The sequence below is a fragment of the Callospermophilus lateralis genome, chromosome 16, assembly GCF_048772815.1.
Source record: "Callospermophilus lateralis isolate mCalLat2 chromosome 16, mCalLat2.hap1, whole genome shotgun sequence".
Taxonomy (NCBI): Eukaryota; Metazoa; Chordata; class Mammalia; order Rodentia; family Sciuridae; genus Callospermophilus; species Callospermophilus lateralis.
In genome coordinates, this window is record NC_135320.1 from 7083234 (window position 1) to 7155322 (window position 72089).

A 72089-nucleotide genomic window follows, 5' to 3' on the forward strand; every position below is an offset into this window, starting at 1 on the left:
AGTTACACAATCTTCACCATATAAATTCCCAGAGCCTTCGATTACTTTGTAAAATTACCAGGCAACAGGCATGAGAAATAGTAAAAGCATGCCCTGGTTACACTGTCTACCTCCCCATTCAACACTTGGGAGTTAACCCCCGAGTATTACTGCCCAATCAGGTTTAGCAAAAGGATGTTACTCATTTTCCTGAATTTGGAAAAACCAAATATATACACGTTTCTATAGATACCTTCAGTGGCTTTATTTTTGCATCACCACATTCTGGAGAGGCTACCAAAAATGTCCTTTCTCATCTTGTTTCAGCCTTTTCCGTAATGGGTAAACCAATACATATTAAAACAGAAAATTGTCCTGCATATACCAGTGCCAAGTTTAAACAGTTTTGTGCTACCTTGCAAATTTGTCATACTACTGGAATTCCATACAACCCTCAGGTCCAAGGCATGTGAAACTTGCCCAGCTTACCTTAAAGACTTGGCAATCCAGCCTTAAGGCTTCCGCCCTTGTATTTACCACTCCCAGGGATCGCCTTAACCATGCATTATTGGCCCTTATTTTTCTTACCCTAGACAGTGAAGGCCATTTGGCCGCAGACAGACACTGGCATCCCTGGTCCAATTCTGTTCGCACACCTGTTATGTGGTCCAATCCCATTACAAATAAATGGAAACGCCCAGATCCTATCCTCATCTGGGGATAAGGCTCAGCTTGTGTTTTGGACCAAGAGTAAGCATCCCCAAGATGGTTACCAGAATGCCTGGTTAAACAGGCTAATGACTTATCTCAACCCAGGGACGAAGGCCGTCCCCCTGAGGACAAATTTTCCTCTTTTTTAGATACAGCCAACAATCTGTGCGAGGATCCTGCTTAAGGCACTTCTGCTGAACAGGTTTGAACACGGAGGCCTTGGCCCTCCACCTTCCAACATGATGGAGTACCTTTTTGCCCCCACCCCCGCGAATGCAAGGGAGGATCTTGGACTGAGGCTCCCACTAGTTGGACCCAGACTTCTGACTGCATGACTAAGGTGGCTTACCTCCGTGCCAAGGTTGACCATAATCTCGGAGGAGTTCCTCAGCCTAAATGGGCATGTGTTAACAAGCCCAAGATTATTTCCCCTAGTACAAGTAAAGCTCTCCAAAATTGTTCTGTAACTTGTACGCATACCCAGGCGATGCATGTCTCTTGTTATGCGTCGGCTAAAATTTGTGTTAACAAACAGGGAGAACAATTTTTTGAAGCCTCCCTAAATAAAACTCATGCAGCAGGGGGGACCACTATTCATTATACCCCCGTTCTCTTTGACCAGGGAGGAGATGGCAAATACAGCAAGCTACAGTCAGCTGGGTGCCAAGGCACTGTCAGAAAACCTTCCTGCTGGCCCATTAAGGCCCCTACAGGGGTCTCTGATGGTGGAGGGCCCACTTATGCTGTCAAGCCTCCTCAGATAATCAAACTTTTGAAACCCCAAATCCCTGAGCTCACATATCATCCCTTAATGTAGCCTAAATCCCAGTTCCCAGGTTTAGATACCAATACATTATATATTTTGGAAACTACATTCTCCTAGCTTAATAATTTGAACCCCACCCTTGCTGGTGATTGCTGGCTCTGCATGACAACAGGGGCAATCATGCCTATGGCAGTTCCTATTAGTTCTGTCATGGAAAATGTTAATACATGCCAACCCATATTTCCTTTTAAAGTACAGCCTCTAGGCACTTTTACATTATGTCTTTTAGGCGCGATGCAGAATAATACCTATGATATTGATGTTGGACTTACTTCCATTGGAAATTGCTCAACAGTATAAAACTATTTCTCACCCACCGCATCTCTTTGTCCCCCCAATGGCACAGTTTTTATGTGTGGAGGAAACTCGGCCTTTCCAGGCTTCCAGCGAATTGGACCATTGGTTGTGTTCTTGCCTTATTACTCCCTGATATAACTATTGTCCCATGAGATAAACCTCTACCCATTTGTAGCCTAGACACCTTAGTCAAAAGACATAGGTGGGCAATACTGGACTTACTACTCATTGCCAGCCTTGGAAGAACAGCTGCCGTGGGCACAGGTACAATGGCTTAGGCATGGCTATACACTCTTACCATCACCTGTCTCAACAACTTATAAATTATGTACAAACTCTATCAGGAACCATTAAAGATTTGCAGGACCAAATAGACTCCCTGGCAGAAGTGTTCCTTCAAAACAGACGAGGCTTAGATTTGCTGACAGCTAACAAGGGAGGTATTTGCTTGGCCTTAGGGGAATGATGATACTTTTATGCCAATAAATCAGGCATAGTACACACTAAAATTAAGCAGATTCAAAAAGATCTAGAAAAGAGACAAAGGGAATTATTTGAAAATCCCCTCTGGACTGGGCATAATGGATTTCTACCCTACCTTCTTCCCCTATTAGGCCCTTTGTTGCGTTTACTTTTAATGGTGTCCATAGGACCCTGCATTATAAACAGGCTGGTACAATTTATTAAAGAACAGATTAATATTTTGGCCTCTATGCCCATACAGGTCCACTATCATCGTCTGGAGATGGAAGACAGCACTGCCAACATTCAAAAGAATGTTCCACCTTTCTCACAGGCTTATTAAGTGTATATCCCCACAGATCTCTCTTTCTTACATAAAACTATAAGTAACAGCTCTGACCAATCATCTTCTGCCCTTGCAATAAGGGTTCGTCCTCCATGGGCCCCTCTGCTTGGGGGAGGACACACCCTTGGAATGAGGACATTAGGCCATAATATCGGAGGGTGCAGGAAGGACTGCAGGAGGATGGAACCATGGATCCCAAAACACAAGAATTCTGAGTGGCATGCTCTGGTGCATGGCGGTTGGCATGCTACCCCCTCAAAGACGTCTTCTCCAAAAACATGCCAAAGCCAACACGAAATCTCCTAGTAAAGATGCTCGCTCAGTTCAGGAGATATTCCAAGGCATCCTAGAGAAACAGAGCCAATATCACCCCCTAAATACATGGCCTGTAAGGTATGGTCGAATATTTTATATAAGAAAGGAGGAGATGTCAGGGGCTAGAAGAAAGTTCTCCTTCAAAGAATAGACTGACACAAGAAACATCCCCCTGGAACACAACCTGCCTGGGAGACATCCCGCAGCCATCTATTTCCTTTAGACATCCGGCTACCATCTGTCTTCCTGAAACATCCTGAGGTTATCTCACCCTGTGAAGACATCCAGCAACTGCTGATAAGAGAGCTTTCCAATCCGCAGCATATAAATACCCTCTGAGAACAATAAAAGTTTGCAGCATGATCAGAACTCCTGTCTTGCTGTCATCTCTCGTGTCTCTTGTCCCTTCATTCCTCCCCAACTAGGATCGACGCCCAAGTTGATATGTCCTGCCAGCCGGGTCACCTGACACTAACCCATACCCTCCTAGACTCTGATTACTAATCCTAATATGATGGAGAAAAATAACCCAAACAGAATAAAAATACAAGCAGTTCAGAGGAGGCATGGTGTATATTTGCACTTGCCTTTTGCATGACATAGGGTAGGTGTTATAAATCTAGTAAATTTTTAATTGAAATAGTTCTCCATGTGTTTTTAAAGTCAACAAATATGTGAATACCCATCTCCCTTTCTCTGTAGCCTATTCAGCACATGTAATTTTATATGCACATATAGAATCCTACCTGGTATCACACGTATTTTCTTGTGAGGTGGCTGACTTGGAAGAAACAAATTGTGAGAAAAGATCACTCCTCCTAAACGCTGTTGGAACAGAAAATTAAACCTATGGGTGATCCTCCTAGTAGAACAACATTTTACCTAAATCCATGTTCAGTAAAATAAATATTTTTGCATCTGTGGATGATATATATTCCATGATGATTTTCGATTGGCATATATATTGCTACATTTTATTGTCTATGTGTGTGTGTGTGTGTGTGTGTGTGTGTGTGTGTGTGTATATATATATATATATATATATATATATATATATATATATATACGCTCCAAATTTTTTCAAAATATGAAACATATGTGTCTTCCATATACTACCTAAATTCATTCATGTTCATGTATGTGGATTTATAATCAACTTTTCACAATATTATTCTCAGAAATATTCATCCACCTGAATTACATATTTGTTTCCTAGTACTGAAAACTAACTTCAGTGAATGGTGCATACAATCCTAAGATTTTACAGTAACTCATCCAGTTTAACATCAGTGCAAGTAGATTCCTCTTGGATATGATGTCTGTTTTGAAGTTCATTTTATTCAACACTGGTACATTACTCTTTGTTCAGTATATACACATCATAGGATATATATTTCATCAACAACTTCAATAATTTATAGGATTTTTATTCACTTTCAATCATTTCTTGATTCACAACACATGTATTACTCCAGGTTACTTGACTGTTTATTCATGAGACTTCATTCAAAACGCATTTTTTTTTTCGATTTTGATAAACATTTTGAAGCAAAACTGACACACTCTTCATGATAAACCATAACCCTAATATTACCATTAGATGTATATTTGGTTGGAATGAATGATTGCATATAAATATACAATTTCCTGTTTATTTTCAGATATCAATTCAATCCAATATTTAAAGTTGGAACAATTATAATATTTATTCACAGTATGTTCTATCCATGAATTATCTCTATATTCATTGACACAGAGTAAATCTATTTTTAACCCCAATACTAATTTTTTCATCTTCAAAATGTTGCTCCCAGGAATGGTGGAAGAAATTCTCATGTCACCTGATCTACATATACATTTTATCACAGTAATATTCTGGACACAAAAAGAAGAGGTCACACTTATAATTGTATCAAAGCCTAAATGGAAAGTGAGCATAGATTACTAAAAACATTCATGTCCAGTGTGCCCAATGGTCTCAAATGTCAATCCTATTGGTGACTACATATTTGTTTCTTCCTAAGACTATCTATTGAACCTCAACCCTGTTGCAAATGTCTAATCCTATCACTCAATTTATACTTTGCCTGATTTCCTAATGTCTCTATTGATGTCTGCTTTCCTAAATATTTTTCCCAGTTCACCATTGTGACTGACTCTTCACATGTGCTGACATTTACATTCACTCTCTACCTGATACCCTATTGCTAAAAAACTTTTGGTCCAAATCCTGTACTCATTCTTCTTCTGAAACTTATCGAATATCTTCCTAATCTTTCCGACTATCCCTATTCTAGTGATGTTCACTTCTACATTCAATCATCCAAGGTACATGGTCCTATGCAATTGATAATCGATTTATCTGAAACACCTGTGCAGAACGTATTTCAAAGCTAAGTATCCCAATCAATAGCACAATCCCCTTCTGGGCTTCAAATCTTACCTAGATTTTTGTTTTCATACTTATATTTCACCAATAAATTCTTATAAATATCACAGGTTCCCAATACAATTATTCATCAATTAGAATAATTCCTAACCCAAATAGAACCTGTTATTAACTCTAACCATACACTGTTCCCTCAATCTAACTTTACAGAAGAGCAGAAACCGAGTTGGTCTTACAATACAGGAATGTAGGGAATCTTCCACCTGTTGTAAAACTCAATGGTCCATGAAGAAGTGATCTCTGGAGAAGATGTAGGCAGCCATGAAGGACCTGAGAGAGCAAATGTCATCTTCCATTGCAAACAACCTTGTCAGGATGAAGGGTTGTGTCTGAATCAGCCTCTCTGTTCTTAATGTAGAGAAGATGGACCCAAACAGTCCTGTTTGGAGAGCTGTTCCCGGGTGCCTATGGTTGATATACAATTCTAATTTGTGAAAGTGTCACAAAAAGTAGAAGCAGCCTCGATCACATGGGACCCTTGGAAACAACTGTTAGGACAAAGTGGTTGCCAAGGCAGTGACCTCATTCAGTTCCTGAAGGAAGTGACCTCACCTCACTTCCTTGGTGATGGAATTCTCAGAACTTGGGATCCAGGAAGCAAGGCACCAAGAGCCTGTCCTAGTTCCAGTCTCAGTGGGCTCACTTGTTTGGATTTACCAAGGACAGAGTCAGTCTTTCATGGTACCTAAGATATGAGGATGGCCAACTGCCATGAAAGCTCAGAAGAGGGGCCTTTCCTGAGAAAGCAGATAGTGGCTCACCGCTGGCTCCTGACAAGTTCACAGAGTTGGTTAAAGAGACCAGAACTGAGACAGAAAAGGCAATTTCCGGGGAACATAAGTTGGCCCACCAGTCAGAGGACACTCTGGATAGTCACAGACCTACTTCGTGGAAGTTGGTGCCTCTGTGGTTGTGGGTGTGGGTTTGTGGTTTTGTCTCATGTTCTGAGAATAGGTTTGAAAGGCGGTTTGTTTGGTTTGGAGTGAAATGTTTATAGTAAGTCGATTGACAAGGCCAGTGTTTCTATCTCTGTGTATCCCACTGTGTCCATGGTTTTAGACATTAGAAAACAGAATGCATCAATTGTTGTGTCCTGTCTAGTAGAAAGCTTCCCAGCATTCATCCTTCCAAATTTATAAATGGATTTCGGCTTGCCTTATTGATGGGCAACAGGTGCTATCTTCCAAAATTCCTGCATTCTTCCTGAATTCTGGCTACTCTCCAGAATAGGCTCATGGTTTGTGTCCAAGATATGTACCAGTTCCAAGCCCTATGACATGGCCATGTACTGGGGTAGCTGAAGGGAATGGCGAGCATCTCAGAAAACTCAGATATAAGTGTGACCATGATAGTCTCAGTGGAGAAACAATGCTTTGGTCCTTTTGCTTACCTATTTTTCTGTTGCCCTGAATGTCAGAAAGATCTTTGCCTCAAGACACGCGTTTGTGAAGCCTGAAGAAAACAGGTTCAAATGGAAATGAATGGACATCACCTGTGGATCTTTGCTTAATTCCTTTGGAAATGGAAGTGTCTGAATCAGCCTCTTGGCCCTGTGTGAGGCCGTGGCTTAGATTCTCATCACCTGAAGGATCTAAAGAAACATCACATGTGAGCATCCAAAACAAAAATGGCCAAAAGTGCAGTTATTGTGGATGAAGTCTCTCCCCTTTCTCTGTGAGGTTCCTGACCTCCATCAAGTTAGAATAGGGATCCTTTGGGTCAAATGATTTCTTCAAATCCCTACAGAGGCTAGCCCATAAGTGCTTGAGTTTTCCCATGACTCCAATTCACATAAAGAATCTGAACTGCACAGTCAGTAGGCCTCAAATTGGAGAAGCATAGAAGTATTAACAGCAGGCCTATTTGAACACTCCTAGTTTACGGGAATGGTGTCCAGGCCACGCTGAATTTAGGCAAATAAGGGGCAAGAGAGATTATTTAGGAGACTGTCTTGGGCTTCACCCCTCATGAAAATTTCCAGCGAGAGGTTATGATGAGTGTCTATATGAAAGAACATGAGGGCCATGTGGTAGTCTTTTGATTTTAATAGTGGTTGTTTGTGTGGTGGTTGAAGAGAGAGATAAGAAAGAGATAACTGGGTCCACCTTGACATGAACTCTGGTGTTTTTCCCCTTAGAGACTGAGTTCTGGGACTGACCTGAGAAAAGTATTGCCATTAATTGTGTTGGGATTTTAGGAGGCCACGCATGAGAGTCGCCCTTGGAAACTGAGATCTAGGCCCAGGGTGGCTTTCAACAGAGCACTGGGAATCACAGCCATGATATCACATAATTTTATTCTGAAAGACTTGGCAGCCATAGTTGAGAGTCAAAACACACATGGACCTCACATTGTAGACCTCAATGGGCCTGTCTTCATGTGACCTTTTGGCCATTCTTTGGAAAGCATTGCCTGTGAGATTTCTCCAGAGCTTTCATTGAAATGAGCTTTGTCAACATTAATGGTTCTGGAATGAATTGAAACTCACAGTGCCTCCACCTTCATTGTTAAAATATGGCTAAAAAAATACCATGAAATTTTTGAAATTCCCATGACCAGGTGGCACTGGAAAACCTTTGGATATCCTGTTGCTGATCATGAGTATACCAGACAGTGCCTTGATTGACTGGGTTTCATGAAAATTGTCTAGAACAGAGATGCAATAGGTTGGAGCCTGATGGTTACTGTACCTAGAGCAGTGGTAGGCAGGTGTGTTATAAAACATGTGTATTGGGGCCATGTGGATCTGCCATTGGCTTCCGAATGGAGTGTGACTGACATGATGCAGCCAGCAGTCCCTTCTAAGTAAAGGCGTCTTGTTATATGGAGAGGTTTCAGGGCAATGTTCAGAATCGATTTGCTATGGTCAATGGGGCAAGATATGTGATATAGAAGCATGGTTGGTGCATTCTCCTGCAGAAACTGAAATACCGCATGTGACAGAACTCCCTCCTGCACTGTGTCCCAGTTGAACTCCTTGTATTTCGTGAAGCATATACCAAACTCCCATTGCAGCAGCAAGAAACACCATGAAAATTGGAGAATGAACAAATGGCTTCACAGTCCACACGGGGAGACACTTAGACCCCAGTGGCCACAGTTTACCTACAGAGATCAAATTCAGGACAGCTGCCTCATGTTCATTGGAAAATAAGAAACCATGTCCTACAGGTCACATAGGTGCAGACCCAGCTTTGATGATCTCACTACAAAGGAAGCTAAAGCTCCTGATAACAACATATTTTCAAGTGCCCAACCTCAAAGGCAATTTCTCAAGAAGTCTTTAGGCCAGCAGAGCTTCACGTTTGTGGAGTGTTTACCCTGTCCCTTACTTTTGGAAACTCCTCTACCACCTCCAAGTTACTGAACTCCTTAGCATTTTTCATTCCAGATAAGTATTCCCAGATTTTCTAACTCTTCTCCTCTAATGATGTCTTACTTGGGGCGAAGATATTGCCAAGCCATTGTTCTGGATGAGAGTGGGAAGATTTTGTGTAGCACATATTTGCATACACATTGGATTCATTTTCCAATTTTCCATTCGAAATACTGAATCCTTGACACTAACCCCTACCCTACAAGACTCTGACTACTAATCGTAATATGATGGAGAATAATAACACAAACAGAATAGAAATACAAGCAGTTCAGAGGAGGAATGCTGTATAGTTGGAGTTGCCTTTTGAATTATATAGGGTAGGAGTTATAAATCTAGTCAATTTTTTGTTGAAATAGTTCTCCGTGTGTTTTTAAAGTTAACAAATATGTGAATTCCTGTCTCCCTTTCTCTGTAGCGTATTGAGCACATGTATTTTTATATGCACATATAGAATACTACCTGGTATCACACGTACATTTTTGTGTGGTGACTGACTTGACAAATACAAATTGCGAAAAGAGGTCACTCCTCCTAAATTTATTTGGAACTGAAAATTCAACCTATGGGTAAGCCTCCTAGTTGAAAACCATTATACATAAATCCATGTTCAGAAAAATGAATATTTTAGGGTCTGGGGATGATATGTATTTCATGATGAATTTCGATTGGCATATAAATTGCTAGTTTTTAATGTCTCTGTGTGTGTGTGTGTGTTTGTGTGTGTATATATATATATATATATATATATATATATATATATATATACTCTCCAGATTTTTCAAAATATGAAATATATGTGTCTTATTATGAACTCCCTAAATTCATTCATTTTCATGTATGTGGATTTATAATCCACTTTTTAAAAAAATATTCTCAGAAATATTCATCCACCTGAAATACATATTTTTTTCTAGTACTGAAAACTGCCTTCAGTAAATGGTGCATCAAAATCCTAATATTTTGACATTGCAAGATGGCTGTGAATAGAGTGCATCACACCCTGTGTACCCCGCCACTGCGAAGGTGAATAACGAGTTAGAACGACAAAAAACTATCTTGTTAGGATCTTACAGCAAAATGGGTGTGCACCGAAACCTAGAAGAATGATTTCCACCATCGAGGTCCGGTAATTGAGTCTCAAACACAAGCCACCTGTGCAACTGGAGATCTGGTCTGATTGATCCGCGTAGCCTGCGCCGTGGCTACAGATTGTGAGGCACCACCGAGAAGTGACCAGCAAGCAAGGAGAAACGTTGCTGCGAATTCTCTGGAATCTTGCCGGCTGAGCATCCACTGAGCCCCCAGCTGAATTCGGGATTTCAGACGGGGAAGTAAGCAGTACATTTGTATCCCCCAAAACGGTAACTCCACCAAGGAAACCAACAGCCACCATCTTGGAGAGCTGACGTAACCACCACCACTCCACGACAGATTGCAACAACAAAACAGGTGTGTGTTTCTCAGCTCATCTCCCATACAGAGGGGAATTCAAATAAAATATCTTCTAGGCTTTCTGGGGGAGGGATTATCACAGCAATCCAGCATAAAGACGGGGGGAAACTAGAGGCACCTGACCTTCATCTACCCTTCCCATCAGCAGCAAAAATGAAACCTGTCTAGCCAGCGCTGGGCGAGGGGAAAGCGGAAAAAATTAAAACAATAGAGTGCCAGGGTTCCCAATAGACACCCTCCCCACCCAACAAATGGCAGACCCAGAGTACAGTTTGACCTGCTGAGAAACATCACTCAGGAGAAATCTGGTCTAGCAGGAGAAATCAGGACTAGCAGGATAAACCAGGGGACTAGAGGCCAGGCCCTCCTGACTGGGTGGCTGGAGACCGCCTTCCTGCCAGGGACAGCCCACCTGCTGACCGCACGTCTTGACGGCTGGAGAACGCACGCCCGCCGGCGACCAAACGCGTGACTGTGTGGCTAGAGATCAGCCACCCGCCGGCGGCAGTCCACCCACTGCCCGCGCTACTGGGTGGCTGGAGACTGCCCACCTGCCAGCGACTGGGCGCTGAAACCAACCAGAGACAATCCAATCCACTTTCCCATTTGGACACTTCGGCAAGGAGCCTGGGGCCATCATAGCAGAGAGGTGACATCACTGGAGCTCGGCTGTAGGAATTCCTTAACAGCGGAATCCACTTTAGCAGGCATAGTCTACCAACACAAAGGAGAGACAACAGAGATATATAAACCCAAAACAAATCTATAGAAGAGAGCAGAAACACAGCAATCAAATAGAGCTGAAAAGTAACGTGAACATCATGAAAAAAAGAGGGAAAAATGGTGTTCAAACAATGCAGGACAACTTAATACTACAGGAGGACCTAGAAGCATCAGAAACAGGGATAGGGAAAAAACTTACATCATACCTAACTCAGATGGAAAGGAATATTAGAGAAGACATGAGGCAGCAAGTCCAAGAAATAAAAGTATATTTTGAAAATGAATTTAACAAACAAATTCAAATGGCAAAGAAGGAGCTTTACCAGGAGACAGAGATCTTATAAAAAATTAAATGGTAATTCTAGAAATGCAGGAAAATATCAACCAAATTAAAAACTCAAACAAGAATATTACAAATAGACTAGATCAAATAGAAGTCAGAACATCAGATAATGAACACAAAGTTTGTCAACTTGAAAAAAATATAGTCAACACAGAAAAGATGCTTAAATCCCATGAGCAATCTATTCAAGAGATATGGGATGTCATAAAAAAAAAATTGGGAGTCATCGGGATAGAAGAAGGCATAGAAATTCAAACCAAATGAATGGACAACATATTAAATGAAATAATTCTAGAAAACTTCCCAGAGATGAAAGATGGAATGGATTGCCATATCCTGGAAGCCTACAGGACCTCAAACATTCAAAACCACAAGAGAAAAACTCCAAGACATATAATTATGAATATAGCCAACATACAGAACAAGGAGAGTATATTAAAAGCTACGAGAGAAAGTAGGCAGAAAACATTCAGGGGTAAACCAATTAGGTTAACAAATGATTTTTCATCACAGACATTGAAAGCGAGAAGATCGTGGAACAATGTATTTCAAACACTGAAAAATAATGGATTCCAACCAAGAATACTGTATCCAACAAAATTAAGCTTCAGATTTGACAAGGAAATTAAGTCTTTCCTGATAAACAAAAGCTAAAAGAATTCGCAGCCAGAACACCAGCACTGCAAAGCATTTTGAGCAAAATACTACAAGAAGAGGAATTGAAAAATAGTGCCCAAAACTAACAGCAGGAGGTATGTCAGTAAAGGGGTAGGAAAAAAACCAAAAAGTAAAAATTACCCAAACTAAAATAAATAAATAAATAAACATGACTGGAAGTGCAAATCATATTTCAATTGTAACCTTAAACGTGAAAGGCCTAAACTCACCAATCAAGAGACATAGGCTAGTAACCTTGGATCAAAAAATAAATCCAACAACATGCTGCCTTCGGGAGACTCATATGATAGGTAAAGACATACACAGCCTGAAAGTGAAAGGTTGGGAAAAATCATATCACTCACATGGCCCTCGGAAGCAAGCAGGAGTGGCCATACTCATATCGTATAAAATCAACTTCAAACCTACGTTAATCAAAAGGGATAAAGTAGGACACTATATACTGTTAAAAGGAACCATCCACCAACAAGTCATAACAATTATCAATTGGTATGCACCAAATAATTGAGCTGCAAAGCTCATAAAACAAACTCCCCTCAAGTTCAAGAGTCAAATAGACTACAACACAATAATTATGGGTGACTTCAACACACCACTCTCGCCATTAGACAGATCCTCTAGACTAAAACTGAAAAAAGAAACTATAGAATTCAACAGCACAATCAATAACTAAGACTTCACCGACATATATAGAATATATCAACCATCATCAAGTGGATACACTTTCTTCTCAGCAGCACATGGATCCTACTCCTAGATAGACCATATATTATGCCATAGGGCAACTCTTAGTAAATATAAAGGTGTGAAGATAATACCATGCACCATATCTGATCATAATGGAATGAAACTGGAAATCAATGATAAAAGAAGGAAGGAAAAATCCTACATCACATGGAAAATGAACAATATTCTACTGAATGATCAATGGGTTACAGAAGACATAAAGGAGGAGATAAAAAAATTCTTATAATCAAATGATAATACAGACACAACATACTGGAATCTATGGGACACAAAGAAGGCAGTTTTAAGAGGGAAATTCATTTCTTGGAGTTCTTTCCTCAAAAAAAGAATAAAACAACAAATAAATAAACTCACACTACACATCAAAAACCTAGAAAAGGAAGAGCAAAACAACAGCAAATGTAGTAGAAGATAAGAAATAATTAAAATTAGAGCAGAAATCAACGAAATTGAAACAACAAAAAAAAAACATTGAAAAAATTGATAAAACTAAAAGTTGGTTCTTTGAAAAAATAAAAAACATTTACAGGCCCTTAGCCATGCTAAGGAAGAGAAGAAGAGAGAGAACTCAAATTACTAACATACGGAATGAAAAAGGCAATATCACAACAGACACTACACAAATAGAGAAGATAATTAGAACGTATTTTGAAACCCTATATTCCAATAAAATAGAAGATAGTCAAAATATCGATAAATTTCTTAAGTCATACGATCTGCCCAGATTCAGTCAGGAAGACACACACAATTTAAACAGACCAAAAACAAAGGAAAAAATAGAAGAAGCCATCAAAAGACTACCAACCAAAAAAAGCCCTGGACCTCATGGGTATACAGCGGAGTTCAACAAAACCTTCAAAGAAGAATTAATACCAATACTTTTCAAGCTATATCAAGAAATAGAAAAATAAGGAGCTCTTACAAATTCATTCTCTGAGTCCAAAATCACCCTGATCCCAAAACCAGACAAAGACACTTCAAAAAAGAAAACTACAGACCAATATCTCTAATGAACTTGGATGCAAAAATTCTCAATAAAATCCGGGTGAATCGAATACAAAAGCATATCAAAATAGTTGTGCACCATGATCATGTAGGATTCATCCCTGGAATGCAAGGATGGTTCAATATAAGGAAACCAATAAATGCTATTCACCACATCAATAGACTTAAAGACAAGAATCATATGATCATCTCGATAGATGTAGTAAAAACATTCAACAAAGTTCAGCATCCCTTTATGTTCAAAACACTAGAAAAACTAGGGATAACAGAAACTTACCTCAACATTGTAAAAGCTGTATATGCTAACCCTCAGGCTAGCATCATCCTAAATGGAGAAAAACTGAAGGCATTCCCTCTAAAATCTGGAACAAGACAGGGATGCCCTCCATCACCACTTCTATTCAATTTAGTTCTTGAAATACTAGCCATAGCAATTAAACAGACAAATGAAATTAAAGGCATAAAAATTGGAAAAGAAGAATTTAAAGTATCGCTATTTGCAGATGACATGATAATATATTTAACAGACACAAAAGGGTCTACAAAAAAAATGGCTAGAGTTAATAAATAAATTCAGAAAAGTGGCAGGATATAAAATCAACACGCATAAATCAAAGGCATTCCTGTATAACAGCAACAAAACTTCTGAAATGGAAATGAGGAAAACCACTGCATTCACAATATCCTCAAATAAAATAAGATATTTGGGAATCAACCTAACGAAAGAGGTGAAAGATTTATATAATGAAAACTACAGAACTCTAAAGAGAGAGATAGAAGAAGATCTCAGAAGATGGAAAAATGTACCCTGTTCATAGATAGGCAGAACTAGCATCATCAAAATGGCGATATTACCCAAAGTTCTCTACAGGTTTAAAGCAATGGCAATCAAAATCCCAATGGCATTTCTTGTAGAAATAGATAAATCAATCATGAAATTTATATGGAAAAACAAAAGACCAAGAATAGCAAAAGAAACTCTAAGCAGGAAGTGTGAATCTGGAGGTATAGCGATACCAGAGTTCAAACTGTACTACAAAGCAATAGTAACCAAAACAGCGTGGTACTGGTACCGAAAAAGGCAGGTGGACCAATGGTACAGAATAGAGGACACAGAAACCAATCCACAAAATTACAACTTTCTTATATTTAATAAAGGGGCTAAAAGCATGCAATGGAGGAAGGATAGCATCTTCAGCAAATGGTGCAGGGAAAATTGGAAATCCATATGCAACAAAATGAAACTGAATCCCTTTCTCTCGCCATGCACAAAATTTAACTCAAAATGGATCAAGGAGCTACATATAAAATCAGAGACACTTCCTTTCGTAGAAGAAAAAGTTGGCTACGATCTACATACTGTGGGTTTGTGCTCCAAATTCCTTAATAGGACTCCCATAGCCCAAGAGTTATTAACAAGAATAAAAAAATGAGACTTACTTACACTAAAATGTTTTTTTTTTCTCTGCAAGAGAAACAATAAGAGAGGTAAATAGACAGCCTACATCCTGGGAACAAATTTTTACCACTCACACTTCAGATAGAGCCCTAATATCCATAATATACAAAGAATTCAGAAAATTAAACAATAAGATAACAAATAACCTAAACAACATATGGGCCAAGGACCTGAAAAGACACTTCACAGAGGAGGACATACAATCAATCAACAAGTACATGAAAAAATGCTCACCATATCTAGCAGTCAGAGAAATGCAAATCAAACCCAACCTAAGATACCATCTCACTCCAGTATGATTGGCAGCCATTATGAAGTCAAACAACAACAAGTGTTGACGAGGATGTGGGGAAAAGGGGACACTTGTACACTGCTAGTGGGACTGCAAATTGGTGAGGCCAACATGGAAAGCAGTATGGAGATTCTTGGGAAAGCTAGGAATGGATCCACCATTTGAACCAGCTATCGCACTTCTCGGACTATTCCCTGAGGATCTTAAAAGAGTGTACTATAGGGATACTGCCACATCAATGATCATAGTGGCACAATTCACAATAGCTAGATTGTGGAACCAAACTAGATGCAATTCAATAGATGAATGGATAAAAAAATGTGGCATCTATACATGATGGATTATTATGCAGCACTAAAAAATGACAAAATCATAGAATTTGCAGGGAAATGGATGGCATTAGAGCAGATTATGCTAAGAGAAGCTAGCCAATCCTTAAAAAAACAAATGCCAAATGTCTATTTTGATAAAAAGAGAGCAACTAAGAATAGAACAGGAAGGAAGAGCATGAGGAAAATATTAATATTAAACAAAGACGAGTGGGAGAAATTGAGAGAGAAGGGAAAGCATATGGAAATGGTAGGAGACCATCAATGTTACACAAAATTACATATAAGAGGTTGTGAGGGGAAAGTCGAGGACAAGAGTGAGAAGTGAAGAACAGCAGATGAGGAAGAGTGGGAAGATGGGAGGGGAGGGGAGGGGGGATAGTAGAGGATAGTAAAGGTAGCACAATAGAACAGTCACTAATATGACATTATGTAAAAATGTGAATGTGGAACTGATGTGATTCTGCAATTTGTATTTGGGGAAAATTGGGAGTTCATAACCCATTTGAGTCAAATGTATGAAAGGTGATATATCATGAGCTTTGTAATGTTTTGAACAACCAATAAAAATAAATAAACAAAGGTTTAAAATTGAGTGGGAAGAAATCAGCTAAAAAAGGTTTGAGATGCATTCATTTTGCTAAGCAGAAAGTTTGTTTTGTGTAGTTGTAAATACCACAATTTTATTTTACCAGAATACTGGCTTTTGAAAATGCACATAAATTGAGATTAAAGGATAATCCACCTACCTTCATAAAAATTTCATATCATTTCCTGTATTTTTCATATTTCATTTTTTTCGTGAATATTTTGTCATGGACCAGGTCTAGTCTTAGGCTATTTTTCCAGAATACTACCTCATCTGACAAGTTCGTACAATGTCTTGGATTGTTCTTTTCATCTTTTATTTAACAGTTTCTAGCTGATAATGTGTATTTTTCTTTATCTTTATTTGGACATACATACCCAACTATATCTTTGCATTTTATGTTTTACTGGGGAAGAGACTCATCAAAAGCTCTTTATTATATGTATCAACAATCAAACATTTAAAGCATGCAATTATTCTTACTTTTGCATGAGAATATCTTTGTACCATCTTTCTTATAAAGATGTAGAATTATTTGTACTGTCCCTGCTGTAATAAGTAACTACTTACAAGAAGAATTAAACAATTGACTTTATATCAATTATGAATATGAAAATTAATAAAATAAGTATTTGGCAATAAATATGCAATTGATAGAAATTGAAATCACGAGAAAGCTATTTAAAATGTCAGTGCATATGGTCCTTAAATAATAGGTTGTTCAAAAAAAATTTCTCTAATTCATAAGAGTTAATATGCCATATTACATCTTAATGTGATATAAAACCTTAAATGATAAGTATTGATAAATAAGAATGATACCTGTTTACTTAAATATGTTTATTTGATTTTCACTCTAGGTTGTTAATTCTGGAAGACTTGAAAATTAAGAAAGACTTTATCTATATTATTTCTAACAGGCTATTCAATGTACTTTATATATATATATGTATATATATATATAACATATGTAATACATATGCATGAATATAGATACATATGTATAATTAATGTATTGTAATATATCTATCAGGTGATTCTAATTTTTAAATTTTCTCAAGAAAAAAGAATGACTATAAAAAACATTCTTAAATGTAAATTTTATAGCATATTACTGTTTGTAATGACATGAGAGAAAAATACATATGGAGGGAAAATGAAAAAGGAAGAGAGAGAAGGGGGAAAATGAGAAAGAAAGTGAGTAAAGAAGAGGGAGAGGAGTGTTTGATGATAAGATAAAATTGGAGGGTCTGGGTGTGTGGCTCAGTGGTAACAGCACCACATATAAATAAATGAAATGAATGTCTATGAACAACTGAAAAAATAAAAAAAATAATAAAAAAGTAGAAATATTACCAAAATTCCAAGTTTTTATGAATGCTAAATAAAAAAAAATTGTTACATAGCCTTATGTAATTTCTAGACTCCCCAAAATAGTCATTTAATGTTAGATTATTAGTGGTATAACTAAAAATCCGTTGGTCTTTCCTCGACATTCTGTGGCATGCTAGTGCTAAAATAAATTGTATTATAACACCAAAAAAATTCTTATATTTCTACAGTAACTGACCCAGTTTAACATCAATGCAAGAAGATTCCTTTGGGATATAATTTTATTTTGACGTTCATTTTTATTCAACACTGGTACATTACTATTTCTCCAGTTTATGCACATCATAGGATGTATATTTCATCCACAATTTATCAAATTTATACGCATTTGTTTTACTTTCGATCACTTCTTGCTTGAGAACACATGTATTCCTCCACGTTTCTGGACTGCTCTTTTCATGAGACTTTTTTCCAAACACATTGTTTTCGATTTCCATTATCATTTTTGAAGCAAAAATCACACACCCGTCATGATAAACCATAACCCTAATATTACCATTAGATGTAAAACTGGTGGGAATGAATGATTGTATATCAATATAAGATTTCTTGTATACTTTCAGATATCAATTCAATCCATTATTTAAAGTGGAACCAGTTATATTATTTATTCACAGTATGGTCTATTCATGCATTATCTCTATATTGATAGACACAGGGTACACCTCTGTGTACCCCCAATAATAATTTGTATATCTTCAAAATATTGCTCCCAGAAATGGTGGAAGAAATACTCATGTCAACTAATCTACATATACATTTTATCACAGTAATATTCTGGACACAAAATGCAAAGGTAAAACTTATGATTGTACCAAAGCCTAAATGGAAAATGAACATGGATTACTAAAAACATCCATGTCTTGGATGCCTAATGCTCTCAAATGTCAATCCTATTGGTGAGTACATATTTGTTTCTTCCCAAGATTATATATTCAACTTCAACCATGTTGAAAATGTCTAATACTATCACTCACTTTATATTTTGCCTGATTTCCTAATGTCTCTATTGATATCTCTTTTTTCTACATATTTTCCCCGGTTCATCATAGTGACTGATTGTTCACATGTGCTGACATTTAAATTCACTCTTTATCCGAAACCCTACTGCTAATGAACTTTTGGTCCAAATACTATACTCACTCTTTTCTCTAAACCTACCGACTATCTTCCTAATCCTACCGACTATCCCTTTTTGACTGGATGATCTCTTCGACAATCAATCATCCAAGGTACAAGGTCCTATGCCATTGTATATTGATTTATCTGAGACATCTGTGCAGAACATAATTCAAAGCTAAGTATCCCAATCAAGGGCCCAATGCCTTTCTGGTCTTCAAATCCTACCTAGATTTCTGTTTTCATAATTATATTTCACCTGTATATTCTTATAAATATCGCAGGTTCCCAATACCATTATTCATCCAGCAGAATGATTCCTAACACAAATCGAACATGTTATTAATCCTAACTATACACTGTTCCCTCAATCCAACTTTACAGAAGAGCAGGGACAGAGTTGGTCTTACAATACAGGGATGTAGGGGATCTTCCACCTGTTGACAACCTCAAAGGTCCATGCAGATATGATCCCTGGAGAAGATGTAGGCAGCTATGAAAGACCTGAGCAAGCAAAAGTCATCTTCCATGGCAAACAACCCAGTCAGGTTAAAAGCATGTGTCTGAATCATCCTCTCTCTTCTTAATGTAGGGAAGATTGACCAAACTAGGCCTGTATGGAGAGCTGTTCCGAGGTGCCAATGGTTTGTATATCATTCAAACTTGTGAAAGTGTCACAGAAAGTAGGGGAATCCTCCATATTATGAGACCCTAGTAAGCAAATGTTAGGACAAAGTGGTTGCAAAGGCAGTGACTTCATTCAGTTCCTGAAGGAAGAGACCTCACCTCACATTCTTGTTGATGGAACTCTCCGAATTTGGGTTCCAGGAAGCCAGACATCCAGACCCAGTCCAAGCCCCAGTCACAGTGGTCTCACTTGTTTGGATTTACCAAGGACAGAGTCAGTCTTTTGTGGTACCTAGTGATGTGAGCATGGCCAAATGCCACGAAAGTTCTGAAGAGGGTCCCTTCCGGAGAAAGAAGGTAGAAGCGCACTGCTGGCTCCTGACAACTTCACAGAGTTGACCAAGGAGACCAGATCTGAGACAGGACAGGCCATTTCTGGGGAACATAGTATGGCCCTCTAGTGAGAGGACACTCTGGATAGTTCAAGACCTACTTGGGGGAAGGAGGTGCCTTTGTGGGTGTTTGAGTGGGTTTGTGGTTATTTCTCATGTTCTGAGAATAGTTAGGAAAGGGGGTTTGTTTGGTTTGGAGTGGACTGTTTCTAGTTAGTCCTTTGACAAGGCGAGTGTTTCTATGTCTGTGTATCCCACTGTGTCCATGGTTGTAGACATTAGAAAAGAGAATGCCTCAATGGGTGTGTCCTGTCAAGGAAAAAACTTCCAAAAATTCATCCTGCCCAATTTATAAATGCACTGTGGCTTGCCTTATCAATGAGCAACACCTACTATTTTCTACGTTCCTGTATTCTTCCTGAATTCTGGCCACTCTCCAGAATAGGCTCATGGTTTTGTGTACAAGATATGTACCACTTCCAAGCTCTGTGACATGGCCATGTACTGGATAGCTGAAGGGAATGGCAAGCATCTCAGAAAACTCTGATATCAGTGTGACCAGTAAAGTCTCAGTGGAGAAACCCTGCTTTGGGCCTTTTGATTACCTATTGTTACGTTGCCCTGAATATCAGGAACGTCTTTTCCTCAAGCTACTCCTTTGTGAAGTCTGAAGAAAACAGTTTTCACATGGAAATGAATGGGCATTACCTTTGTGTTTTACAATAAAACCTTCACAGATTTGGCTGTCATTAACTTAAACATACATTATATTGTATCTCAGTGTAAAGAGTAACATGGAACTGTACATATCTTATTTATAACAAGTCCAATTATAGAAAACAAATAATATACATAAATTTCCAACATGTTTTTCTTTTAAGCCTAGAATTACCATACAACCTTAGAACGCCAGCTTTATACAATGCTCTTTTGAAGCTTCTACCTTACAGACTTGTATACCTGGAAGATATGAACACATTAACACCACAATTACGTTGATGTTTTTGTATTTACCAAGTTTAGCTTTTTAAAGAAATAACATGGCACAATTTTATAAAAACAGTACTTGTTGAAGCAGCTGTTTAATTTTTTAAGATTACTTGCTCAAACTTACACATATAACGAACTTACACAAACCTTTCTTTATTATTTACTTACACCATTTTAATTATTAAACATATAGACTATCTCATCCACAAACACATTTTCTCTCTATTAAATCTATATCTAGAACCTTTTAGTTTTTCTTTTCCATCTGTGAACCTCTTTCTGTTCACATTTTGAAACAATACTTGTAAATTTCTGAATTCATGCAGATTGTTTTATAGACATCAACATTTTATGAGGGCCTTTTTGAACACCTAGAAAACTTATAGGCCTAATTTTAAAGACATTTTTAATTTTATCTGTTTACCCATTTTGAATTGAACCATTTGAACCACGTGAATCAAAGATATTTGGATCCATTTTTAAATTTTTCATAAGCGCTCCTCATCTGTCAATTGTCATGTCACTGCATGATATATGGGCATACATACATATAGAAATACCGACATACAACATGTAACACAAGTGTAACACATAACACAATAGTGAAGGCCTTGTAGATTTTTCAGGTGAAATCTCCATTGCAATGTTTAAAAACTCCACAGTTGTGCAAAAATAGAACTGATCACAAAACATTAACCCGTCTGCAGAATCAAGACCATGAGCTCAAAAAAAAAAAAAAAAAAAAAAATTACAGAATCTAAGAAAAAGCAAGAGTTCCAAAATGATGACAGGCCAGTAATAAGTAAATACCATATAATGTACTTTTGGTTGGGTCTAGTTCGAGTTCAGGTAAAAAGACACTTTTCCTCTTTTTTGTCTGTCTCCCACTGAGTGCTGCACGCTTCCTTTATTTGCATATCATCTTAAGTCCTGGCTGAGGTCTGGAAAAAAGAAAGACTGGAATTCGGAGCAGAAACCTCATGCCTAAAGCATTTTAGCTATAAGTCATTATTTCCAGGTTTGAATGTTGAAAATTATGATGCAATTTTAAGATGTAATTCTCAAAATTTTATATCTTTAAATTTTTCTACACTAGAAAATCTTGCTCACACAAAACTGAAAATATGATCATTTTTTGATAATATTAAAGCCACCATCAGAAGAAGTTTCTATAGTTTCATTAAGCCACTTTCTTTGTTATAAAGTTTCTAAAGTAGTATTAAGTTACATTAAATTGGCTGAAAAATTTTTAAAAACAACCACAGACTACCATGTGTATTCGAAATTAAGCTTTAAAAATTTCCAAGACTATTGCTAATTAATGTCATTTCACTAAGCCAGACCAACGTTTTAATTTAGCACCTTTTTTAAAAAATCTTCCGCACTGACGGGAACAGATACCATATCATAATTTATTATCTTTGCCCAAGATAATGCACTGGTATATCTAGTGAAATTTTCTCTGGCTACCTAGTTCAAAATTAAATCTCTTTAATTTTTTCATCCTAAGTATTTACGTTTTCTAGCATGAACTATCTGAAATCAAACTAAATAATTGTTTAAACCCAACTTTTAACTGTAAGTTAGTGCAATGCTTTAGAAACACATTTAGAAACCAGATTGTTACAATAAAAAAAATCATTCTTAGATACACATTCAGCCAAGATCATCCCCATAAAACAATATGTAATATCAACATATTACTGCATTCATTGTCCCTTTTGTTAAGTAAACAGAGGTGGAGTAATCTTTAAAGTGCAGGTAAGGAATAAGGGAGTTCCCCACAGCAAAATGGCTCTGGCAGCTGCTGGGAGTCCCTTAGCCTCACCTTTTACTTACAGGATAGTTCCTCTGGTTTTGTTTGACCCTAGGCAAAAAGCATTTTCTATATCTCCAACTTTTCAGTAGTCAGCTCCCAAAAAGTTCATCCTCTGCTTGCAGATGTTTTGAGTACTAGGCTTCCCCAAGAGGGCAGAGTGGGGACTTTTTTAAAGTCCAATCTGGGGTGTCAAAATTTATGACTGAAGGTTTGGTTCCCATCCCCAAAGCCAATTAATGACAATTTATTAATGAGGACAGGGTTTTGAGAAAAGTTAAAGGGAGATAAAAAAGTTTTTAGACCCCAGGAAATTCCCTCTGCGGTGAGCGTTCTCAAGCCAACTACGGGAAGAAAAGAAAACACTGCTTCCCTAATCTTGCTTACCAAAGGGGAATAAGGTTTATCAAAGTTCTTTAAAACACAGCTAAGAGAGGTGTAAAAGATGAGAACAGAAAATCTGGCGGTTCTATTGACTTTTGATCCCTCACAGGAGAAGCATTAGGTTAAAATTTAGCTAAAGTTACTTCCACACATCTAAGGCAGGTTGGAACTCAAGACTCTGCATCGGTCCAAACAATGCCATCACATTTAACAGATACACAGACAAAAAGACACACAAAGACCATCATGCAGCTCCCGTTTGTTCACAACCCCAAAATCTACAATCTTGTGACTCAGGGAGAATGGAGGGAAGAGGGGGAGGAGCAGAAGGTTTGAGTGATAGGATTGTGGGCAAAGGGGTCAGAGTGGAGGCGGGGACAAGAAAAGGCTTCAGGGACAGAGGCATGGAATGGCTTTGTCCCATAATGAGAGTTACTCAAACAGAGACAAGGACAACACAAACGTGACACAAACACGGACACACAGTTAACGTTTAACACAAGTTCATAAGTAAAGATTAGCACCTACTAACTGGCAAAACCTTATGGGTAAGACCACTAAGACAGACAGTGAATTCAACCTGAGAGAAAAAAGTAGCCGGCAAGACCTGACGGGTTGGCAGCAGAGTAGGCTAGTGAGGGGACACCTGTCCCTCCCCAAATCCTCCAAGGCATCCCTTGCAAGGAGGTGGCCTGTGGCTTCAGGACACGTCTGTCCACCACCACCAGGGGGAACTTACGCTCACTGCTGGTAGCCACTCTGTCAACCCAAACCGAAAACCAAAAATCCAAACCTGAACAAAAAGCTCTGAGCGATCGCAAGGAAAAAAGGAAAGAGGCGCCTTACTTTCCCCCAGAGGGGTCCGTTGGGGTCTTCTTGTTCGGCGCTGCGCGATTCCCGGCCAACGCACCAAATGTAACGGTTCGGCGAACACCGGAGGATGAGACCACCAAGAGACCACGCACGGCTCATGCAACAGCAAACGGGGATTATTGAGGATCCAATCCAGCATGCTGGGGCTCCGGGCTCACTCAAAAAGGGAGAGCAGCCCAAAGCCCTGAGCATAGGTTTAGCAGTGCTTAAGTACACTTTTTGGGGAGGGCGGGACTTTACATACATCACAGTCTCCTTTAACAAATCATCATACACCACAGGAAAATCAAACAACAATTCCTCAACATGATTAGTTCATTCATTGGCGGGAACAGGTCCGGAGGGGGGGATAAGTCAGTTCTAAAGTGGGGTACACATTCAAACTGATTGGTTTAGGCCCTGCGATGCCTACGTGCAAGGCCACACAGGGTCCTAGGCTATTAAACAACCAGTCAGTCAGGGGGAATATTTACTGGGCAGTCTGGGAATTGTCCTACAAGCTACAGGAATTTCAGGTTTTGTGTGTAGCGTGGGAACTTAACAATACCTGGTCCTTTACATTTTAACTCAGGCCTTGCAGCTTAGAAATTTTACAACACCCGGTCTTTTACACTTTAACTTTTGCACTTTAACTTTAATTTCTTTTACCCTTACATTCCCACTCCTTTTTTTGACTACTTTTAGTCATAAAAATAATGAATCACAATTATTGAAGGGTTTCAAATTTCATGAGTTGTTTTGTGTTTTCTGGAATCGTTTTCTGCATGGCCTCCATTTTGGATTTTACTCAGTATTAGACCCCGATTTATCTAACTACACAAACTACCTAACTTTAAATCTGGCTTCATTCCCCCCTCTAATTTGGGAACTCCTTACTGCTGTAAGGAAGGGGGGTGAAGAGGATTTTTCTGGCTTATTTAGGCTGAAAAGGGACGGTGTGGGGCAAGCAGTTTGGAGTCCCCCTTTAAAATCAGTTTTATCGAGTGGTCCATGATAAAAAGTGTGATTGAGAAGTAATAGGCTGAGTGATGGGTGGTCTATAAGAGAAACAATAATTCATTAGTTTGCAAATCCGATTGATTCAGCAATAAATGCCATAGCACAGGAATATTCCAATGAGTATGATGGCAAAGACAAAGACTATCAATGTTTTTTATCAGGAAGTACCAAGAACCAGGTGCTAAGATATTCTTTCCATGACAATGTTGCTAAGGACATGGCTTCTACTTGAGCATGTAAATCTTTAAGGATATTTGTCACCTTGCCATTAATGTCAGGAATGTAAAGACAACAATTAACATTTAGGTTTACAGATGTCCTTTCCCTTAAGATATAGTCTAATAATTTAATGCCATATGATCTTGTAAATTTTTTTTACTAGTATGACCTGTGTCTAATAGAGAAATGTTTAATTCTGTTACTTAGGGCTGGTCAACCATACTAGCAAACACCAAGCCTACCTGTGTAGGTTAGGAATATCTGTAGGCCTTAAACTAAAAACTACTCAGACAGTTCCTTTTAATAGTTATCAGGCATTCCTGTCTGAGAATCTCTTTTGTAGCCTCCAGTTTACTTATTTATGGAAATTACATTTAACTATTATTATCATTTAAAAGACCCAGGAACAGCTGTGCTTTGGCTTTCACTGACTTTGCTAAGTGTTTAAGATGAAGCAAGTCAAACTGACTTTTGTTTCTATCTATTGTTAACAGTCAGCTGAGTTTCCCTGGGAGACCTTGGGGAACATACAGCAGTTTCTCAGTTCCGCTAGTGTTATTTGCATTAGGATGGGTCCAGGCCTTGCCTGACCATGTAGCTTCCCTCAGAAGCATCAGGGATGTCTCCCTTTTCTGATGACCCTCCTCTTCATAGCAAATGCACTAATTGGCTTTCTGTCCTCCAATGGTCTCATTAATCTCCCTGTTCGGGAGGTTATGTGGCATAGAGTTTCAAAGCTCTTTGGAGAAGTCCCCTATTCCCTGATTCAGACTGACTCAGAGGGCAAGAGCCAAATATTGGTTTTCTTGGCCCTTTTAATATAACTTTAATTTTAAAAACTTAAACTTAAACTTCCAGAAAATAAGTTAACAGCCTTATGCTAAGAGCACTGGGCTTTAATGTCTATCTCTCTATCCTGTAGGTGATAACTCCTTATCTTAAGTTTACCCAGGTTGTGAGTTCTTAAAGCAGTACCTCTTTAAAACATTAACAGGCGATCCTTAGACCATCTATTAGTAAACTACAAACAAAATTAACTAGGGTAAAGACATATTTACTTTATATAAGAGCTACCTTAAATTCTGGCTAGGATATACATCATAATCCCCTGTTTGAGATCCTATTTGGACACAACTTTAAATGTACTAAAATCTGGCCTACTTCTTTCATAGTCTCTTTCACAGGAGGTGGGACATAGAGCCTTATCTCAAGTAAGGCGGGGCTCTTCATAAATCTTAAATACTATAGTTCTGAAGCTGATCTTTGCTTTTTAGACATCATTTTACAAAGCCTATATAAATTGTTGATCAAGTTTACATGGATATTAACTAACACAACATAATATCACATCTAAAACATGAATTAGAGAAAGGCTGAAAGTTTTAACAGTTTGTAGAAAAGTAGCAAAGTGTTTTTGTGTTTTAAAATAAAACCTTCACACAGATTAGGCTCTCATTAACTTAAAAATACATTTAAATTGTATCTAAGTGTAAAAAGAAACATGTAACTGTACATATCTTTTTGATAACAAGTCCAATAAGACAACACAAATGATAAACATAAATCTCCAACATGTTCTTCTTTTAAGCCTAGAATTACCATACAACCTTAGAACACCAGCTTGATACAATGCTCTTTTGAAGCTTCTACCTTACAGACTTGTATACCTGGAAGATATAAACACATTAACACCACAATTACATTGATGTTTTTGTATTAACCAAGTTTAGCTTTTTAAAGAAATAACATGGCACAATTTTATAAAAACAGTACTTGTTTAACCAGCTGTTTAATTTTTTAAGATTACTTGCTCAAAACATACACATATAACCAACTTACACAAACCTTTTTATTATTTACTTAAAGCCTTTTAATTACTTAATCATATAGACTCTCTTATTGAGAAACACATTTTCCCTCTATTAAATCTATATCTAGAAACTTTTAGTTACTCTTTTCCATCTGTGAACCTCTTTTTTGTTCACATTATGAAACAATACTTATAAATTTCTGAATTTAAGCAGATTATTTTATAGACATCAACATTATATTTTTAAACACCTAGAAAACTTATAGGCCTAATTTTAATTAATTATTTTTAATTAATCATTTCAAATTTTAATTAATTTTTAATTAATTATTTTAATTAATTATTTAATTAATTTAATTATTTTAATTAATAATTATTTTTATCTGTTTACCCAATGTGAATTGAACCATTTGAATCTCGTGAATCCAAGATATTTATATCCATTTTTAAATATTTTATGAGCACACCTCATCTGTCAATTGTCATATCACTGCATGATATATTGACATACACACATACAGACATACCAACATACAACACGTAACACAAGTGTAACACATAACACAATAATGAAGGCCTTGTAGCTTTTTCAGGTGAAATCTCCATTGCAATGTTTAAAAACTAAACAGTTGATCAAAAATAGAACTGATCAGAAAATATTAACCCGTCTGCAGGATCAAGATCATGAGCTCAAAAAAAAAAAAAAAAATACAGAATCTAAGAAAAAGCAAGAGTCCCAAAAAAGATGACTGGCCAGTAATTAGTAAATACCATATAATGTACTTTTTGTTTGGGTCTAGTTTGAGTTCAGGTAAAAAGACACTTTTACTCCTTTTTATCTGTCTCCTGCTGAGTGCTACAAGCTTCTTTTATTTACATATCAACTTAAGTCCTGGCTGAGGACTTGAAAACTGTAAAGGCTGGAGTTCTGAGCAGAAACCTCATGCCTAAGGCATTTTAGCTATAAGTCATAATTTCCAGGTTTGAATGTTGAAAATTATGATGCAAGTTTAAGATGTAATTCTCAAAATTTTATATCTTTAGATTTTTCTACACTAGAAAATCTTGCTCACACAAAACTGAAAATATGATCATTTTTTGATAATATTAAAGCCACCAACAGAAGAAGTTTCTCTAGGATCATTAAGCCACTTTCTTTGTTCTGAAGTTTCTAAAGTAGTAGTAAGTTACATTAAATTTCTTGAAAAAATTTTAAAAACAACCACTGACTATCATGTGTATCTGAAATTAAGCTTTAAAAATTTCCAAGACTGTTGCTAATTAATGTCATTTCACTAAGCTAGACCAACGTTTTAATTTAGCACCTTTTTAAAAAAATCTTATACATTGAAGGGAACAGATATATCATAATTTATTATCTTTGCCCAAGTTAATGCACTGGTATATCTAGTGAAAGTTTCTCAGGCTACATGGTTCAAAATTAAAACTCTTTAATCATTTTTTTTATCCTAAGTATTTAAGTTTCCTAGCATGAACTACCTGAAATCAAGCTAAACAATTGTTTAAACCCAACTTTTAACTGTAAGATAGTGCAATGCTTTAGAAACCAATTTAGATACCAGATTGTTACAATAAAATTCATTTTTAGATACACATTCAGCCAAGATCATCCCCAAGAAACAATCTACAATATCAACATATTAATGCATTCATTGTCCCTTTTGTTAAGTAAACAGAGGTGGAGTAATCCTTAAAGTCCAGGTAAGGAATAAGGGAGTTCCCCACAGCAAAATGGCTCTGGCAGCTGCTGGGAGTCCTTTAGCCTCACAATTTACTTACAGGATTTGTTCCTCTGGTGGTTTGACCCCAGGCACCAGGCATATTCTATATCTCCCAACTTTTCAGTAGTCAGCTCCCAAAAAGTTCATACTCTGCTTGCAGTTGTTTTGAGTGCTAGGCTTCCCCAAGAGGGCAGAGTGTGGTTCATTGAAAGTCCTCTCTGGGGTGTCAAAATTTATCACTCAAAGTTTGGTTTCCATCCCCAAAGCCAATTAAGGACAATTTAATAATGAGGACAGGGTTTTGAGAAAAGTTTAAGCGAGATATCAAAGTTCTTAGACCCCAGGCATTTCCCTCTGCAGTGGGCATGCTCAAGCCAACTACGGGAAGAAAAGAAAACACTGCTTCCCTAATCTCACTTAACAAAGGGGAGTAAAGTTTATCAAAGTTCCTTAAAACACAGCTAAGAGAGGTGTAAAAAGTGAGAACAGAAAAGCTGGTGGTTCTATTGACTTTTGATCCCTCACAGGAGAAGCATTAGGTTAAAATTTAGCTAAAGTTACCTCCACACATCTAAGGCAGGTTGGAACTTGGGACTCTGCATCGGTCCAAACAATGCCATCACATTTAACAGAAACACAGACAAAAAGACACACAAAGACCATCATGCAGCTCCCGTTTGTTCACAACCCCAAGATCTACAATCTTGTGACTCAGGAAGAATGGAGGGAAGAGGCGGAGGAGCAGAAGGTTTGAGTTATAGGATTGTGGGCAAAGGGGTCAGATTGGAGGCAGGGACCAGGAAAGGCTTCAGGGACAGAGGCATGGAATGGCTTTTTCCCATTATGAGAGTAACTCAAACAGAGACAAGGACAACACAAACGTGACACAAACACGGACACACAGTTAACGTTTAACACGAGTTCAGAAGTAAAGATTAGAACCTAGTAACTGGCAAAACCTGATGGGTTAGACCACAAAGACAGACAGTGAATTCAACCTGAGAGAAAAAAGTAGCCAGCAAGACCTGATGGGTTGGCAACAGAGTCACTTAATGAGGCTCATCCGTCCCTCCTCACCTAATGAGGGCACTTCCGTATCTCCTCACCTAATGAGAGCACATCCGTCCCTCCCCGAGTCCTTCAAGGTGTCCCTCTCAAGAACCTGGCCTGTGGCTTTAGGACACGTTTGTCCACCATAGCCAGGGGGAACTTACTCGCTCTGCTGGCAGCCACTCTGCCAACCCAAACCGAAAACCGAGAAACCAAACCTGAACTAAAAGGTCTGAGTGATCACAAGGAAAAATGAAAAGAGGCGCCTTATTTACCCCCAGAGGGGTCTGTTGGAGTCTCCTTGTTCGGTGCTGTATGATTCCCGGCCAACTCACCAAAATTAAGGGTCCAGCGAATGGCGGAGGAGGAGACCACCAAGAGACCGCGGATCATGCAACAGCAAAAGGCGTTAATTGAGTTCCAATCCAGCATGCTGGGGCTCCGTGCTCACTCAAGAAGGAAGAGTAGCCCAGTGCCAAAAGTAGGGGTTGAGCAGTGCTTAAGTACACTTTTTGGGGAGGGCGGGACTTTACATACATCACAGTCTCCTTTAACAAATCATCATTCACCACAGGAAAATCAAACAACAATTCCTAAACATGATTAGGTCATTCATTGACGGGAACAGGTCGGGCAGGAGTGATAGGTCAGTTCTAAAGCGGGGTACACATTGAAACTGATTGGTTTAGGCCCTGCGATGCCTATGTGCCAGGCCACAAAGGGTCCTAGGTTATTAAACAATCAGGCAGTCAGGGGAAAATTTACTGGGCAGTCCGGGAATTGTCCTACATGCTACAGGAATTTCAGATTTTGTGTGTAGCATAGGAACTTAACAATACCTGGACCTTTACATTTTAACCCACGCCTTGCAGCTTAGAAACTTTACAACACCCGGTCTTTTAAACTTTAAATTTTACACATTAATTTCAATTTCTTTTACACTTACAGATCACTCCTGGTTCACAACAAGGGTGTCAAAGCCACCCTGACTTGGAAACTGAGATCTAGGCCCAGGGTGGCTTTCCACAGAGCACTGGGAATCTCAGCCAGGATATCACATGATTTTATTCTGAAAGACTTGGCAGCCACAGTTAAGACTCAATACACCCATGGACCTCACATTGTAGACCTCAATGGGCCTGGCTTCATGTGACCTTTTGGCCACTCTTTGGGGAGCCTTGCCTGTGAGAGTTCTCCAGAGCTTTCATTGAACTCAGCTTCCTCACCATTTAATGGTTCCTGAATAAATTGAAACCCACAGTCACTCCAACTTCATCCATGAAAAATGGCTAGATAAATACCATAAAATTTTTGAAATTCCCATGACCAGGTGGCACTGGAGAACCTTTGGATGTCCTATAGCTGATCATGAGTGTAACAGACAGTGCCTTGATTGACTGGGTTTCATGAAAATTGTGTAGAACAGAGATGCCAGTAAGTTGGAGCCTCCTGAGTAGTGGGCCTAGAGCAGTGGACTATAGGTTTTTAAATAAATACCTGTGATGGGATCACGTGGATCTGCCACTGGCTTCCAAAAGACTTGTGACTGACATGGTGCAGGAAGCAGACACTTATATGGAAAGGCATCTTGTTATATTGAGAGGTTTCAGGGCAATGTTCAGAATCCGGTGGCTATAGTCAAGGGGGAAAGCTATGTGAGATAGACCCGTGTTTCGAACATTCTCCTGAAGACCCTGACCAACCACAAGTGACAGAACTCCCTCCAGCATTGTTTCCTTGTTGAACTCCTTGTACTTCATTAAGCCAATACCAAACTCCCAGTGCAGCAGTAAGAAACACCACGAAAATGGAGGATGACCAAATGGCTTCACAGACCACACGGGGACACTTAACTACCAGTGGCCACAGTTTACCCACAAAGAGAGAATTCAGAACTGCTGCCTCATGTTCACTAGAAAATAAAGAACCATTTCCTCCAGGTTACAAAGATGCAGACACAGATTTGATGGTGTCACTACTAAAGTAACTAAATGTCCTGACAACTACATATATTTCATGTGCCCAACCTCAGAGGCAGTTTCTCAAGAAGTCTTTAGGCGAGCAGAGCTACATGTTTGTGGAGTGTTTAACCTCTCCCTCACTTTTGGAAACTGTTCTACAACATCCAATGTTGTAAACTCCCGAGTTCACATATGTAATCACAGGTTTTCAAACTCCTCTCCACTAATTGTGTCTTACTTCGAGCAAAGTTAATGTCAAGGCATTGTTCTGGAGAGAGTGGCAAGATTTTTGTGTAGCACATATTTACATACACATTAGATTCATTTTTCTATTTTCCATTTGAAATACTGATCCCTGACACTAACACATACCCTACTAGACTCTGACTACGAATCCTAATATAATGGATAAAAAGAAACCTAACAGAAAAGAAATACAGGACTTTCATAGGAGTCATGGTGTATACTTGGATTTGCCTTCTGCTTTATCAAGGGTATGTGTTATAAATCTTGTCAAATTTTCATTGTAATATTTCTCCATGAGTTTTATATATATATATATATATATATATATATATATATATATATATATATATATATATATATACTCTCTAGATTTTTCAAAATATGAAACATGTGTCTTATTAAACACTCCCTAAATTCATTCATGTTCATGTATGTGGATTTATAATCAACTTTCACAAGATTATTCTCAGAAATATTAAACCACCTGAAATACATATTTGTTTCCTAGTACTGAAAACTGACTTCAGTGAAAGGTGCTTTCAAATCCTAATATTTCTACAGTAAATGACCCAGTTTAACATCAATGCAAGTAGATTCCTGTGGGACATGATGTGTATTTTAAAGGTCATTTTTATTCAACACTGGTACATTACTATTTGGATGTGTCTGAATGAGACTCTTGGCCTTGTGTGTAGCTGTGGATTAGATCCTCAATACCTGATGGATCTAAAATAGATCCCATGTGTGCATCCAAAGCCAAAATTACAAAAAGATCAGTCATTGTGGATGAACTCTCGCCTTCCTTTGTAAGGTTCCTGACCTCCATCAAGTGAGAATAGGGATCCTTTGGGTCAAATGAGTTCTTCAAACCACTGCAGAGGAGCTTGGGATTTCTCATGACTCCAAATCACATAAAGAATCTATACCTGAGAATCAGTATGCCTCAAATTAGAGAAGCAGAGCAGTATTAACTGCAGGCCTATATTATCACTTCTGATTCACAGGAAGGGTATCCAGGCCACCATGACTTTAAAAAAATGAGGGGCAAGGGAGCTTATTTTGGACACTGTCTTGGGCTGTGCCCCTCAGGGAAACCACCAGCGAGTGGTTATGATGTGTGTCTATATGGACGAAGATGAGGGCCATGTGGGAGTGTTTTGGTTTTAATTGTGGTCATTTGTGTGGCGTTTGGAAGAGATGACTGGGTCCACTTGCGTTTGAACTCAGGTGTTATTCCCCATAGAGACTGAGTTCTGGAACTGACCTCAGAGAAGCATTGCCATGAATTGTGTTCGGATTTCAGGAGGTCACGCATGAGAGTTGCCTTTGGAAACTGAGATCTAGGCCCAGGGTGGCTTTCAACAGAGCACTGGGAATCTCAGCCAGGATATCACATGATTTTATTCTGAAAGACTTGGCAGCCATAGTTAAGAGTGAAATCACACATGGACCTCACATTGTAGACCTCAATGGCCCTGGCTTCATGTGACTCTTTGGCCACTCTTTGGGATGTCTTGCCTGTGAGTGTTCTCCAGAGCTTTCATTGAAATCAGCTTCCTCACCATTAAATGGTTCCTGAATGAATTGAAACACACAGTGACTCCAACTTAAACCTTCTAAAATGGCTAGATAAACACCATGGAATTTTTAAAATTCCCATGACCAGGTGGCACTGGAGAACCTTTCGATGTCCTATAGCTGATCATGAGTGTACCATACAGTGCCTGAATTGACTGGATTTCATGAAAATGGTGTAAAACGAGATGCCCGTAAGTTGGAGCATGCTGAGTAGTGGGCCCAGAGCTGTGGTGTGAAGGTGTGTGAAAAAAATCTGTGGTGGAGCCATGTGGTTCTGCCATTGACTTCCAAATGGCTTTTGACTGACATGGTGCAGCCATCAGACCCTTATAGGTAAAAGCATCTTCTTATTTGGAGAGGTTTCAGGGCAATGTTCACAATCAGGTTGCTATGGTCAGAGGGGCAAGCTATTTGGGATAGAAGACTGGTTGGTGCATTCTCCTGCAGACCCTGACCCAACACACGTGACATAACTCCCTACAGCACTATATCCCAGTTGAACTCTTTGTATTTTGTGATTCAAATAACAAACTCCCAGTGGAGCAGCAAGAAACACCACAAAAAGTGGAGGATGACTAAATGGCTTCACAGTCCACTCGGGGAGACACTTAGCTTCCAGTGGCCACAGTTTGCCTACAAAGAGAGAAATCACCACTGCTGCCTGATGTTCAATGGAAAATAATAAACGAAATCCTCGAGGTCACATAGATGCAGAACCAGCTTTGATGGTCTCACTATAAATGAAGCTAAAGCTCCGCAAAACAACAAATATTTCAAGTGTCCAACCTCAGAGGCACTTTCTCAAGAAGTCTTTAGGCCACCAGAGTTCTATGTTTGTGGAGTGTTTACCCAGTAACTTACTTTTGGAAACTCCTCTACCACCTCGAAGGTTATGAACTCCTGAGCATTTACCATTCCAGATATGTATTCACAGATTTTCTAACTCTTCCCTTCTAATTGTGTCTTACATGGGGCGAAGGTAATGTCAAAGAATTGTGCTGGATGAGAGTGGGAAGACTTTTCTGTAGGACATATTTGCATACACATTGGATTCATTTTTCAATTTTCCATTCGAAATACTGAATCCCTGACACTAAACCATCCCCTACTAGACTCTGACTAATAATCCTAATATGATGGAGAAAATTAACCCAAACAGAATAGAAATACAAGCAGTTCAGAGGAGGCATGGTGTATAGTTGGACTTGCCTTTTTGCATTATATAGGGTAGGAGTTATAAATCTAGATAATTTTTTATGTTGAAATAGTTCTCCATGTGATTTCAAATATAACAAATTTGTGAATTCCTGTCTCCCTTTCCCTGTAGCCTACTCAGCACATATATTTTTATATGCACATATAAAATCCTACCTATTACTACACGTACATTCTTGGGAGGTGGCTGACTTGGCAGATACAAATTGTGAGATGAGATCACTTTTCCTAAACGCTGTTGGAACTGAAAATTCAACCTGTGGGTGAGCTTCCTAGTTGAATAACATTATACATAAATCCATGTTCAGTAAAATATATATTTTTGGATATGTGGATGATATGTATTTCATGGTGAATTTCTATTGGCATATATTGCTATTTTTAATGTCTGTGTGTGTGTGTGTTTGTGTGTGTGTATGTGTATATATATATACACATACACACACACACACCCTCCAGATTTTTCAAAATATAAAATATATGTGTCTTATATACACTCCCTATTTTCATTCATGTTCATGTATGTGGATTTATAATCAACTTTTCACAAGATTCTTCTCAGAAATATTCATCCACCTGAAATACATATTTGTTTCCTAGTACTGAAAACTAACTTCACTGAATGATGCATACAAATCCTAATATTTCTACAGTAACTGACACAGTTTGTCATCAATGCAAGTAGATTCCTATGAGACATGATATGTATATTGATGTTCATTTTTATTCAACACTGGTACATTACAATTTCTTCAGTTTATGCACATCATAGGATATATATTTCCTCCACAAGTTAGCAAATTTACAAGCATTTGTTTCACTTTCAATCACTTCCTTCTTCAGAACACATGTATTCCTCCATGTTTCTTGACTGGTCTTTTCATGAGACTTCTTTACAAACACATTATTTTTGATTTCCTTTATCCCTTTTGAAGCAAAACTGACACACAGTTCATGATAAACCATAACTGTAATATCACCATTAGAGGTATAACTGGTTGGAATGAATGATTTTTATATCAAGGAAGCTTTCTAATATATTTTCTGATATCAATTCAATCCATTATTTAAAGTGGAACCAGTTATATTATTTATTCACAGTATGGTCTATTCATGCATTATCTCTATATTCATAGACACAGGGTACACCTCTTTTTACCCCGAATACTAATTTATACATCTTCAAAATATTGCTCCCAGAAATGGTGGAAGAAATACTCAGGTCACCTGATCTACATATGCATCTTATCGCAGTAATATTCTGGATGCAAAATGCAAAAGTCACACTTATGATTGTACCAATGCCTAAATGGAAACTGAACATGAATTCCAAAACCATCCATGTCCAGGTTGCCTATTGCTCTCAAATATCAATCCTATTGGTGCCTACATATTTGTTTCTTCCTTAGATTATATACTCAACCTCAAAACTGTTGAAAATGTCTAATTTTTTCACTCACTTTATACTTTGCCTGATTTTCTAATGTCTCTATCGATATCTACTTTCCTAAATATTTTCCCCAGTTCAACATTGTGACTGACCCTTCACATGTGCTGACATTGACATTCACTCTCTAACTGAAACCCTATTGCTAATGAACTTTGGTCCAAATCTTATACTCACTCTTCTTCCGAAACATACTGACTATCTTCCTGATCCTATCGACTATCCCTTTTTGAGTGAATGTTCTCTACTACATTCAATCATCTAAGGTACAAGGTCCTATGCCATTGTATATCGATTTTTCTGAAACATGTATGCAGAACGTATTTCAAAGCTATGTAGCCCAATCAATTGCCCAATGCACTTATGAGCTTCAAATCTAACCTAGATTTCTGTTTTCATACTTATATTTCACCTCTATATTCCTATAAATATTGCAGTTTCCCAATTCCATTATTCATCCTGCAGAATAATTCCTAACCCAAATCAAACCTGTTATTAACCCTAACCATACACTGTTGCCTCAATCTAACATTACAAAAGAGCAGGGACAGAGTTCATCTAAGAATACAGGAATTTAGGGTATTTTCCAACTGTTGAGAACCTCAAAGTTTGATGCAGAAATGATCCCTATAGAACATATAGGCAGCTATGAAGGACCTGAGAGAGCCAAAGCCATCTTCCATGGCAAACAACCTGGACATGACGAAGGAATGTGTATGCATCAGCCTCTCTTTTCTAAATGTAGAGAAGATGGACCTAACCAGTCCTGCATGGAGAGCTGTTCCCAGGTGCCTATTTTGATATACCATTCTAACTAGTCAAATTATCACAGGAAGTAGGGGCAGCCTCCATCTCATGGGACCCTTGGAAGCAAATGTTAGGACAAAGTTGTTGCCAAGGCAGTCATCTCATTCAGTTCCTGAAGGAAGTGACCTACCTAACTTCCTTCGTGATGGAACTCTCTGGAATTGGGATGCAAGAAGCCAGTCACTGAAGCCAGTCCCAGTCCCAGTCCCAGTGGGCTCAATTGTTTGGATTTCCCAAGTACAGAGAAAGACCTTCTTGGTACATAATGAGGTGAGGATTGCCAAATGCCAGGGAAGCTCTGAAGAGGGGCCTTTTCTGAGAGAGCAGGTAGTGGCTAACCACTGGCTCCTCACTTCTTCACAGAGTTGGCCAAGCAGACAAGATCTGAGATAGGGCAGTCCATTTTGAGGGGAACATAGTATGGCCCACCAATCAGAGGACACTCCGGAAAGTCACAGACCTACTTTTGGGAAGGAGGTGCCTTTCTGGGTGTGGGTGTGAGTTTGTGGTTTTGTCTCATGTTCTAAGAATAGGTAGGAAAGGTGGTTGGTTTGGTTTGGAGTCGACTGTTTCTAATAAGATTTTTGACAATGTGAGTGTTTCTATGTCTGTGTATCCACTGTGTCCGTGGTTTCAGAAATTAGAAAAGAGAATGCATCAATGGAGGTATCCTGTGTAGTAGAGAGCTTCCCAGCATTCATCCTTCCCGATTAATGAATGGACTGTGGCTTGCCATATGGATGGGAAACACCTACTAACTTCCTAAGTTCCTGTTTTCTTCCTGAATTCTGGCCACTCTCCAGAATAGGCTCATGGTTTTGTTTCCAAGACATGTACCACCTCCAAGCTCTGTGACATGGCCATGTTCTTAAAAGCTGAAGGGAATGGGAACATCTCAGATAACTCAGATATCAGTGTTACCAGTAAAGTCTCAGTGGAGAAACCCTACTTTGGTCCATTTGCTTAATTATGGTTCTGTTGCATTGAATGTCAGGAAGGTCTTTGCCTAAAGGCCACCTCTTTTTGAAGAATGAAGAAACAGTTTTCAAATGGAAATGAATGGGCATCACCTGTGGCTCTTTGCTTAATTGCTTTGGAAAGGGATGTGTCTTAATCAGACACTAGGCCCTGTTAGAGGCTATGGCTAAGATTGTCAGCTCCTGATAGATCTAAAGAAGATCCCATGTGTGCATCCAAAACCAAAATGACAAAAAGATCATTCATTGTGGATGAAGTCTCTTGCCTTCCTCTGTTAGATTCCTGACCTCCATCAAGTGAGAATAGGGATCCATTGGGTTAAATGAGTTCTTCAAAGTCCTGCAGAAGTACCTGGGTTCTCTCATGATGCCAAATCACATGAAGAATCTATACCTGAGAGTCAGTAGGCCTCAAATTAGAGAAGCAGAGCAGTATTAATGGTAGGCCTATTTGATCACTCCCTGTTCACAGGAAGGGTATCCAGGTCACCCTGACTTTAGACAAATGAAAGACAAGGATGCATATTTTGGACACTGTCTTGGGCTGTGCCCCTCATGATAACCTCCAGCCAGAGTTTATGATGAGTGTCTATATGGATGAAGATGAGGGCCATGTGGGAATGTTTTGGTTTTAATTGTGGTCATTTGTGTGGTGGTTGGAAGAGATGACTGGGTCCACATGGGCTTGAACTATGGTGTGAATCCCCTCAGAGACTGAGTTCTGGAACTGACCTTATAAAAGTATTGCAATGAATTGTGGTGGGTAGGAGGCCACGCACAAGAGTCGCCCTTGAAACCTGAGATCTACCCCCAGGATGGCTTTCCACAGAGCACTGAGAATCTCAGCAAGGATATCACTTGATTTTTATTCTGAAAAACTTGGCAGCCATAATTAAGAGTCAAAACACACATGGAACTCACATGTAGACCTCAATGGGCCTGGCTTCATGTGACTTTTTGGGCACTCTTTGGGAGCCTTGTCAGTGAGAGATCCTCAGAGCTTTCATTGAAATGAACTTCCTCACCATCTAATGGTTCCTGGATGAATGGAAACCCCAAAGTGCCTCCAACTTCATTCTTGAAAAATGGATAGATAAATACCATGAAATTTTTGAAATTCCCAATGACCCGGTGGCACTGGAGAACCATTGGATGTCATATTGCTGATCATGAGTGTACCAGAACAGTGCCTTGATTGACTGGGTTTCATGAAAATGGTGTAGAACAGAGATGCCAGTAAGTTGGAGCCTGCTGAGTAGTCGGCCTAGAGTAGTGGTGTGCAGATGTGTGATAATACATCTGTGGTGTGACCATGTAGATCTGCCATTGGCTTCCAAATGGCTTGTGACTGACTTGGTGCAGCCAGCAGACCGTTATATGAAAAGGCATCTTGTTATATGGAGAGGTTTCAGGGCAATGTTCAGAATCAGGTTGCTATGGTCAAGGGAGCAAACAATGTGGGATAGAAACCTAGTGGGTGCATTCTCCTGCACACCCTGACCCACTACACCTTACAGGACTCCCTCCAGCACTGTGTGCCAGTTGAACTCCTTGTATGTCGTGAAGCAAATACAAAACACCCAGTGCAGCAGCAAGAAACACCACGAAAATTGGAGGATTAACAAATGGCTTCACAGTCCACACGGGGAGACCCTTAGGCCCAAGTGGCCACAGTATAGCTACAGAGAGAGATTTCAGCACTGCTGCCTCATGATCATTGGAAAATAAGAAACCATGTCCTCTAGGTCACATAGATGCAGACTCAGGTTTGATGGTCTCACTACAAATGAAGCTAAAGCTCCTGACAACAACATATATGTCAAGTGCCCAAACTCAGAGGCAGTTTCTCAAGAACAATTTAGGCCTGCAGATCTCCATGTTTGTGGAGTTTTTACACTATCCCTTACTTTTGGAAACTCCTCTACCACCTCCAAGGTTGTGAACTCCTGAGCATTTTCCAATCCAGATATGTATTCACAAACTTTCTAACTCTTCTCCTCTAATTGTGTCTTACTAGGGGCGAAGGTAATGTAAAGGCATTGTTCTGAATGAGAGTGGGAATATTTTTTATAGAACATATTTACATTCAAATTGGAATCATTTTCCTATTTTCCATTTGAAATGCTGAATCCCTGACACTAACCCATACCCTACTAGACTCTGACTACTAATACTAATATAATGGAGAAAAATAACCCAAACAAAATAGATATACAAGCAGTTCAGAGGAGGCATGGTGTATAGTTGGACTTGCCTTTTGCATAAAAAATAGTAGGTGTTATAAATCAAGTCATTTTTAATTGAAATAGTTATTCATGTGTTTTTAAAGTTAACAAATATGTGAATTCCTCTCTCCCATGCTATGTAGCCTATTCAGCAGATCTATTTTTATATGCACATATAGAATCCTACCTGGTATCACACGTACATTCTTGTGAGGTGTCTGATTTGGTAGATACAAATTGTGAGAAGTGATCACTCCTCCTAAACCCTGTGGGATCTGAAAATGTATCCTATTTGTGAGCTTCCTAGTTGAACAATATTTTCCATAAATCCATGTTCAATAAAATGAATATTTTTCAATCTGTGGATTATGTATATTTTGTGGTGAATTTCGATTGGTATATATATTTCTACTTTTAAATGTCTCCGTGTGTGTGTGTTTGTATATACATACTCTACATTTTTAAAAATATAAAATATATGTGTCTTATTATACCCTCCCTAATTTCATTCATATTCATGTATGTGGATTTATACTCAACATTTCACTAGATTTTTCTCAGAAATATTCATCTACCTGAAATACATATTTGTTTCCTAGTACTGAAAACTAACTTCAGTGAATGGTGCATAGAAATCCTAATATTTCTACAATAATTGACCCAGTTTCTCATCAATGAAAGTACATTCCAATGGGACATGATGTGTATTTTGATGTTCACTCTTATTCACCACTGGTATGTAACTATTTCTTCAGTTTATGCACATTATATGATATATATTTCATCCAAAAGTTAGCAAAATTATAGGCATTTGTTTCACTTTCAATCATTTTCTGCTTTAGTAAACATGTATTCCTCTATGTTTCTTGACTGGTCTTTTCATGAGACTTCTTTCCAAACACATTATTTTCGATTTCCATAATCACTTTTGAAGCAAAACTCACACACCCTTCATGATAAACCATAGCCCTAATATTACCATTAGATGTATAACTGGTTGGAATGAATGATTGTATATCAATATAAGATTTCTTATATATTTTCAGATATCAAATCAATCCATTATTTAAAGTGGAACCAGTTATATTATTTATTCACATTGTGGTCTATTCATGCATTATCTTTATATTCATAGACACAGGGTACACATTTTGTAAACCCAATACTAATTTATATGTCTTCAAATTATTGCTACCAGAAATGGTGGAAGAAATACTCATGTCACCTGATCTACATATACATTTTATCACAATAATATTCTAGACACAAAAAGAAAAGCTCATACTTATGTTTGTACCAAAGCCTAAATGTAAAGTGAATATGGTTTACTAAAAGCATCCATGTCCAGGTTGCCTAATGCTCTCAAAATCAATTGTATTTGTGAAAATATATTTGTTTCTTCCTAAGATTATATATTCAAAGTCAAACCTGTTGAAAATATCTAATTCTATCACTCACTTTATACTTTTCCTGATTTCATAATGTCTCTATTGATATCTGCTTTCCTACATAATTTTCCCAGTTCATCAATGTGACTGACTCTTCACATGTGCTGACATTAACATTCACATTCTAATCGAAACCCTATTGCTAAGAAACTTTTTTCCAAATCCTATACTCACTCTTCTTCCTAAACCTACTGACTATCTTCCTAATCCTACCGATTATCTCTTTTTGAATCGATGTTCTCTTCTACATTCAATAATCCAAGGTACATGGTCTTATGCCATTGTATATCGATCTATCTGAGACATCTGTGCAGAAAATAATTCAATGCTAAGTATCACAATCAAGGGCCCAATCCCATTCTGGGCTCCAAATCTTACTTAGATTTCTGTTTTCATACATTTATTTCACCTATGTATACTTATAAATGTTGCAAGTTCCAATATCATTTCTAACACAAATCGAACATGATATTAACCCTATCCATACATTGTTCCCTCAATCTAACTTTAAAGAAGAGCAGGGACAGAGTTGGTTTTACAATACAGGAATGTAGGCGATCTTCAACCTGCTGAGAACCTCAAAGGTCCATTCAGAAATGATTCCTGGAGAAGATGTAGGCAGCTATGAAGGACCTGAGAGAGCAAAAGTCATCTTCCCTGGGAAACAACCTGGTCAGGATGAAGGGTTGTTTCTGAATCAGCCTCTCTCTTCTTAATGTATAGAAGATGGACCAAACCAGGCTGGTGTGGAGAGCTGTTCCCGGGTGCCTATGGTTGATATACCATTCTAACTTGTGAACGTGTCACAGGAAGTAGGGGCAGCCTCCATCTCATGGTTGCCTTGGAAACAACTGTTAGGACAAAGAGTGCTGGGAGCCATTAGCCAAGTAGTTATGACAATTTCCTTGCCAGCGTACCCCATGTTGCTTAGTGGAAGGACTCCTGGAAATAGGACATTTTGCAGTGACATTGCATCGAAGGTGACCTTGCTCAAGGACCAGGACGGATCCGGGTTTAGGTTGTTCCCGGTTTAGGATAATCTGAGTTTAAGGTGTACTGGTTTAGGACTATCCGGGTTTAGGTTGGTTCCAGGTTTAAGGTTATTCTTGCTGGGAATACGCCATATCCTGCTGCCTGAGTTCCCCTTGAGTTCTCACAGGATTCAGACAGTATTTTTGGGAGACAGAAGTCCAGTGGGGGTGGATTTGGGCAGAGAACGTGGATTTCCCCAGAATATGGTTTTAGATGGTTGGTGTGAGTTCAAAAATAAAGAGTTGCTGTTTGAATCCACAAGCTGTGTGGTGGCTCGTGATTTTGTGTCCAGCCAGACTGTGGCATTTGGTGGCCCGTATGGGAAACGTCTGAAACTTGGAGGTAAGTGAAATTGCTCACCCCTGAGGGAAGGCGAGAGAATGGGTGATCAATTAAAAAAACAATGTGTTCCTGTTTTGATTTATTTTGTTTTTGTTTCAAGCTGCCTATTCCTAGAAATTTCTCAGGCAAACTGGGAAAAATGGTTGGCTTAAGGTTTGAAGTTTGTCAGCCCTGAAGAAGAGAAAACGATTTTTTATTCCGTTTTTGTTTCATTCAGTTTTGGTTTTGTTTTATTTTTTCTTATTTGGTTGTGTTATCTTTATAGTAGATTAGAAATTAGTAAAAAACAAACCGAAAAGATGTTAAGTAAATTGTTAGATGTTCAGACCATGGAGAAAGATATTTTAGATCAAGCAAAAGAGAAGGTCTCTCGAGCTAGTCAGATAGAGGAAGAAAATTTAAAGGAAAAGGGGTTGTTACGAAAAAGGCCACAACAGGAGGCTGTTACTAACTCCGTTTTATCACCAGAGGGCATAATTCAACCAACAGCCCCACCGATGGAGACAGCTGAGTGGCCCTCAAACCCCGTAGTTGATAAATGGGATCCTGAGACAGGACCTCAAAGATTAGCATGCCCTGTACTTGAACAGGTAGGAGGGAAGTGAATTTATCATGCTTTAGGTTTTAAAACAGTGAAGCAGTTAAAGGAGGCTGTAACAACCTATGGTCCCCAAGCTCCCTTCACGGTAAACATGGTCGAGTCCATTAATAACTTGGACATGACACCAGCAGATTGGGCTAGCAAGTGTAAATCTGTACTAAAAGGAGGATAATATTTGTTATGGAAAGTTGCCAATGAGGAATTTTGTGCAGAGACAGCAAGGCAAAATGCAGCAGCCGGTTACCCTCAAAGAAATCTAGATATGTTGTTAGGAAAAGGACCTTATGAGGGTCAACAGCAGCAAATTGAATATGATCCTGCTCTATATGCACAAATAGCTACAGACGCAGTTAGGGCATGGAAGACTTTAGAAGGACATGAAGATTTACAAGGTCAGCTATCTAAAGTAATACAGAGAGCTAATGAACCTTACGCTGACTTTTTAGATAGGCTAATTCAAACGGTTGCCAAAATTTTTGGGGATACAAAACAAGCAATGCCATTAATAAAACAACTGGCTTATGACCAAGCAAATTGTTGCTACAGAGAGGTTACTAGACCATGGAGACATGAAGATTTAAACACATATATTAAATTATGTAGAGATATTAATGAACAAGGGCAAGTCTTGGCAGCTACAGTACAACAGGCTTTAGATGCCAGGCCTAAAACATGCTACAATTGTGAACAAACAGGACATTTTTAAAGGAATTGCCCCACAGGAGGAGGGTTTAACAAAAGTAGCTACCAAAGAAATAGAATACCTGGTATTTGCCCACGATGCCGTAGAGGGAGACATTGGGCTAATGAATGCCGTTCTCAAACCACCATTGAGGGTACTCCCTTATCAAAAAACGGATATTGTGGAGAAATGCATCAGGCTCCATTGCCAAAAACGGACAGGTGGGCCCAATGCTCTGGGGCCCACAACCACAAATCTACGGGGCAGTGGAGAAACCCAGCAACACCATCAGGGTAGTGCCCAGGACACATTGTCTATTAAATCCCTCATCAGACAAACCCGAGGGAGCGCAGGGTTGGACATCTGTTCCTCTGCCAGATCAGTACTAACTACAGAGATTGGAGTTCAAATCATTCCCAGAGGAGTAAAAGGACCTCCTCCCCAAGGAATTGTAGGCTTATTATTGGGATGTAGATCATCTACATTAAAAAGACTTTTGATAAGTCCTGGGGTAATTGATTCCGATTACATAGGTGAAATAAATATTATAGCTAGTTTTCTAAGAGGTATATCAGTAATTTCACCTAGAGATAGAATAGGACAGTTCTTAATAATACCCAGCCTACATAATAAATTTCCTAGTCGTAGTGTAGAAAGAGGTTCCAGGAGATTAGGCTCCACAGGTGTAGATTGGGCTATGTTGTCTTTAAATTTAGATGTTCGTCCAATGCTAAAACTAAATATTCAAGGACATGAGTTTAATGGGCTACTGGACACAGGTGCTGACCTTAGCATGATATCTCGTCAAGAATGCCCAAATATTGGCCATTACAACAAGCCACTCAAACGCTTCAAGGCCTAGGAGTGGCGTCTAATCCCCATAGAAGTTCTATGATATTAGATTGAAAGGATCCTGAAAGATGTGAAGGAACTATACAGCCATATGTATTAGATCATCTTTTTATAAATTTATGGGGAAAAGATGACCTAGATCAATTAGGTTTGTCATTAACAAATAACATCAATCCTAATTCGCCCACTACTAGGGCTAGACAAGGCTTTAGGAATGAAAAAATATTAGGAAAACAAGGGCAAGGTATAGCAACACCAATACAAATAGATCAAGGAACAGACAGACATGGGTTGCATTTTCAGAAAGGGCCACTGAGACAATCAAAATTAGTTGGAAATCAGAAAGACCAGTGTGGGTTCCTCTGTGGCCCCTGACTAAAAAAAAAGATACAAGTACCCCATGATCTGGTCAAACAACAGTTAGCGGAAGGACATATACAACACTCCATATCTCCCCATAATACTCATATTTTTGTCATCAAAAAGAAATCTGGTAAATGGAGATTATTGCAAGATTTAAGAGCCATTAATAATGAAATGGTTATTATGGGACGTGCTCAATCAGGGATTCCTCAATTGTCTGCTTTGCCAAAAACCTGGCATGTTTTAGCTATAGATATTACAGATTGATTTCTTTTCAATTCCAATTCATCCCGAGGATAGTCCACGTTTTGCATTTACTATCCCTGCATTAAATCATGAAGGTCCTGATCAGAGATATGAATGGAAAGTACTCCCTCAAGGGATGGGTAACAGTCCAACTATGTGTCAAATATATGTTAACAAAGCAATCCAGCCACTTAGAAATCAAAATCCTAAACTACAAATATTTCACTATATGGATGATGTATTATTGGCACATAAAGATAAAAACATATTGCTGGAATGTTATGCCACACTTACAAACTTATTAAAAAATTATAATCTAGAGATAGCAATAGATAAAGTACAATTAAATTTTCCAATTAATTATTTAGGAGTTCTATTATCCTCAACCATGGTCCGTCCACCAAAAATTTAAATACGAGTAGATCAACTCAAATCACTTAATGACTTTCAAAAGTTATTGGGAGACATGAATTGGATAAAGCCTTATCTAGGTATACAAACAGGAGAGTTGGGACGTTTATTTGATATTCTAAAGGTCCATCAGATCCAAATTCACCCAGCGTGTTAACTCCTGAAGCAAGAAAGGCATGAAAAATTATTGAAACATATATGGAAAATATGCATTTGGATAGAATTGATATAAGTTTGCTTTGTTATTTATTGTACTACCAACAAAAAAAATTCCTACAGGAGTATTTTGGCAAGAAGGTCCATTATTTTGGATACATTTATCTTATTCTCCTAACACTATTCTTACTAGGTATCCTGTGGCTATAGGACAATTAACACTCAAAGAATAAAAGAAGCGAAGGGAGTGTCTGGAATTTCTCCCAATAAAATTATTACTCAATATACTATGGATCAAATTGATGAGTTAGCTAATGAGTTAAATACGTGGGCAATAATCATGTGTAAATCTAATGTTACATTTGATAATCATTTACCATCTAATCCTTTGTTGTCTTTTTGGTCTAAGCATCCTGTAGTTTTTCCTAAAATGACAAGAAAAATATATTCACTGATGGGTATAATAATGGTACAGCAGCAAGAGTTACCCCAGATCAAACTTTTACGTTTTTAGTACCCCAACAATCAGCTCAAAAGGTAGAGCTTGATGCATATTTACAAGCTTTTGTGATGTTTAAAGATTCTGTATTTAATTTTGTTTCTGATAGACAGTATGTAGTTAATGCTATAGTATCTCTTAAACATGCTGGTAGGATTTCCCCTTCTTCTACTGTTTTCTCTTTGTTTTCCACTATACAAAGTCTAATCTGGGACAGAAAATATCCATTCTTTATTGGACATATTAGGGTACATACAGGATTGCTTGGAGCCCTTAGTTTAGACAATGATTTAGCAGATAAAACTAGACATGACATACATATTTTCTCTACATTTGAAGAAGCTACAAATTTTCAAAAAAGGTTTTATGTTAATGCTAATAGTTTACAAAAGCGTTTTAAAATAACTAAGGAACAAGCCAGACATATAATAAAACAATGTCAAAATTGTGTGACATTGTTACCACAAGTTAATCTTGGAGTCAATCCTAGAGAACTGATACCTAACCATATTTGGCAGATGGACGTCACAAACTTGCCAAATTTGAATAATTAAAATATTTACACGTTACAGTTGATACTTCTTCTGGATTTTTGATGGGCTCCCTTCATGCTGGAAAAAAAATAAAGATGTTATAGCTCATTGCTTACAAAATTTTGCCACTGTGGGCGTTTCTAAACAGTTAAAATCAGATAATGGTCCTGGCTATACCTCTACCTCTTTTAAACAATTTTGCTCATCATTTGGCATTACTCATATAACAGGAATCCCATACAATCCACAGGGACAAGACATAGTTGACAGAGCTCATCAAACTATTAAAACGTACTTATTAAAGCAAAAAAGAGGGAATTGGAAGGGGGTATATATCCCCCAAAGATAAACTTAAAAAAAGACTTTTTACTCTAAACATTTTAGATTTGGATTCATCAGGACTTAGTGCTGTGGAAAGGCATATGTATCCAAAAAATGTACATAAGCCTAAAGTACTTTGGAAAGATATTCTAACAGGACAATGAAAGGTCCTGACACAGTGATTGTCTAGAGTCGGCGGTCTGTTTGTGTTTCTCCACAGGGAGAACAGCAGCGGATTTGTATTCCACAGAGATTAACTAAAACGATTTCTACAGATCAAAAAGAAAATGATTTGACTCAAATCCATAACAGCTGATATCCAGAACTCCAGCTTGGCCATTCTTACATCTGCAACAGTGATTAACCAGGATGCTTTTTTCAATAGCTATTTTATTATTGCATTTTTCTACCTCGTAAGGTTCTATTTTTTATTTTTTGCGCTCATACAAACCTAGGTTAATGTTTTTCTGATCAGTTTTATTTTTTGACTGTGGAGTTTTTAAACATTGCAATGGAGATTTCACCTAGGTAAAGCTACAAGGTCTTTACTATTTTCGTATGTGTTGTATGTTTGTTTGCACGCTTGTGTTTTGTGCTGTATGTCTGTATGTGCGTATGTCCATATTTCTTATATGAGAAGCGCTCATGAAAAAATGTATCCGAATTATTATTATTTTTTAATTCACATGATTTAAATAGTTAAATTAAATTAGGTAAACAGCTGTTAAGGATTGTTTTTAAAGGTGGTTAACAGATCTGTTTGTTTACTAATTTAAATTAGGTAAAAAGCTGTTAAGGATTGCTTTTAAAGGAGGTTAACAGATCTGTTTGTTTTCTTTCACCTTTCCTTTTCATTATATTTAATAATTCTGTTCAGGATAATGTCTCTTTAGCATCTTTGCCAGAATTCCCATCTCCATCCTAGTGTTGGTGAAGACTAAGATAAAACCAAACTACAGCTTCTATGATAGCTATCACAGTAAACTGTATAAACTGATGCATCAATGAATATAACTCAACAAGTAATGCTCAATCAAGGATTCGATTTATTTTGGAAGGAAATGGACATATTGATAGATTCCTCCACTTTGAACTGCTTGCAGAACTTGCCTGGACTATGTAACTATCGTTTGGTGCAACGAATTGTGGTAATGCTGGCATATCTTTGCTGATGGTGTCACCAGTGATGCAATTATAATTTCCTTGCCAGCACACCCCATGTAAATTGTGGTAGTGCTGGCATATCTTTGCTGATGGTGTCACGAGTGATGCAATTTTTTCCAAGGAGCCGTCAATTGGCTTAGTGTCATGACATTTCTGTATCCGCCTCCCTTCTGATAGTGATGGTCTAAAATTTGGGGGCCAATGGCTATGTGTTGGACTGGTAGTCAGTGACGGGTATGATCCAATTACAGTGGTATCAACCTAAGACAGGAGGCTGACTCCTAAAGGTCAGTTTTCCGATGACGGGTAAGAACCATATGTTGAATTGGACAACCTACCAGGCACGGTCCTTAAGCCACATTGCTTATTGTGTAATTAATCCGAAGGGGGGAGATGCTGAGAGCCATTAGTCAAGTAGGGATGACAATTTCCTTGCCAGGGTACCCCATGTTGCATAGTGGAAGGACTCCTGGAAATAGGACATTTTGCAGTGACATTGCATCTAAGGTGACCTTGCACAAGGACCAGGGCGGATCAGGGTTTAGGGAGTTCCCGGTTTAGGATAATCCATGTTTAGTAGTTTCCGGTTTAGGACTATCCGGGTTTAGGTTGGTTCCAGGTTTAAGGTTATTCATGCTGGGAAAAAGGCCTATCCTGCTGCCTGAGTTCCCCTTGAGTTCTCCCGGGATTCAGACAGTATTTTTTGAGAGACAGAAGCCCAGTGGGGGTAGATTTGGGCAGAGAACGTGGATTTCCACAGAACGTGATTGTAGACGACTGGTGTGAGTTCTGGAATAAAGAGTTGCTGTTTGAATCAACAAGTTGTGTGGTGGCTCGTGATTTTGTGCCCAACCAGACTGCGGCAAAAGAGGTTTCCAAGGCAGTGATCTGATTCAGTTCCTGAAGGAAGTGACCTCACCTCACTTCTTTGGTGATGGAAATCTCTGAACATGGGATCCAGGAAGACAGGCACCCAGAGCCAGTCCAGTCCTATTCCCAGTGGTCTCACTTGTTTGGATTTACCAAGGACAGAGTCAGTCATTCTTGGTACCTACTGATGTGAGGACGGCCAAAAGCGAGGAAAGCTCTGAAGAGGGGCTTTTCCTGAGAAAGCAGGTAGTGGCTCACTGCTGGCTCTTGACAACTTCAAAGAGTTGGCCAAGGAGAAAAGATCTGAGACAGGAAAGTCCATTTTGTTAGAACATAGTATGGCCCACCAGTCAGAGAACACTCCGGATAGTCACAGACCTACTTGGGGGAAGGAAGTGTCTTTGTGGCTGTGGGTGTGGGTTTGTGGTTTTGTCTCATGTTCTGAGAAGAGGTAGAAATGGTGGTTTGTTTGGATTTCAGGGAACTGTTTCTAGTAAGTCGTTTGACAAGGAGAGTGTTCTATGTCTGTGTATCCCACTGTGTCCCTGGTTGTAGACATTAGAAAAGAATATGCATCAATGGATGAGTCCTGTCTAGTAGACAGCTTCCCAGGATTCATACTGCCCAATTTATGAATGGACTGAGGCTTCACTTATCGATGGGCAACACCTGCTATCTTCTTAAGTTCCTGTTTTCTTCCGAGATTTTGGGCACTCTCCAGAATAGGCTCATGGTTTTGTGTCCAAGATATTCATCACCTCCAAGCTGTGTGACATGGCCATGTCCTGGATAGCTGAAGGGAATGGCGAGCATCTCAGAAAACTCTGATATGAGTGTGACCAGGAAAGTATCAAAGGAGAAACCCTGCTTTGGGCCTTTTGCTTACCTATTGTTCTGTTGCCCTGAATTTCAGGAAGGTCTTTGCCTCAGGTCACCCCTTTGTAAAACCTGAAGAAAACAGTTTTCAAATGGAAATGAATGGGCATCACCTGTGGCTCTTTTCTTAATTGCTTTAGTAAGGGATGTGTCTGAATCAGTCTCTAGGCCCTCTGTGAGAATGTGGCTTAGATTCTCAGCACCTGAGGGATCAAAAGAAAGATCTCCTGTGTATCCAAAATCAAAATGGCCAAAAAAGCAGTAATTGTGGTTGAAGTCTCTCACCTTCCTCTAAGGATTCTGACACCCATCAAGTGAGAATCAGGTTCTTTAGGGTCAAATGAGTTCTTCAAATCCCTCTAGAGGCTAGCCCAGAGGTGCCTGAGTTTTCTCATGTCTCCAATTCACATAAAGAATCTAAACCCCAGAGTCCCTAGGCCTCAAATTGGAGAATCAGTGCAGTATTAACTGCAGGCCTATGTGATCACTCAAGGTTTACAGGAAGGGTGTCCAGGCCACCCTGACTTTAGGCAAATGAGGGGCAAGGGAGCTTATTTTGGATACTGTCTTGGGCTGCGCACCTCATGGAAATCATCACCCAGTGCTTATGATGTGTGTATATATGGAAGAAGATGAGGGCCATGTGGAGGTGTTTTGGCTTTAATTGCGGTCATTTGTGTGGCATTTGGAAGAGATGACTGGGTCCACCTTGGATTGAACTCAGGTGTGATTCCCCTTAGAGACTGAGTTCTGGAACTGACCTCAGAGAAGTATTGCCATGAATTGTGTTGGGATTTTAGGAGGCCACGCATGAGAGTCGCCCTTGGAAACTGAGATCTAAGCCCAGGCTGACTTTCCACAGAGCACTGGGAATCTCAGCTAGGATATCACAGAATTTTAATCTGAGCGACTTGGCAGCCATTTTTAGAGAAAAAACACACATGGATCTCACATTGTAGACCTCAAAAAGCCTGGCTTCATGTGCCCTTTTGGGCCCTTTTGGGAAGAATTCCCTGTGAGAGTTCTCCAGAGCTTTCATTGAAATGATCTTCCTCAAATTTTATGGTTCCTGGATGAATGTGAAACCCACAGTGCCTCCAACTTCATTCTTGAAAAATGACTAGATAAAAACCATAAAATTTTTGAAATTCCCATGACCAGGTGGCACTGGAGAAACTTTGGATGTCCTGTTGTTGATCATGAGTGTACCAGACAGGGCCTTGTTTCAGTGGGTTTCTTGAAAATGGTGTAGAACAGAGATGCCAGTAAGTTGGAGCCTGCAAAGTAGTGGGCCTATAGCAGTGGTGTGCAGGTGTGTGATAAAACATCTGTGGTGGGGTCATATGGATCTTACATTGGCTTCAAAATGCTTGTGACTTACATGGTGCAGCCAGCAGACCTTTGTATGTAAAGCCATCTTGTTATATGGAGAGTTTTCAGGGCAATGTTCAGAATCAAGTTGCTATGGTCAAGGAGGCAAGCAATGTTGGATAGAAGCCTGGTTGGTGCATTCTCCTGCAGACCCTGACCCACCACAGGTTACAGGAGTCCCTCCAGCACTGTGTCCCAGTTGAACTCCTTGTGTGTCGGGAAGCAAATAGAAAACCCCTAGTGCAGCAGCAAGAAACACCACAAAAAGTGGAGGATGACCAAATGACTTCACAGTCCACAAAGGGAGACACTTAGCCCCCAGTGGCCATTGTTTACCTACAAAGAGAGAATTCACCACTGCTGTGTCATGTTCATTGGAAAATAAGAAACCATGTCCACCAGGTCAAATAGATGCAGACCCAGCTTTGATTGTCTCACTTAAAAGGAAGCTAAAGCTCCTGACAACAACATATATTTCAAGTGCCCAAACTCAGAGGCAGTTACTCAAGAAGTCTTTTGGCCAGCAGAGCTCGATGTTTGTGGAGTGTTTACCCTGTCCCTTACTTTTGGAAACTCATCTACTACCTCCAAACTTGTGAATTCCTGAACATTTTCCATTCCTGACATGTATTAACAGATTTCTAACTCTTCTCCTTTAATTGTGTCTTACTTGGGGTGAAGGTAATGTTAAGGCATTCTTCTGAATGAGAGTGAGAAGATTTTTGTGTAGCACATATTTGCATACACATTGGATTCATTTTCCTATTTTCCTTTCGAAATACTGAATTCCTGACGTGAACACATAACCTACTAGCCTCTGACTACTAATCCTAATATGATGGAGAAAAAGAACCAAAACAGAATAGAAATAAAAGAAGTTCGGAGGAGGCATTCTGTATAGTTGGACTTGACTTTTGCATTATAAACGGTAGGTGTTATAATTCTGGTCAATTTTTAATTGAAATAGTTCTCCATGTTTTTTTTTCCTTTATTTTTTATTGTTGGTTCTTCAAAAAATTACATCGTTCTTGTCATATCATATTTCACACTTTGATTCATTCGGTTATGAAGTTCCATTTTTCCCCGTATACAGTTTGCAGCATCCCATCGGTTACACATCCACTGTTTTACATATTGCTATACTAGTGTCTGTTGTATTCTGCTGCATTTCCTATCCTCTACAATCTCCCATTCCCTCCCCTCCAATCTTCACTCTCTACCCCATCTACTGGAATTCCTTGTTTTTTTTCCCTTTCCCCTCACTTCCTCTTGTATTTAATTTTTTATAACCATGAGGGTCTCCTTCCATTTCCATGTAATTTCACTTCTCTTTCTTTTTCCCTCCCACCTCTCACCCCTGTATAATGTTAATCTTCTTCTCATGCTCCACTTCCCAACTCTGTTCTTACTTACTCTCCTTATATCAAAGAAAACATTTGGCATTTGTTTTTTAGGGTTTGGCTATCTTCACTTAGCATAATCTATTATAATGCCATCTATTTCTCTGCAAATTGTATGATTTTGTCATTTTCTAATGCAGAGTAATACTCCATTGTGTATAAATGCCACCATTTTTTTACCTATTCATCTTTTGAAGGGCATCGAGTTTGGTTCTAGAGTCTTGCTATTGTGAATTGTGCTGCAATAAACATCAATTTATCAGTGTCCCTGTAGCAAGATCTTTTTAGGTCTTTAGGAAATAGACAGAGAAGGGGAATAGCTGGGTCAAATGGTGGTTCCATTCCCAGCTTTCCAAGAAATGTCCATACTGCTTTCCAAATTGGCTGCACCAATTTGCAGTCCCACCAGCAATGTACAGGTGTACACTTTTCCCCACATCCTTGCCAGCACTTGTTGTCATTTGACATCATAATGGCTGCCAATCTTACTGCAGTGAGATTGTATCTTAGGGTGGGTTTGTTTTGCATTTCTCTGACTCCTAGAGATTCTGAGCATTTTTTCAAGTACTTATTGACTGATTGTATGTCCTCCTCTGAGAAGTGTCTGTTCAGGTCCTTGGCCCATTTGTTGATTTGGTTATTTGTTTTCATATTGTCTAATTTTTTTAGTTCTTTGTATACTCTGGATATTAGGGCTCTATCTGAAGTGAGAGGAGTAAAGACTTGTTCCCAGGTTGTTGGCTCCCTATTTACCTCTCTATTGTTTCTTTTGCTGAGAAAAAAATTTAAGTTCCATTTGTTGATTCTAGTTATTAACTCTTGTGCAATGGGTGTAATATTGATAAATTTGGACCCCGAAACCACAGTATGTAGATCTTAGCCAACTTTTTCTTCTATCAGATGCAGTGTCTATGATTTGATATCAAGCTCCTTGATGCATTTTGATATAACTTTTGTGCATGGCGAGAGAAAGGGATTAAGTTTAATTTTGTTGCATACGGATTTCCAGTTTTCCCAGCATCATTTGTTGAAGATGCTATCCTTCCTCCATTGCATGCTTTTAGCCCCTTTATCAAATATAACATAGTTGTAGTTTTGTGGATTGGTTTCTGTGTCCTATATTCTGTACCATTTGTCTACCCGCCTGTTTTGGTACCAGTACCATGCTTTTTTTGTAACTATTGCTCTGCAGTATTGTTTCTAGTCTGGAATGGCTATACCGCCAGATTCACACTTCCTGCTTAGCATTGTTTTTGCTATTCTGGGTCTTTTATTTTTCCATATGAATTTCATGATTGCTTTCTCTTTTTCTACATGAAATGCCATTGGGATTTTGATTGGCATTGCATTAAACCTCTAGAGAACTCTTGGTAATATCGCCATTTTGATGATGTTAGTTCTGCCTATCCATGAACAGGGTATATTTTTCCATATTCTAAGATCTTCAATTTCTCTCTTTAGGTTTCTGTAGTTTTCATTGTATCAGTCTTTCACCTCTTTTGTTAGGTTGATTCCCAAGTATTTTATTTTTTCGGAGGATATTGTGTATGGCTTGGTTGTCCTCATTTCCATTTCAGAGGATTTTTTGCTGATATATAGGAATGCCTTTGATTTATGCATGCTGATTTTATATCCTGCCACTTTGGTGAATTCATTTATTAGCTCTAATAGTTTCTTTGTAGAACCTTTTGTGTATGCTAAGTATAGAATCATGTCATCTGAAAATAGTCATAATTTAAGTTCTACTTTTCCTATTCTTATGCCTTTAATTTCTTTCATCTGTCTAATTGCTCTGGCCAGTGTTTCGAGAACTATGTTGAACAGAAGTGGTGAGAGAGGGCATCCCTGTCTTGTTCCAGATTTTAGAGGGAATGCCTTCAATTTTTCTCCATTCAGAATGATGCTAGCCTGAGTCTTAGCATTGATTGCTTTTACAATATTGAGGTATGTTCCTGTTATCCTTAGTTTTTCTAGAGTTTTGAACATGAAGGGATGCTGTACTTTGTCGAATGCTTTTTCTGCATCTATCGGGATGATCATATGGTTCTTATTTTTAAGTCTATTGATGTGGGGAGTAACATTTATTGATTTCTGTATACTGAACCAGCCTTGCATCCCAGGGATGAATCCTACTTGATCATGGTGCACATTTTTTTTTTTGAGCTGTCTATGTTCTTTTCAAGTTGAAATACTTTGTTTTCATTGTTTGATGTTTTATCTTCTAAGTGTTCTTCTCTGCTGGTAGTATTCTCAATTGAGTTTTCAAGTTGGTTTATTGCTTCCTGCATTTCTAGGATTTCTGTTTTTTTTTTTTTTTAATTTTATAACCTCATCTCCCTGTATAGTTGATCTTCTGCTTCTTTTATTTGTTTATGTAATTCATTGTCGACGTGATCTTTCATTGTCTGATTTTGCTCTCTAATGTCTTCCCTGAGACTCCAGATTATCTAAAGCATGTATATCCTGAATTCTTTATCTGACATTCCATCTGCTGCAGATATTACCTCTTCTAACGTTGACTTTAACTGCATTGCTTGTGGTCCTTTCTTTCCATGTCTTTTCATGCTGTTCGCGTTTCTTTCTGCTTGGTGAAACTGTTGTGTTATTGAATTTTTCCCCTATATATTTATATTGCTCTTGTATAGTTGCAAAGTCTCCCTCGCAGGCACGGGCGTCGGCTCTGCCCCTCCTACATTTGGGGCAATGTGCCTACCACACCAGCAGGACGCTGGGCCTGTTTTGCTGGTTGAAAGCAGGTCCGCCTACCTTGAAGGCGTGAGCGGCAGCTCTGCCCCTCTGCGGGCGCTGGGCCTGTTCTGCCACTCGGTCGCAGATCGGCCTACCTTGCAGGCGGGGGCGGCAGTTCTGACCATCCGCGGGCCACTGAACCTCATCTGTCTGTCATTTGCAGGTCCATCTACTTTGCAGGCATGGATGGCGGGAAGATATGTCTACCATGCTGGCGGGCCTACCTTGCAGGCGGGGGCGGCAGTTCTGACCATCCGCGGGCTACTGAGCCTCATCTGTCTGTCGTTTGCAGGTCCGTGTACTTTGCAGGCGTGGATGGCGGCTCTGCCCCTCCCCCAACTGGGAAGATGTGTCTACCATGCTGGCGGGCCATAGGCCTGGTCTGTCAGTGGTCGCAGGTCCACCTACCATGCAGGCACAAGGGGCGTCTCCGACCCTCCGCAGATTGCTGGGCCTGTTCTGCCTGTGGGTCACAGGTCCGCCTACCTTGCAGGCGGGCGGCGCCTCTGCCCCTCCCAAAACCAAGGCGATGGGTTTTCCAAGCTGGCGGGTCTCTGGACTTGTTCTGCCCATGGGTCGCAGGTCCGCCAACCTTGCAGGAGCGATTGGCGGCTCTGCCGCTCCCCCTCTCAATGTGTTTTTAAAGTTAACAAATATGTGAATTCCTTTCTCCCTTTTTCTGTAGCCTATTCAACACATGTATTTTTATATGCACATATAGAATGCTACCTGGTATCACACCTACATTTTTGTGAGGTGGCTGCATCGGCAAATACAAATTATGAGAAGAGATCATTCCTCCTAAGTGCTGTAGGAACTGAATATTCAACCTATGGGTCAGCTTCCTAGTAGAACAAAATTATACATAAATCCATGTTCTGTAAAATATATATTTTTGCATCTGTGGATTATATACATTTCATGATGAATTTCAAATGACGCATATATTGCTACATTTTAATGTCTGTGTGTGTGTTTTGTGTATATATATATATATAAATATATATATATATATATATATATATATATATATATATATATATAGTCTCCAGATTTTTCAAAATATGAAATATATGTGTCTTAAATACACTTCTAAAATTCATTCATGTTCATGTAAGTGGATTTATATTCAAATTTTCACAAGATTATTCTCAGAAATATTCATCCACCTGAAAAACATATTTGTTTCCTAGTACTGAAAACCTTCTTCAGTGATTCATGCATTGAAATCCTAATATTTCTACAGTAACTGACCCAGTTTAACATCAATGCATGTAGATTCCTATGGGACATGATGTGTATTTTGACGGTCATTTTTATTCAACACTGGTACATTACTATTTCTTAAGTTTATGCACATCATAGGACATATATTTTATCCACAATTTCGCAAATTTATAGGCATTTGTATCACTTTCAATCACTTCCTGCTTCAGAACACATGTATTCCTCCAGGTTTCGTTTTTTCATGAGACTTTTTTCCAAACACATTATTTTTGATTTCCATAATCAATTTGAAGCAAAGCTCACACACACTTCATGACAAACCATAATCCTCATATTGCCATTAGATGTATAATGGGTTGAAATGAATTATTGTATATTCATATAAGATTTCTTATATATTTTCACATTTCAATTCAATCCATTATTTCAAGTTGGAACCAGTTATATTGTTTATTCACAGATTGGCCTATTCATGCATTTTCTTTGTATTCATAGACACAGGGTACACCTTTTTGTACCCCCAATACAAAATTATACGTCTTCAAAATATTGCTCCCAGAAATGGTGGATGAAATACTCATGTCACCTGATCTACATACACATTTAATCACAGTAATATTCTGAACACCAAATGCAAAGCTCACACTTATGATTATACCAAAGCCTAAATAGAAAGTGAACATGGATTATCAAAAACATCCATGTCCAGGTTGCCTAACGCTATCAAATGTCAATCCTATTGGTGACTACATATTTGTTTCTTCCTAAGACATTCAGTCTCTAACCGAAACCCTATTGCTAAAGAACTTTTGGTTTAAATCCTATACTCAATCTTCATCTGATACTTACCGACTATCTTCCTGATCCTTCTGACAATATCTGTTTGAGTGGATGTTCTCTTCTACATTCAATCATCCAAGGTACAAGTTCCTATGCCATTGTATATCAATTTTTTTGAGACATCTGTGCAGAACATAATTCAAGCTAAGTATCCCAATCAAGGGCCCAATGACTTTCTGGGCTTCAAATCTTACCTAGATTTCTGTTTTCATACTTATATTTAACCTATATATTCTTGTAAGTATCTCAGGTACCCAATACCATTATTCATCAAACAGAATGATTCCTAACCCAAATCAAACTTGTTATTAACCCTAACCATACACTGTTCTATCAATCTAACTTTACAGAAGAGCTGGATTAGAGTTGGACTTACAATACAGGAATGTAGGGAATTTTCCACCTACTGAGAACCTCAAAGGTCCATGCAGAAATTATCCCTGGAAAACATGTATACAGATATGAAGAACCTGAGAGAGTAAAAGTCATCTTCCATCTCAAACAACCTGGTCAGGATGAAAGGTTGTGTCTGAATCAGCCTCTCTCTTCTTAATGTAGAGAAGATGGACCAAACCAGGCAGGTGTGGAGAGCTGTTCCTGGGGGCCAATGGTTGATATACCATTCAAACTTGTGAAAATGTCACAGGAATTGTGGCAGCCTCCTTTTCATGGGACCCTTGGAAGCAACTGTTAGGAAAAAGTGGTTGCCAAGCAGTGACCTTATTCAGTTCCTGAAGGAAGTGACCTCACCTCACTTCCTTGGTAATGCAACTCTCTGAACTTGGCATCCAGGAATCCAGGTACACAGAGCCAGTCCCAGTCTCAGTCCCAGTTGGCTCACTTGATTGGATTTACCAAGGACAGTGTCAGTTTTCCTTGGTACCTACTGATGTGAGGATGGCCAAATGCAAGGAAAGCTATGAAGACGGGTGTTTCCTGTGAAAGCAGGTAGTGGTTCACCACTGGCTCCTGACTATTTCAAAGAGTTGGCAAAGACACCAGATCTGAGAATGTACAGGCCATTTCGGGGGAAAATACTATGGCCCACCAGTCAGAGGAAACTCCGGATAATCAAAGACCTACTTGGGGGAAGGAGGTGCTTTGTGGGTGTGGGTGTGAGTTTGTGGTATTGTCTCATGTATTGAGAATAAGTAGGAAATGCGGTTTGTTTGATTTGGAGTGGACTGTTTTTAGTAAGTGGTTTGCAATGCGATGTTTCTACGTCTGTGTATCTCACTGTGTCTGTGGTTGTAGACATTAGAAAAGAGAATGCATCAATTGATGTGTCCACTCTAGTAAATATCTTCACTCATACTGCCCAATTTATGAATGGACTTTGGCTTGCCTTATGGATGGGCAACACCTATTAACTTCCTAAGTTCCTTATTTCTTCCTGAATTCTGGCCACTCTCCAGAATACGCTCATGGATTTATGTACCATCTCCAAACTCTGTGACATGGCCATGTACTAGATAGCTGAAGGGAATGGCTAGCATCTCAGAAAACTCAGATATCAGTGTGACCAGGAAAGTCTCAGTGGAGAAACCCTGCTTTTGGGCATTTGCTTATCAATGGTTCTGTTGCCCTGAATGTCAGGAAGTTCTTTCCCTCAGGCCACACCTTTGTGAAGCCTGAAAAAATCAGTTTTGAAATGGAAATGAATGGGCATCACCTGTGGATCTTGGCTTAATTGCTTTGGAAAAGAATGTGTCTGAATCAGCATTCTGGCCCTGTGTCAGGCTGTGGCTTAGATTCTCAGAACGTGATGGATCCAAAGAAAGATCCCATGTGTCCATCCAAAACGAAATTGGCCAAAAAAGCAGTCATTGTGGATGAAGTTTCTTGCCTTCTTCAATAAGGTTCCTGACTTCCATCAAGTGAGAATAGAGATACGTTGGGTCTAATGAGTTCTTCAAAGCTGTGCAGAGGCTAGCCCATAGGTGCTTGAGTTTTCCCATTACTCCAATTCACACAAAGAATCTATACCCGAACAGCCAGTATGCCTCAAATTGGAGAATCAAAGCAGTATTAAGGGCAGGCATATTTGGTCACTCCAGGTTAACAGGAAGGGTGTCCAGCCCACCCTGACTTTAGCCAAATGAGGGCAAAGGGAGCTTATTTTGGACACTCTCTTAGGCTGCACCCCTTATGGAAACCTCCTGCCAGAGGTTCTGATGTGTTTCTATATGGAAGAAGATGAGTGTCACGTGGGGTTTTTTTGGTTTTAATTGTGGTCATTTGTGTGGTGGTTGGAAGAGATGACTGGGTCCACATGGGCTTGAACTCTGGTGTGATTCCCGTTAGAAACTGAGTTCTGGAACTGACCTCATAGAAGTATTGTCATAAATTGTGTTGGAATTGTAGGAGGCCACGCATGAGATTCGCCCTTGAAACCTGAGATCTAGGCCCAGGATGGCTTTCCACAGAACACTGAGAATCTCAGCAAGAATATCACTTGATTTTATGCTGAAACACTTGGTAGCCATAGTTGACAATCAAAACACACATGGACCAAACATTGTAGAAATCAATGGGCCTGATTTCATGTGATCTTTTGGCCACACTTTGGGAAGCCTTGCCTGTGAGAATTCTCCAGAACTTTCATTGAAATGAGCTTCCACACCATTTAATGGTTCCTGAATGAAGTGAAACCCACTGTGCCTCCAACTTCATCCTTGAAAAGTGGCTAGATAAAAACCATGAAATTTTTGAAATTCCCATGACCAGGTGGCAATGGAGAATCTTTTGATATCCTGTTGCTGATCATGAGTATACCAGACAGTGCCTTGATTGAGTGGGTTTTATACAAATGGTGTAGAACAGAGATGCCAGTAAGTTGAAGCCTGCTGAGTAGTGGGCCTTGAGCAGTGGTGTGAAGGTGTGTGATAAAAAATCTGTGGTTGGGCCATGTGGATCTGCTATTGTCTTCCAAATGCTTGTGAATGACATGGTGCAACTAGCAGACCCTTATATGTAAATGTTTCTTATTATATGGAGAAGTTTCAGGGAAATGTTCAGAATCAGGTTGCTATAGTCAAGGGGGCAAGCTATGTGGGATAGAAGCCTGATTGGTACATTATCTTGCAGACCCTGACACACCACACGTGACAGAACTCCCTCTAGCACTGTGTCCCAGATGAACTCCTTGTATTTCGTGAAGCAAACACCAAAATCCCAGTGCAGCAGCAAGAAACACTACAAAAAGTGGAGGATGACCAAATGGCTTCAGAGTCCACACGGGGAGACACTTAGCCCCCAGACGAAATATTTTACCTACAAAGAGCAAATTCAGCACTGCTGCCTCATGTTCATTGGAAAATAAGAAACCCCTCCTCCAGGTCACATAGATGCAGACCCAGCTTTGATGGTGTCACTACTAAGGAAGCTGAAGCTACTGACAATAACATATATTTCAAGTGCCCAACCTCAGAGGCAGTTTCTTAAGAAGTCTTTAGGCCAGCAGAACTCCATGTTTGTGGAGTGTTTACCTTGTCCCTTACTTTTGGAAACTCTTCTACCACCTCCAAGTTTTTGAACTCCTGAGCATATTCCATTCCAGATTTGTATTCACAGAATTTCTATCTCTTCTCCTCTAATTGTGTCTTACTTGGGTCGAAGGTAATGTCATGGCATTGTTCTGGATGAGAGTGGGAAGATTTTTGTGTAGCCCATATTTGCATACACATAGAATTCAATACCAATTTTCCATTCGGAATACTGAATCCCTGACACTAACCCATACCCTACTGGACTCTGACTATTAATTCTAATATGATTTAGAAAACTAACCAAACAGAATAGAAATACAAGCAGTTCAGAGGAGGCATGGTGTATAGTTGAACTTGCATTTTGCATTATATACGGTAGGAGTTATAAACTGAGTCAAATTTTTGTGGAAATAATTGTCCATGTGCTTTTAAAGTTAACAAATATGTGAATTCCTCTCTCCCTTTCTCTGTAGCCTATTCAGCACATGTATTTTTATATGCACATATAGAATCCTACTTGGTATCACACGTACATTCTTGTGAGGTGGCTGACTTGGCAGATACAAATTGTGAGAAGGGATCACTTCTAATCCATGTTGAAACTGAAATTTCAACCAATGGGTGATCTTCCTAGTAGAACAACATTATACATTAATCCATATTAAGTAAAATGAATATTTTTTGATTTGTGGATGATATATATTTCATGATGAATTTCGATTGGCGTATATATTGCTACTATTTAATGTGTGTGTGTGTGTGTGTATGTGTGTGTGTGTGTGTGTGTGTGTATATATATAATCCAGATATTTCAAAATAAGAAATATATGTGTCTTATTTACACTCCCTAAATTCATTCATTTTCATATATGTGAATTTATAATCAACTTTTCACAGATTATTCTCAGAAATAGTCATCCACCTGAATTACATATTTGTTTCCTAGTACTGAAAACTAACTTCGGTGAATGGTGCATAAAAATCCTAATATTTCTACAGTAACTTACCTAGTTTAACATCAACGCAAGTAGACACCTATGGGACATGATGTGTATTTTGACGTTCATTTTCATTCAAAACTGGCACATTAATATTTCTTCAGTTTATGCACATCATAAGATATATATTTCATCCACAAGTTCATAGAATTATAGGCATTTGTTTCACTTTCAATCACTTCCTGCTTCAGAACACATGTATTCCTCCAGGTTTCTTGACTTGTCTTTTCATGAGACTTCTTTCCAAACACATTATTTTCGATTTCCACAATCACTTTTGAAGCAAAACTCATACACTTTTCTTGATAAACCATAACCCTAATATTACCATTAGATATATAACTGGATGGAATAAATGATTGTATATCAATATAAGATTTTGTGTATATTTTCAAATATCAATTCAATCCAATATTTAAAGTAGGAAACAGTTCTATTATTTATTCACAGTATGGTCTATTCAGACATTATCTCTATATACATAGACACAGGGTACACCTATTTGTACCCCCAAACTACTTTACATTTTTTCAAAATATTGATCCCAGAAATGGTGGAAATAATACTCATGTCACCTGATCTACATATACATTTTATTACAGTAATGATTGGACACAAAAAGCAAAGTTCACTCTTATGATTGTACCAATGCCTTAAAAAAAGTGAGCATGGATTATTAAAAACATCCATGTCCAGGTTGCCTAATGCGCTCAAATGTCAATCCTATTGGTGACTATATATTTCTTTCTACTTAAGATTATATTTTCAACCTCAAGTCTGTTGAAAATGTCTAAACCTATCTCTCATTTTATACATTGCCAGATTTCCTGAAGTCTCTAGTGATATCTGCTTTCCTACATATTTTCCCCAGTTCATCATTGTGACTGACTCTTTATATGTGCTGACATTTACATTCACTGTCTACGTGTAACCTTATTGCTAAAGGACTTTTGATCCAAATCCTATATTCACTCTTCTTTCTATACCTACCGAATATCTTCCTTATCCTACCGACTATCCGTTTTTGACTGGATGTTCTCTTCGACATTCAATCATATCATTCTATATAGATTTATCTGAGACATCTGTGGAGAATATATTTCAAATCTAAGTATCCCAGTCAAGGCCCCAATGCCCTTCTGGGCTTCAAATCTTACCTAGATTTCTATTTTCATATTTATATTTCACCTGTATATTCTTGTAAATATCGCAGGTTCCCAGTGCCATTATTCATTCCACAGAATGTTTCCTACCCCAAATTGAACATGTTATTAACCCAAACCACACACTGTTCCCTCAATATAACTTTACAGAAGAGCAGCAACAGAGTTGGTCTTACAATACTGGAATGTAGGGGATCTTCCACCTATTGAGAACCTCAAAGGTCCATGCAGGATGATCTTTTGAGGAGATGTAGGCAGATATGAAGGACGTGAGAGAGCAAAAGTCATCTTCCATGGCAAACATCTTGTTCAGGATGAAGGGATGTGACTGAACCAGCACCTATGTTCTTAATATAGAGAAGATTGACAAAATCAGGCTTGTTTGGAGAGTTCTTTTCAGGTACCTATGTTTGATATACCATTCTAAATTGTGAAAGTGTCAGAGTAATTAGATGCATCCTCCATGTCATGGGACACTTGAAAGCAACTGTTAGGACAATGTGGTTGCCAAGGCAGTGACCTCATTCAGTTCCTGAAAGAAGTGAACTACCTCACTTCCTTGGTGATGAAACTCTCTAAATTTGGAATCCAGGAAGCTAGGCACTAAGAGCCAGTCCCTGTCCCAGTTCCAATGGGCTCACTTGTTTGGTAATACCAAGGACAAAGTCACAATTTCTTGCTACCTACTGATGTGAGGATGGCCAAATTCCAGGAAAGCTCTGAAGAGGGGCCTTTCCTGAGAAAGCAGGTAGTGGTTCACCGCTGTCTACTGAAAACTTCACAGGTTGGCCAAGGAGACCAGATCTGAGAAAGGACAGAATATTTTGGTGGAACATAATATGGCTCACCAGTCAGAGGACAGTCCGGATTCTCACAGACCTGCTTTAGGGAAGGAGTTGCCTTTGTGGGTGTGGGTGTGAGTTTGTGGTTTTGTCTCATGTTCTGAGAATAGGTAGGAAAGGCAGATTGTTTGGTTTGGAGTGGAGTGCTTCTAGAATGTCATTTGACAAGGTGAGGGTTTCAATCTCTGTATCCCACTGTGTCCATGGTTGTCGACATTTGAAAAGAGAATGCATCAATGGATTGTCCTGTCTAGTAGAAAGCTTTCCAGCATTCATCCTGCCCAATTGATGAATGGACTGCGGCTTGCCTTATGAATAGGCAACACTTATTAACTTCCTAAGCTCCAGTTTGTTTTTTTTTTTTTAATTCTGGCCACTCTCCTGAATAGGCTCATGGTTTTGTGTCCAAGATATAAACAACCTCCAAGCTTTGTTACACGGCCATGTACTGGATAGCTGAAGGCAATGGGAACATCTCAGAGAACTCAGATATCAGTGTGACCAGGAAAGTCTCAGTGGAGAAACCCTGCTTTGGTCCTTTTGCTTATCTACTGTTCTGTTGCCCTGAATGTCAGGAAGGTCTTTGCCTCAGGCCACCCTTTGTGAAGCCTGAAGAAAACAGTTTTCAAATGGAAATGAATGGGCATCACCTGTGGCTCTGTGCTTAATTTCTTGGAAAGGGATGTGTCTGAATCAGCTTCTTGGCCCTGTTTGAGGCTGTGGCTTAGATTCTCAGCACCTGATGGATCTACAGAAATATCCCATGTGTGAATACAAAACCAAAATGGCCAAAAGAGAAGTCAAAGTGAATGAAGTCTCTTGCCTTCCTCTGTACGTCCTGACTCCTATCAAGTGAGAATAGATATCCTTTGGGTCAAATGAGTTCTTCAAAGCCCTGCAGAAGCTAGGAAATAGGTGCTTGGATTTTCTCATGACTCCAATTCACACAAAGAATCTATTCCCGACAGTCAGTAAGAGTCAAAATGGAGAAGCAGAGCAGTATTAAGGGCAGGCCTATTTGATCACTTCTGGTTCACAGGAAGGGTGTCCAGGCCACCCTGAATTTAGGCAAAAAAGGGCGAGGGTGCATATTTTGAATACAGTCTTGGGTTGTACCCCTCATGGAAACCTGCAGCAAGATGTTATGAATAGTGTCTCTATGGCCGAAGATGAGGGTCATGTGAAAGTGTTTTGGTTTCAACTGTGGTCATTTGTGTGGTGGTTGGAATAGATGATTGGGTCCACCTGGTCTTGAACTCTGCTGTGATTCCCCTTAGAGACTGAGTTCTGGAACTGACCTCAGAGAAGTATTCCCATGAATTGTGTTGGGATTTTAGGAGGCCACGCATGAAAGTCGCCCTTGGAAACTGAGATCTAGGCTCACACAGATCACTTGGAATCTCATCCAGGATATCACATGATTTAATTTAGAAAGACTTGGCAGTACTAGTTGAGAGTCAAAACACACATGGGTCTTACATTGTAGACCTCAATGGGCTTGGCTTCATATGACCTTTTGGCAACTCTTTGGGAAGAATTGCCTGTGAGAATTCTCCAGAGCTTTCATTGAAATGAGCTTCCTCACCATTTAATGGTCCCTAAATGAATTGAAACCCACAGTGCCTCCAACTTCATCCTTGAAAAATGGCTAGATAAATACCATGAAATTTTTGACATTCCCCTAACCAGGTGGCACTGGAGAACCTATTGATGTACTGTTGCTGATCATGAGTGTACCAGAGAGTGCCTTCATTGACTGGGTTTTATTAAAATGGTGTAGAACAGAAATGCCAGTAAGTTGGTGCCTACTGAATAGTGGGCCTAGAGTGGTGGTGTGCAGGTGTGTGATAAAACATCTCTGGTGGGGCCATGTGGATCTGCCAATGGCTTCCATATGGCTTGTGACTTACATGGTGCATCCAGCAGAACCTTATAAGTCTGAAACCTCTCCATAAAAAGGCATGTTTTTATATGGAGATTTCAGGGCAATGTTCAGAATCAGGTTGCTATGGTCAAGCGGGCAATCTATGTGGGATAGAATCCTGGTTGGTGCATTCTCCTGAAGACCCTGATGCACCACACATGACAGAACTCCCTCCAGCACTGGGTGCCATTTGAACTCATTGTATTTAGTTAAGCAAATACCAAACTCCTAGTGCAGCAGCAAGAAACACCACGAAAAGTGGAGGATGACCAAATGGCTTCACAGTCCACACGGGGAGCCACTTAGCCTTAAGTGGCCACAGTTTACCTACAAAGAGTGAATTCAGCACTGCTGCCTTATGTCCTTTGGAAAATAAGAAACCATGTCCTACAGGTCACATAAATGCAGATACAGTTTTGATGCTCTCACTAGAAAGTAAGCTAAAGCTCCTGACAAAAAACATATATTTCAAGTGCCCAAACTCAGAGGCAGTTTCTCAAGAAGTCTTTAGTCCGGCAGAGCTTCATGTTTGTGGAGTGTTTACCTGTTAGACCAGGATGCAAGAAAAGACCACTGACTCCAATTAAAATCTAATTAAAGAAATCTTATTATTTCTACTGGTTGGGCTGCATCTCTGATGCAAAATGGCGGGAACAAGACAGCAACCCCACAGCCGAGCTTTATTGCCCAGAAAGTTACACAAAACGTCGTTTACAGATAACAGATCTCTGACAAGCATCACACTAATGGTAGTTCATATTTTCGTTTGCTGGCCCCTACATCAGAATTTATGAGGACCATTAGAGCCTCAGAGAGGGTCGTTTTCTGGACAGGGAAGGCCAATATTTATTAGGTGTCACTAAAGTTTCAGAGAGGACTGCTATCTGGTCAGAGAGTAAGGCATGGCTGAGTTCAAGGCACTGGCATGCATTCCAAGCAGGTTCAGAATTTGCAGTAATTTATAGTTAAGCCAAAATTATCATTTCATGGCTTTGTGGCAAGATGACTCCCAATTTTAATAAAAGATCAGGATGGGTCTATCATTCCCCCTTTTCTAATGTGTCCCTTTTAAATATGTGATAGGGTAGGGGAAGAGCACTGAGGGAATTTTAATCCCTCAGGTAACAGTCTCCAAATTTTTAGAACTCACCCAAAACTGGATTCCTGATGTTACCTGACTTAATTACCTACTTATATTGATAGTCTATTTCTTTTTTGGCTCCATTGTTGTAAGAAAAGAGGCGTCAGACATTTTGGCATCTTCTGAGCTGAGAGAGGGTGACGTGAGGGGGCACGGCGTGAGGGACATGAGTTGTCATTTAGAAGTCAGTTGAGGGACATGAGTTGCCTTTTAGAAGTCAGTTCGGTTTGAAGATTTGTTGGGGAAGAACAGGTTGTAAAGTCATCTGGGGATAGGTTCTTCTATGAGAGAAACAAAAACCCTGAGTACTGAATAAATGTTGCAGCAGCTGGAAAATGTCACTGTATAGAAGTTCCCTCACCAGTCTTTAATATCCCCAGTTATCAGGACTGTAAACTTAATATTTAACTTTTAGTGTTACAGTTGTCCCTCCCCATAAGTTACAGTTTAATAATTTAATGTCATCAGATCTTGCAAAATCTTTTTACTAGTATGACCTCTGTGTCTAATAGAGAAACATTTAATTCTGTTACTCAGGGCTGGATAATCGTACTAGCAAATAACAAGCCTACCTGTGTAGGTTACGAATATCTGTAGGCCTTAAACTAAAATCTTCTCCCTCTGGCAGCTCCTCTTGATAGTCTCTTTTTATAGTTATCAGGCATTCCTGTCTGAGAATCCTTCTTTGTATTTTCCAGTCTTACTTATTTTGGGAGGCTAACATAAAGGGTATACCTTAAAATATTATTATTATTATGATTATTATGATTATTATTTAAAATGCCCAAGAATGGCTTTATTTTGCTTTCAACTGTCTTTGCTAAGTGTTTAAGATGAAGCAATCAAACTGACTTTTGTTTCTATCTAATGTTAACAGTCAGCTGAGCTTTTATGGGAGTCAGTCCTGGGGAAACTTGAGAGAAGATTCTCAGTTCTGCTAGTGCCATTTGTGCTAGGTGGGTCCAGGTCTTGCTTGACCATGTGCCTTCCCTCGGAAGCATCAGGGATGTCTCCCTTCTCTGATGACTCTCCTCTTTAAAACAAATGAACTGATTTAAATTCGGTTCTCCAGTGTTCTCATTAATCTCCCTAATCAGGAGGTTATGTGGCTAAGAGTTGCAAGCCTCTTTAGAGAAGCCCCTGTACCCTGGATTCAGACTGACTCAGAGGGCAAGAGCCAAATATTGGTTTTCTTGTCCCTTTTCATTTAACTTTACTTTTAAATCCTAATCTTAAACATCCAGCAAATAAATTTTAACAGCCTTTTATTAAGAGTACTGGGCTTTAATGTCAATAACTTTATAATTATTTATCTTTTTATTAATTGGGATCTGTATTATTCTCTCTGTCTTGTAGGTGATAACTTATTATATTGAATAAACCCATGTTGTGTTCTCAAAGCAACACTTCTGTAAAACACTAACAGGGAATCTTTAGATCACTTATAAGAAAAATTTCAAAATAAAATTAACAAGAGTAAAAATACTTAGTTCGTTTAATAGCTACCCTGAATATTTGCCTGAGTTATAAATAATATCCCATGTTTCAGATCCTAGTAATCTTGACAGAAAAAAAAAACAACTTTTGAACATAACTTTAAATGAAATAAAATCTGAACTACTGCTTTCGTAGTTATTCTCACATGTAGTAAGATGGGACACAGAGCCTAATCTCAGGTAGTGCAGGGTTCTTTATAAATCTTAAGTGTTTTAGGTCTAAAGATGATTTTTGTTTTTTTAGTATCATTTTACAAAGTTTACATGAATTGTTTGAGGTCACATGAACATTAGCTAACATTATATTATATCACATTTAAAACATGAATTAAAGAAAGGCTGAATGTTCTTAACATTTACATAGATTAGGCTCTCATTAACTTCAAAATATATTTCAATTGTTCCCAATGTAAAAAAAGTAACATAAAACTTTACATATCTTATTGATAACAGGTAAATTAATACCATATATATATATTTACCATACAACTTCAGAACACCAGCTTGATATAGTGCTCTTTTAAAGTTTCTACCTTACATACTCATATACCTGGAAGATATGAGCACATTAATAGCATCAAAATTACATTGATGTTTCTACATTAAGCCAGTTTTGCTTTTAAAAAAAATGGCAGTACAGTGCTGTAAAATAACAGTTATTATTTATTCAGTTATTTAATTTTTATGGTTGCTTGCTCTAGAAAAAATAAAAGTTAATAAACACAATGTTATGGGTAAACTTATCTTTTAAGAAATTTTTGTCTCTTTAACACATGACTGATTTTTACAATCTTATACAGACTTTAGTACAAACTTATAAAGACCTTAGTAAATCAAGCAGATATCTAACAAAAGTACTCATGAATGAGTAATCCCATTTCATATTTAATTTACTTATTTATCAAAATATTAGATAAATGAATTGAACAGTGTAAACCATATTTTTTTGCTGAAGGAAAAGTCCTAGAACCAAGTCATATTAGACAATTAATAGACATTAATATTTTATTAAATTTTTGAATTCCTAGAAAAACTTTTAAGCTTAAATTTAAAGACACTTATTTTTATCTGTTTATCCAATTTCAATTGTCATTGGTAAATCCAAACAAGTGAGCCCACTGGGACTGGTACTGGGACTTGCTCTGGGTGCCTGGATTCCTGGATCCCAAGTTCAGAGAGTTCCATCACCAAGGAAGTGATGTAGGTCACTTCCTTCAGGAACTGAATGAGGTCACAGCCTTGGCAACAACTTGGTCTTAACAGTTGCTTCCAAGTGTCCCATGAGATGGAGCCTTCACCAATTCCTGTGACACTTTCACAAGTTAGAATGGTATATCAACCATAGGCACCCAGTAACAGCTCACCACACAGGCCTGGTTTTGTCCATCTTCTCTACATTGAGAACATAGATGCTGGTTCAGTCACATCCCTTCATCCTGAACAAGATGTTTGCCATGGAAGATGACCTTTGCTCTCTCAGGTCCTTCATAGCTGCCTACATCTTCTCAAGGGATCATTCTGCATGGACATTTGAGGTTCTCAACAGGTGGAAGATCCCCTACATTCCAGTATTGTAAGACCAACTCTGTTGCTGCTCTTCTGTAAAGTTAGATTGAGGGAACAGTGCATGGTTTGGGTTAATAACATGTTCAATTTGGGGTAGAAAACATTCTGCGGAATGAATAATGGTACTTGGAACCTGTAATATTTAAAAGAATATCCAGGTGAAATATAAATATGAAAACAGAAATCTAGGTAAGATTTGAAGCCCAGAAGGGCATTGGGGCCTTGACTGGGATACTTGGATTTGAAATACATTCTGCACAGATGTCTCAGATGAATCTATATAGAATGGCATAGGACCTTGTACCTTGGATGATTGAATGTCGAAGAGAACATCCAGTCAAAAATGGATAGTCGGAAGAATTAGGAAGATAGTCTGAAGGTTTAGAAAAAAAGAGTGATTATAGAATTTGGACCAAAAGTTCTTTAGCTATAGGTTTTTGGGCAGAGAGTGAATGTCAATATCAGCACATGTGAAGGGTCAGTCACAATGATGAACTGGAGAAAATAGGTAGGAAAGCAGATATCAATAGAGACATTAGGAAATCAGCAGGAGTATAATGTGAGTGATAGAATTAGACATTTTCAAAAGGCTTGAGGTTGAATATATAATCTTAATAAGAAACAAATATGTAGTCACCAATAGGATTTACATTTGAGAGCATTAGGCAAAGTGGACATGAATGTTTTAGGTATCCAATCTCACTTTTCATTTTGGCTTTGGTACAATAATAAGTTTGAGCTTTGCTTTTTGTGTCCAGAGTATTACTGTGATAAAATGTATGTGTCGATCAGGTGACATGAGTATTTCTTCCACCATTTCTGGGAGCAATATTTTGAAGATGTATAAATTATTATTGGGCGTGCAATTAGGGGTACACTTTGTCTATTAATATAGAGAAAATACAGGAATAGACCATACTGTGAATAAGTAATGTAACTGGTTCCAATTTTAAATAATGGATCGAATTGACATCTGAAAATCTACAGGAAATCTTATATTGAAATACAATCATTCATTCCAACCAGTTATACATCTAATGGTAACATTAGGGTATAATTTATCATGAAGCGTGTGTGAGTTTTGTTTCAAAAGTGATTATGGAAATTAAAAATAATGTGTTTGGAAAGAAGTCTCATGAAAAGCCCAGTCAAGAATCCTGGAGGAATGCGTGTGTTTTCAAGCAGGAAGTGATTGAAAGTGAAACAAATGCCTATAAATTTGTGAATTTGTGGATGAAA